The sequence below is a fragment of the Solenopsis invicta genome, chromosome 12, assembly GCF_016802725.1.
Source record: "Solenopsis invicta isolate M01_SB chromosome 12, UNIL_Sinv_3.0, whole genome shotgun sequence".
Taxonomy (NCBI): Eukaryota; Metazoa; Arthropoda; class Insecta; order Hymenoptera; family Formicidae; genus Solenopsis; species Solenopsis invicta.
Window position 1 is genome coordinate 7,568,331 of NC_052675.1, and position 72,089 is coordinate 7,640,419.

Here is a 72,089-nt window from a genome sequence, read left to right on the forward strand (position 1 = left end):
ATTTTATTTGTTGCAAACATAAATATATTTTGTTCATTTATCTACATAAAAAAAATGTATATACTAGATCAAGTAAAAAACATTTTGTTTATTGTATATAAAATAAATTTTTTTTGACTGAAACTATTAATTAGATATGCAAACAACTAAATATTAACAATAAAATATCAACAACTTATAATTAATTGTTTTTTTTCTTTCTTTTATCGAAGCACATATATATATTCAAAGAACCATAATAAAATCTCTAATGATTATTAAGGCCATTCTACATAAAACACAGAAGCATTAAAAGAATTATTAATGCTTTTGACTGTGCCGCGTTTACGACATGTGACCCGCGTTAAGTGTGCATTACTTGTCCTTTAATATTTAACAAACAGCAAAGATGAAATGATTCCATAAGCATTGCGAATCTTAAAAGTGGAATGCGCTCTAAATAGCCTTCATGGCTTCGTTAGAGTTCTGTCAATGTAGACTATATTTTTAAAAAAATATTTAATTCCGATTAATTAGCTACGCGATAACTAATTTATTACGTAATTAATTATTTAAATAAAAATTGAATAGAGATACAAAAGGCAGATTTATATATGCTTAGTTCACGTTTACAAATGTTTATATGGCTAAATATTTATTATCTTTTATGTTACATTTTTAAAAACAGATACATTTTAGCTAACCAAATTAGCTGACACAATTTGTTAGAAATTACTAAAACTATTGACATTTAACTTTTATATGTAAAATGTTCATTATTGTCTGAGTTAAGATTAATAAAAAATTGCAAATTATTAAATGGCACGGTTAAAGAACAAGTATCGATTCTTTTTAATATTTAATTAAATATAATTTTTGTATAAAAAACAATTTATAAATAATCGTAATCTTTGCTAAATATATACAATACAAGTAGATATGCAAACGCGTTGAAAAATGTGCAGCAGTTTTTCTTTAAAAAAATTCTTAACAATAGGCAAACATTTACGAGTTTTAGACTAGAATACTTTCTCAAACATCTATAAATTTTATATAATAGATCTAAATACTTATAGTAATTACAATTGTGTACAAGATATATATATATATATATATATATATATATATATATATATATATATATATATACGATGTGCACTTAATTCATATTTTATGAGTCTAAATGATGCAATACTTTATCTGAAAAATTGCTAATATCTAAAGCCGGAACTCAACTTTTCAACGCCTAAAACACAAGAAAAATGCAGTTCAAAATAACAAAGAAATTTTCTTTCACGACATACAATGTAATAAAAAATGATATTAATTAGCAATATTCATCAACAAATTAAGATTAATTTAGTGGAAACATATACTCATATGTAGTCATAGAAAATAATTTTATTTATGCATATATGTATATATATGTATGTACGTTCACTAAGAATACAAACAAGCTCATCTAACTTTGCTAATTAATGTAATAGTATGTAGACAATTTTATAACATAATATTGTATTATTTAAGAAAAATCTATTGAAACAAATGTTTCCTATTTATCAATCCAATAATTTTTTAAATTTTGTACAAAAATATGTCTCTACTTATTCGAAAAATTTAACAGAAACCTTGAATACAACAAATGCAAAAAATCTGATTGATTATTGGTGATGCTACTTAACTTAATTATATATTATTATTTTTGATGGAAACCATATGTATAAGAGATTTTTATTTGTCTGACAGAAATCTGTAAATTCTGCGATTTTATAGCGGCATTTTTTCTTCTACGAAAAATCGTAAGACAAATATTCCGACAAATATTTGCCATGCCTCTTCATTATGACAATCTAGTCGTTCATTTTTGATGCGGCTCGACTTTGTGGGACAAAAGGTAGGTTGACAGAAAACCTGCGTGGTCCCATCGGCAATGCAGATCCACATTCGGTCTGCATTCTCGAGGCTTCTGGCGCCATACCACAGTAAGCGCACATTTGGCATCCTGCGACTCTCAATAGCATCTGGCCGATACAAATACACGAGTACTCAGGTTCGCTTTCGTGTTCCGCCGGTTCTTACCTTCTTTGGTTCACGAATCCCGGCATTGTCGGCGACGATATCTTCTTCTGCGACACAATCCCTCAGGTACCTCGCGCAAGAAGGCTGTCCTTACCGCGCAATTATTTTCACATGACTCCGATCACCGGTCAGATTAAGACCGTCCTTTCGGCACCGCGTGCCGATCGCAGCCGCTCGTTTGCGAACAGTCCGCGAAGATGCAAGTGCGATTTAAGTTGCGTGCAAAACCAAATTCCAGGGGAGTTGCGACAAACGTGCGACTACAGTATGTTCTCCGCGACGGTCGTTTCTTTGCGTTGCAAGGAATTTGCGCGAAGCTATCTAATAAAGTCTTGAGTTCTTTTTCATATGGTCGTTTTTATGTGCCAAGGAGAATTTACTTGTTTAGTTAATTTCTATATAGCATACTTTGTGATATTTATGATTATGTCATAATTATTAGGAGTTATTATAAAAAGAAGGAAAATTATACACTACAATAAGATAATATTTCTTCAAAATATCTTAATGTCTTATTATATTAAGAAAGATTAGTTTATTTATTCAGAATTCTCCGTACAATTATTGCTGATAAAGAACATGTAAAAGGATATAAAGATTTTTTTTTATATTAATACGTATACAATACCGGTAATCAGTCAATTCTTATATTTAAGACCGTCTTAAGTATATAAGTACCTTAAGATGTCATTCACCAATCAGAGAGTTGTATTAATATCTTAAGACATTACTTAAGATAGTCTTGAAATGAGACTTGAAATAAACTTATGCTTTTTATGATAGTATGTAACCTTAATTGCCGCAATAAAAAAATGTATTGTTTTGTTAAACTAGTTTTAGAAAAATAAGAATTGTATTTCATTATCTTATTAAATTTTAGTTTTTTTATATAAACATACCTGTTTTGAATTTCCAACTTTTACTAGCGCATATAAAAAAATTTCGGGTAAAAATAATATTCTGTAGCTATAAACTTTTTCTTCTCAACCCTATCAGATATTCAGCTTTGTTTCAAGAGAAGAATTATGAATTAATTTTATTTGTATATGAAACTAACTCTCATGCTAAGTTTATGTAGACGTTCTTTCAATATTAATATTAATATTAATTCATATACAGTTAATAATTATTTTTACTAAGGAATACGAGCGACTTTGTGGCTTACGAAAATGTTTTGTCCTATTCTGTAAACCACAAACGTTTGTTTATAAAACATAACTTATATACGAAGTATGCATACGCGGCCTCTGAATGTAAGCGTCAGTCATTTAAACACAGTCAACTCAAGATTGTAATTACCCAACGAAATCACGGCAGCGCGTATACTACATTTTATAAAAGTGGTTCGCCCACCAATACGTTTCATACATAAAACGCTATCTCTAGATCACGGGAAAACTCTTCACAGTGTGAGTGGTATTCAAACTATCGTAATCGGAAATAAATTACGCAAGATTTCTTCTACGTACAGAAAATCCATATCTAATCTCAATATTTGGTTTCAATCCCGTTAGTCGAATTGCTCAATAAAGTATTAAACTACGTATATACTTGAAAGATATTGTTATATGTAATTTATAAAACTCATTGATGAACAAAGACCGTTAAATCATAGTTTCAATATTAATTCAAATGTAAAACTGATTTATGCAATAACAAATATGATGGCAATTAAAAATAGATATTAAAAAAGTATTCTCTTTTGAAGGGTTGCCAAGATTTTTTTTAAGACGACACAAAGATCAAGTAACATTAAACTAAGCATATTTATTTGTTACTCACTGATCACATATTTTAATAATATTTTAATATTTTTTAAATTAAAAAGATGTTACTTTCTTGCTACTTATTAATCACTAATAGTAAAAAGATTTATAAAGGAAGTGGGATAAATGGTAAAACTTTCTTCTACACCAAAAATAAAAAAAAAATCTTACTCAAAAAAAATGTTGCTATCATTGAAATTTCGTTGAAATTGGCTATCATTCTTCTTTCTTAAGTATTTTGTTCTTCTTCTTGTCATTTATAACGTAGGTTGCGTTTGTAAACGAACATTATCTCTTTTATCGGTAAATATTTTTGACTGTGGTCTAATTTTAGTTTCCATTATTTCATTTTTGAAACATTTCCATGACAGTAATTGGTATATTGTTCAATGTTTAGTGACGAACTAACGTAATAAAACCGTATTCTGTATTTTTAATTTTATCTCACGCCTATGTGCAAATCAAAATAAATGAATGTGAATAGTATAATATAGTTATTAGGATATCATCCATGATAATGACTTAAGTATTTATAAACTTCCTTTTTATTCAAAAACATCCAATAATAAACATCGTACTCAATTAAGTTCTTTGCAAACAAACCAATTTTTCGATATCAATCTATACGTCGTTTACTATTTTATCTATAACTTTGTCAAATTACTAAATATAGATAAAATATTTGAGGAATTTTAAAGATTTAAAATAATAAGGTTATTAAACTTAAGAAATTCATTTCTTTTATCTTTCAAAGGAGAATTCTTTTAAACTAAATAATAATATAATAATTATAGATTAGTTTTTATATTATTATATTAAATTAAATAAATAAAATAAAGTTATATTACTATTACTGTTATTATAATTATTTTCTTAAATCTATTTATATTTTTAATAAATCGAGAAAAAAATAGAGGTTAAAGTAATAACAATGTCTTTACACATTTCGATCTATATATATCTTAATATTTATATAAATTTAGAAACGTAACTTATATGTTAATGATTTTGCTTGTAGTTTGCATCGGTACAAATGGCCGTCTCTCCGTGCCGTCCAGCAAACAACATCACTACCGGAATCTTCGAGACCGGTACACCAACTGTACTTACGTCGACGGCAACGTGGAGATCACATGGCTCGAGGAATTCTTCGACCTCAGTTTTCTCCAATATATACGGGAGGTCACCGGTTTCGTGCTCATCAGTCACGTGGACGTGCGCAAGATCGTCCTTCCGAGCCTACAGATCATCCGTGGCAGGACCCTTTTTAAGCTCAATATTCACAACCATGAGTTTGCCCTCTTCGTTACAATGTGTCAAATGCACAACCTGGAGATGCCGTCCCTTAGAGGTACGTTGTCTACTTTATTCGTATTATGTAAGGGATAAAATAAAATAAGGCATAAAGTACTTCCAAGACTTTAGTCAAGTTGACATGACTGGAATGAGATTCAAACGATAAATGACATATCTGTATGATACGTTTGAATATTTAGTTATTTATGTAAAGTAGTTATTTATGTAAACTGATTATATTTATAATTTACGTTTATAATTAATGACGTGACGTACAAACATTTTAACAATTAACATGTTATTAGTCTAAAGCTTACAAATATACAAATTTGATATTCTTTAATAATAAATTAAATATCTCTTAAAAATAATAATATCAATTGAACATTGTTAAGCGAGAAATTTAAGATGACCTGTCATTTCGTTTGCGACAACACCTAACTTGCCGCACTTGATTTCATCATAGATATACTCAATGAGAGCGTGGGCATGTACAACAACTACAATCTCTGTCACATGAAGACTATTAATTGGAAAGAAATAATCACAGGCCAAGGCGGAAAATACTTTTACTCGTACAATTTTACATCGCCAGAACGAGTATGTCCAGCATGCGATGAAAGTTGCGAACAAGGTTGTTGGGGCGAAGGTCCGGAGAACTGTCAGAAGTTCTCGAAGACAAACTGTTCGCCTCAGTGCTGGCAGGGCAGATGCTTCGGTTCTAATCCGAGCGAATGTTGCCATCTTTTTTGCGGGTGGCTGTATCGGCCCTAAACAGAGCGACTGTCTTGCCTGTAAAAATTTCCTCGATGACGGCGTGTGCACGCAAGAATGTTCGCCTATGTAAAAGTAAGTCACCTCATATACTTCCGTCTTTACACAAGATTAATGTAAAATGCTACAAAAGATGTTACGATCACGATAAGTTTGGCCCGTCAAAATAAAAGTGATTTTTGAATGCGGGAAACATGTTTAGCGAGAAACACACGCGAGAAATAATAAAAAAATTCTCCAATCAACAAATGCTAAAATAACAAACAATTACAAATGGAAAAAAAGAAAGAAATTTCTTTTATTTGTTTTTTTTTTTTTTTAGAATTTGTGTTTAAGAGAATCGTGCTTCAAAAAACAAATTATCTGTTTTAAAAACACATAATTTTTTTTATATAATATTTATATTTTTAAAGTTAAACTTAATAATATTTTTGATTTATTTTGATTTATTTATCTGTTAGTTAAAAAGTTTTTTATCTTTTTGCTGTGTTCCTTGCTACAAATGCTTTCAAAAATCATTTTTATTTTAAAAGGCCAAAGTTATCGTAATCACCTCAATGTTACAAAATACAGAGTAATATTTTAATTTACCGACTCGATCGTTTCTTCATAATTAATCAAACAAATAATATTTTTCTGAGCATTTAAGCATATCTTTCTACATAATAAATTATTTAAAAAACTAGGATTTTGCTTATATTGCAAATTAATTTAGATGACAAAATTAATAATAAAATTTAATATTTAATATCCAAATGTTGATGATACTTTTAGATATAATTCAACAACTTATTCATGGGAAACCAATCCTGACGGAAAGTACGCGAAAGTATGGGGCGACATATGTAAGAAAATGTCCGGATCATCTCTTAAAGGACAACGGTGCATGCGTGAGATCTTGTCCACCGAAAAAGAAAACAGTGAATCTGGAGTGTGTTCCTTGCGATGGCCCTTGTCCAAAAACCTGCAAGGGCGTAGAAAAGGTGCACTCTGGTAACATCGACACCTTCAAGGATTGTACTATTATTGAAGGATCTATCACGATTCTGGATCAGAGTTTCGAGGGTTTTCAACACGTTTATCCAAATTATACGTTCGGCAAACGATACAAAAAGATGCATCCCGATAAATTAGAAATCTTCAAAACGCTGAAAGAGATTACGGGTTATCTTAATATTCAAGGAGATCACAAGGATTTCAAGAACCTTTCGTACTTTCGTAATCTAGAGGTGATCGGAGGCAGAACGCTCACGGAATATTTTGCGTCGTTGTACATTGTCAAAACTTCTCTAGTATCTTTTGGCCTGAGTTCTTTAAAAAAGATTTATTCCGGCTTGGTCGTTATTTTGGAGAATAAAAATCTATGTTACGCACAAAGCATCAATTGGACCAGAATCAAGAAATTATCTGAACATGAAAGCCTTTTGTCTAATAATCGAAATGAAAGCGAATGCAGTGAGTATAGTAAAATAATTTAGATATAAATAAGATTACATAATATTTTTTTTAATTTAAAAATTAATTCTTTTTTATTAACATTCTAAATGGAATAAATTTTTTGTATGGTAACATGTATATTTTTTATAATAAATTTTATTTTGAGAGCTATTTTTATGTTTTCCAGACTAAATTAAAATTATAATCACATGTTTGAACGATATTTACTCACTTTTATATAAGTAAGTTATATTAAATTTCTAATATGAAAACCTTACAAAGTATTGTTCGACATGCAGTTAAAGATGGTCTCGTATGTGATGAGGAAAGTGTTCAAACGAAGGATGTTGGGGACTGGGACGACAACAATACTTATCGTGTAAAAACTTTATTCGAGGAAATGACTGTCTTCGAGATTGCAATGATACTGGGTAAGTCAATAAGCGTAGAATTAAATAATACGAAATTGAAAGTTTCAATAATATGACTTCTGCCCAATCGAAATTGCTATCCTAGATCATGGATTGAAGGTTGAAATTGAAAATCTTCCGCGAGAAATTAAGCCTCAATTTTTGCCTTTTTTTTTTCATCGTTATTCATCTCATAAGCATATTACGTGTGTGCGTAAAGTACTGAGAGTGCAGCACGTGCACTCTTAGTACTTTAATTGCATTAAAAAAGCAAGTGAATGACAATCTGAACAATTTGAATTACATTTAAATAATTCTTTACATGTACCATTTTATTCTTTTATCTTTGCAAACTTTTTATATAATGTTTTATTCCCCGTTACTTTAATTAATCTTTTTTATTTGCACCTTTTACGTGTCACTTCTGTACATGATAATTCATTGTCGCTTAATAATTTTATTTACGATTGTGTTGTCAGAATGTATCAAGCAGACGAAAAACCTGTAAGACGTGTCACGAAGAATACAAAAATTCCTGCACCGGTCATAGTGCCGATTAATGCAAAGGGTGCAAACATGTGCGAGACGGACCATTCTGTGTGCTCGAGTGTCCATCCTCGAAGTACAACGACAACGGCCAATGTAAACATTGCCACCAGAATTGCGTAGGCGGTTGCGAGGAACCAGAGAACAACATAGGCGCCAACGGATGTCATAGTTGCGAAAAGGCAATTATGAACGGCCATGTACCAGAGGGATGTTTGCAAAAGAAAGAGTTGTGTCTCGATGATAAGTTATACCATCATTTTATAACTTTTGTATTAGCGTATGAATTTAATTTATATTCTATATAGAAAAATAGAAAAAAATCGATACTTTATATTAATTATTATTATACAACCAATAATTATATTATATATAATAAGAGTTTTGTTATGTTAATTATTTTTATTAATTCTACAAATGTTTGAAAATAATAGTAAACGTTGTTACAAAGTATAATTAAAAATAATAAATTAATTATAATACATTTTTTAAACAATATGATAATAAGAGGTAAATTTATGTAATTTCTCAGTGTTATAACAAGTATTATTTAATGTCGTATGTAAAAACGTTTATATAAATTTTTTTATTATAAAATTCGCAGGACATTATTACGAGTGGGTGAGTCCGTTGGAACAAGGTCCTTTAAAACCTCTCGCCGGAAAAGCTGTCTGTCGCAAGTGCCACCCACGTTGCAAGAAGTGCACAGGATACGGCTTCCATGAGCAAGTGTGTCAACAATGCACCAAGTATAAAAGAGGGGAGCAATGTGAAGAAGAATGTCCTGCCGATCATTTCGCGGATTCTGACACGCAGCTATGTATACCGTGCTTCGCAGAATGTCGAGAATGTTTTGGACCAGGCCCTAATCAGTGCTACAAATGTCGGAATTATAAAATTTATATTGTACGTAAACGTCAATATTAAAGAAGTAGTTTTTATTACGCTTTACATTTATATCTATTTTATTACAATACATAAACGTCATAGACAATACAACATACTTGGGGGAAAAAGAAAATATAAAAAGGAAAAAGAGATCTTTTATTTTAGTAATATCAACATCAAAATACACATATCTTCATAATTATAATTTATAATAACATGCAGCAATGAACATTTTAACGATGATAATAGCGCTTATTCAACATAAATTATATATAAATAATTATAATTCAGAAAAGAATTTTTTATTTAAAATATAAAATTATTTGTTAAATAAGCACTATCATTCTTGCTGAATTGCTTGTTGTAGCCTTTATTGAATTATTAATTCTTTTTTTACATTACCAAGCTTCTATATTTTTTATTATTATTTATAAAACCTTTATATGTATGAAAAGATTAACAGTTATAATATTAATTTATATAATTTACATATTTAGGATAGGATAGGCGATCCCGACGACAACTCAACATCCTTTAACTGCACGGAGACCTGTCCACCAGAGTATCCTCACAAGATCTTTCCTCCTGACAGTGAGCCATACTGTTCTATAGAAACATTAGACCTCGGTTACCAGATGGAAAACGAGTTTCATCCAGCTGTTTTGGCTGGCATTGGTGTTTTATTAGCGGTGTTTGTTATTGTCATCGTTGTGTTACTGTACTTCTGGCGAGTAAAAACGAAAGCTAAGGAGAACACAGTGAAAATGACGATGGCTTTGACCGGATTAAACGACAACGAACCACTTCGACCGACAGGTGTAAAACCAAATCTTGCCAAACTGCGAATCATCAAGGAAGAAGAGATGAGGAAAGGCGGTATATTGGGTTATGGTGTTTTCGGCAACGTGTATCAAGGCCTCTGGGTACCCAAAGAAGAGAACGTAAAGATCCCAGTTGCTATAAAGGTTCTTCATGATGGCACAGGTGCAAATACGTCCAAAGAATTTCTCGACGAGGCTTATATTATGGCTAGTGAGCATCCAAATCTGTTACAATTACTTGCGGTATGCATGACGTCACAGATGATGTTGGTGACTCAATTAATGCCCCTGGGCTGTCTGCTAGATTTTGTACGCAGGTACAAAGACAAAATTGGTTCGAAGCCACTGTTAAATTGGTGTACGCAGATCGCGAGGGGTATGGCCTATTTGGAAGAGAGAAGATTAGTTCACCGAGATTTAGCAGCGCGAAATGTCCTCGTCCAAACTCCAAATTGCGTGAAGATCACCGATTTTGGTCTTGCTAAGTTATTGGACATTAACGAGGAGCAGTATAAAGCTGCAGGCGGGAAGATGCCGATTAAGTGGTTGACATTAGAATGCATTCAGCATCGAGTGTTTAATCACAAATCGGACGTGTGGGCTTTTGGAGTGACCATTTGGGAGGTTCTCACTTATGGTGGTAGACCGTACGAAAATGTCTCTGCTCGAAACGTGCCAGAATTATTGGAAAAGGGCGAAAGATTACCGCAGCCCGCGATTTGTACGATTGACGTATACATGATTATGATTAAGTGCTGGATGCTTGATGCTGAATCCAAACCTAGCTTTAAAGAACTGGCCGAAGATTTCGCGAAAATGTCTAGAGATCCTGGTCGATATCTTGCCATTAAAGGAGATAAATACATGAGACTGCCTTCGTATACACTACAGGTAAATTTTGCTTGTATGCAAAATTTGCTGTATTACCGAAGCTAATTATGTTGATATAATAATTAAAAATTATTAAAATTATTATGTAATGGATTTCATTGATATAATAATTGCGTTACGATCATATCAATAATGCTTCAAATTGTTCATATTATATCCGTATACTTAAGCAGTTCATTAATATAAAGTATATTAGATATCGATAATAATCTATGAATTTTTAACGACTAATAATAAAAAATTGTATATTCTCGACTCCTAGAATATAATAACTTTTGTAATGTAATTTTACTATAGAACAAAAAAATAAGAAGAACAATACAATTTCTATCAAAGCAGATTTTGATACTTAATAATATTTCTGTATCAACTATTAAATATATTTTTTTATAAACCACGTACCGATATGGATTGTCGGACATAAAATTTTTAAATCAAAGTTAGAAATAATACCTTATAACTTTTTATAGTAATCATATAATGACAAAAATTTCCAATGTAGAATTTCACAATACGATTTAGTATTAGCTCGACTCTTAATTTGAATTTTTAGGACGAAAAAGAGATGATACGAAATCTCGCATCAGCGATGGATGGTCCTGAAACTTTGGTGGATGCTGACGAGTATCTACAACCTAAATCACGAGCTCCACTTCCGCCTGCAATTTCCGCATCAAGTACTTCTGGTTCACCGCCAAATATGCCAGTGAAATCGTGCTGGCCGAACGGCAAGCCACTCGCCGCTGATTCTCCAACGCCGCAAAATCAGCAAAATTGGGATAGAGAGCTCTTGAGGTATGGCGGAAATCATGGGAGCGGAAACGCGTCGCACGAGGCGAGCAATTCCGGTCAACACACGCATTACACGCATCCCAATGGTTACTGCGGACATATCGCAGGAATAGATAACTCGTATTCGAGATATTGCTCAGATCCATTGAAGATGGTCGGTGTTAGAGGTAAGCAAAATGTTAATTGCTAAAAAAAAGTGGAATAAAATATCTATTGCGGCAATGATTGATATTGAATCATTATACGCACAAACATCGTGGGATGAATTTTAACGAATCAATGGGGAAATTTCAGATTGCGATGTGACAGATGACTGCTTCGATACAAAAGTGAATCAAGTAATGCACATTGTTGCGCATCAGCAGGCTCAAGTCGGAAACTTGAAATTGGATTTGCCATTGGATGAGGATGACTACCTTATGCCATCGCCACAACTGCCAGTCAATACAACGCAATATATGGATCTCATTGAGGTTTGGGGAATCCAAACCAACAGGTGAGAAGTAAACCTTGGTACTAATCTCATCTCTCTGTTCCTCTTCAATCCTTAGATTTTATCAGAGCTCGATAACATCTCAGCGTACATTTCTGTGCAGTGCACTTTTTTACAATTTAAACAGATATAAGGAACTTACAGTTTAAACACCGATTCCAAATAATCTAATTTTGGGTATTAAGATAATCTCGGAGATTTGCTATTACCTTCCGAGAGATAGATTCCGAGAAGTATTCGGAATCTATCTTTCGGAAGGTAGTGGCAAATTTGAATATTTGCCACAGAGAGCACAGACGCAAAACTTTCTGCATCAGTACCTACAATTTAATAATTTTATCTATAACGTTGAAAATAGAAATGTATTAACTCTTAGGAAAATTTTTTTTACTGTATTTATTTGTACTTCTACATATACATAATTTTGTACAACGTCTAATTTAATTTTTCCTTACTCCATATATAATATTTATTTATTTTATCACTTTATATAAATGTAACATTTATCTATAATTTTATATGTCTACATATATGTATTTGTGCTCTTTACAAAAGCAAAACTTTCTTATTTTTTATCTAGAACTAGAATCGAAGCGGTTGAACAATAGATTCCGAAAGTATCCAGACTTCCTAACGATTCAAGGGAAGACATCACTAGACAATCCGGAATACATAATGCCGCAGGATGAGGGTCCGCTAACGCCGCAGACCTTGGGTATTCCTACGCCGGACTTGGAAAAAGTTTTGCCAAATGGCGCCTTTGAATCTCAAATTAGGCAACGAAGTTCCGAAGAAAAATCAGATCACGAATATTACAATGACTTTGATCGGTTGGAACGGGAATTGCAGCCATTAAAGCCTTTTAGGAGAAGAATGAAATGACGGTGTGATTCTAGTGGTGTTATCGCGAAAAGAACCGTTTAAGATTCTATATGGGACCAGGGATGATTATATTGATAAAAAACTTTTATTGTGATAAAAGATGAATCTTGGAGGGAAATAGAGAAGCATTGCTTTTCTACATCGCAACATTATCTGACCACATAGTTACTCAATTTCTGAGTACAGGATCCATTGTACTTATAAAAGACACTTCACTCAAGTGCCGTGCTCGATTGTGATTAGATGTAAGACGCGTTAGAAACTCGTGCGTATTATGGAATATAAGTAAAATAAAAGAGACTATAATGACATACCGGAAATGGGAATCGTGCGACAGCGATACTCGCGAACAAGTAGTGCAAAGATATTCTTAATGTGCCATTTGTCGTGGCTTGTAAATAAATTACTTCTCGTAATAGTTTCTCGAGGATATAAGAAATATTCTAGGACTTAATTCGCAACGACAGCGTCAATATCGTCTTTGCTTAATAGTTTTACTTTAGGACTATATTAAGGCATTTGGGCCCTGCCATCGCAAAACGAAGTCCTCATATAAGTTTGAAAAATGGTACAAAATTGGTAGAAAACGACATATAAATGATTTTACTTATTTGACTAAATCTTTTTACATTTGTCTTTGTAACATTAACTCTATTATCATATACGTGTTATAATAAATAATACGGCCCAATTTTTTCGAAGTAATGAAATTATAAATGTTGATCTTTACAAATTTTTTAAACTTAAATCGATCTTTCCCTTATTAGCTATTTTTACAAAGATATCTATACACTCTAAAAGTTAATATTCACAATGACAGTACCAATTTTTCAACAAACTTGATTAAAAATGTGAAGTAATATCTTTTTTACACAAATTTAAATTTTTTGATTGTAAAGTTATAAAGAAATTACAACGCAAATTATTAAAAAATCAATGACGATTCGAACTCCAAAAAGATTCATAGTCGTTGTTAAAACTTTAATAGTAAAATTTAAACATTTTTGAGCGGAATAAAAATATGAAAAAATATATCAGGAAATCGCTCATTACATTATATTATATAAAAGCTGTTTCAAAAGTTTTTATTTCTTTTTTGAACACACAGATTTGTTAATGGCATTTTACATCATTGAATAATAAATCTCTTATGTCTTTTTCTAATAAACATAAATTCAAATATGTTGTTAATTAAAAGTATTTTTTTATATTGACAAAGGATTTAATTTCAAATTTAGAATATAATAATGTATGAATGTATGTATACTCGAAATGGCAATAATATTTTTTCAATTTTATTAATGTTCAATATAAATTCTTGTTGGAAGTTAATGTTTTTAAAGATGTTTTAGTATTTATAAAGTGTTCCGCTTAGAATGACGAAAGTTAAGCAGTCCCGCTACAAAGGCCAGCTTGCAGCAGCGTCCTATAACATAAGTCTGATTAATAGTAGTCTTTGTTTTAATCTGCTTTATAGATCATAATGTGGGAGAGGGCAAAGAAAAATCAATTATCTATCGTTCAAAGCTCAAACTGTTGGACGTTAGGGCAACCAGGCCAAAATATTTGTGCGGTACACCGCTGACTGTGATATGAGTTACTTTATTTCTTCTGACACTCAAATACCGCAATAATTTGCATTTTCCCTTTTCTCGCAGTAAGTTATGACAGCGAAGCTACATTGTCTTATTTTACTGCCGAAGATAAATTCGCCTCGCGTTGAGATACGAATCGATGCAGAGGAACGCGATTCTACTTAAAAATGGAGAAACAAAGAGACTCGAAAACGTTTTTCCTTCTTCTTATGCCATCATCTTTGTAGCGGAATCAATTGGCTGATGGAAATTATCAGTTATTTCATTTTTTATACGTGAAACACGATTTGTACATAATTTAGCGAGTAGAATAGTAAACAAAAAAGCTCTATAGGTGTAAGAAACGCAAAAAAGAGTCGGACGGATCAATGATCGTATCGATTGCCAAAATACGGCAATCCGTGTGTAACTACACTAAGTAACAGTATGATAGGACGTGCCATGTTGTACAGAAAAAAAGAAGAAAATATGCGAAAGAGCAAATTTTATGATGGAGAATGGATCTTTATTGTATTTAATAAATTCTCGGGAACTCTGTTCTACGAGCCTTGCATTTGCTATAAATGAGCAGGAGCGTGCGCGAGATTGGCGATCTTTTTTGGAAGTAATATTGGTAAATTGTAATCAATAAATTATCGTCATTTTATCATTTGGAGGAAAAATGATGATGATATTACATTATTATTAAATTATTTGTCACATAACCTTAATAGCTTTAATTCTCTAATTTTGATACTTTCCTTATAGTATCATAAAGTAATCAAATCAAGTTATTTCGAAACTATAAAGAAATAAAAATGTACATTTAGATATAAAACACCTACATTTTTCTTAAATCATCCAACACTGATATAATATTTTTTACATGTAAGCACTCTGTAAAAAATATCATAAAATTTAATGTATCTTTAAATTACACAAGTATATTAAATTTATTGTATCTATTACAAAATAGTATGTGCATGAAATTTAGTACACTTTTGACAACATCAAATTTTTTTAATGTAGTTGAAATTTATTTTCCTTAGATTACATTAAATTTTAATGCGTATTTTTAACAGTGTGCAATCGATATTAATTTTAACTGCCTAAATAACAAAATAGCAACAAATTTAATCAAATTTTGACCACAGATCAATAGTTATATGTTCCTTCAATTTGTTCCAACGACAAAGCTTGCTAACATGCTATGTCAGCAGATTAGCGACAGAAGTCAAATAGAATCTGCGCGCACGAACACTTTAATGACAAACTCTCAGCAAAAATCGAGCAGAAGTTACAAATTCTGTCCCAGATAACTAAGCATCTTAGCGAAATCGCGTAAATTTATGATTATAACTAATAATGCTGGCAATTTGTCTTTCATTTATCTTCAAGGATTTCAAATATACCGACATTAAATCAATACGCAGTAATGTATACATGTATACATTGCCGTAACGGCAACAGTATGAATTTTATTGATGATGATTTCAAAGTTACAAGCAAGTTTCTAACAAGTTAATATTCAAAGTTATCATATTGCGAAGGCATCAATTTGTCAACCAATGCTGACTCAGCTACTGCAATTCTAATAGTAACACATATAATTGCAAGCAACATGTTAGCCATAATATCAACACACGTTGCTATTTTCTTGACTTCTACTGTCTACTGGTATAGCATATCAGCAGATACTTTATTATATTTATGACGGCAGTTTACCGACATTATCAGATATTATAGACTCTACGTACAATTTGTTGCCTTTTGACCAATAAAAATTGATAGCACGCTCCACTCAAAATTTGTTTCTGCAGATTTGATTAGGGTAGAGAAAAAAGAATATATACATTTATACACAAAATATTTCTTTTTTTAACATTAAAATACAAAATGATATTAATTATGAATTTCCAAAAATATTTGCACACTTTTCCTATCGCAATCGTATTTTATGATGATCGAAATAAAAACGAAAACATTTGTAAAAAATGCTTGTGAAAAAATAATCCACACTGATTTTCAATCTCGCTGCATACCGTGCAGTATCTTACACGTAATAATGTAGCCAAGACGTATCGTGTACATTGCATTAAGTGTTACTAATTATTATTATTGTAACAAATTCTCTTTGTAATATATCATTCATCGCGACGCGTTACTCGCCACACGAAGAAAGACACGTGATTTTTTTGGGACGGACCAAGAAAATGTCTTTCCATTGTCCTCACTCTCGCAGATTTGGTCTTCTAAATGTAAATTAAACTGCGACTGATCGTGGTAATTAGAAATTGTACAGCGTAATCGAATGTTGTGTAATTTACGAGGAGTGGCCATTCGGTTGTGGACATAGAATTTATAGATCTTTATTGTATCATTATATATCGTAAAAATTTATTGTAATAAAGAACACTCATTCCTACCATTTGTCGTTTTTCATTTGAACCAACATAATTTAAAAATATAAAAAAATGTTTATAATTTACGTGCTAAATAGATTAGCATATATGCTACATTTTTCAATAATATTTTTTCGGATACTCTCTCTTTCTCTCTCTCTCTCTCTCTCTCTCTCTCTCTCTCTCTCTCTCTCTCTCTCTCTCTCTCTCTCTCTCTCTCTCTCTGTGCGCGTGAGTATCGCCCTGACGTGCCTTTTCTGCTCTGTCGCTTTCGAAGCTTTGCTGCCGCTTTTTGCCCTCCGGGGCTGCTTGTTACAGGTCTCTCCTGTCAAGAGCTTTCTTGCTTGGCGCCTGCCTCCTGGGTGAGAATACCTCCGCCGTTTTCGCTCTCCTTTCACGGTTTTTGATCTACTGCTGCGGCATAACCTCACTTTCACCGGTGGTCGCGCGCGCTGTCATCCGGACGGGTCTGTTCGTGCATGCTGATTTGCGGACCGCTCTCGCCTGCGCGCGCCGAGCTCGAGTACGTTCGTGGGTCGCCAGCCAATCGGTTTCTCTCACTGGTCAGTCAGCCTCTCTTTCCAGCCAATCAGCTTTTCCTTCGTCGCCATGACGCTTGCGTGCACGGTTTGCAAGCGCTACATCTCCATCACTGATGCCTTGTGCTGCGATCGCAATCCCAAGCACATCTATCATGAAGTGTGTGCGTCAAGCCTGCTGGATCGTGCGTCGCGGTCCGATTCCCTGGTGCTTCCATGCCCTGCTTGCCGTGACTTGGGCCTCGTTGGGGGCCTGTCGGATTCCCGTGGCCCGATGCCTGCGAGTGGCGGAGCCACGTCATCTGCTCTTCCTCCCTCGGATCTCAGGGATCTTATCGCCACTGTGCTGGCTAAGGTGGAGGGCATTGAGCGCAGTCTGCAGGATCTTCCGGCCATGAGGGATCAGCTGCGAGAGCTTCCCGCCGTGAGGACGCAGCTGGCTTCCCTCGAGAGAAGCGTCCAACAGTCTCTCGGTACCATCGAGGCCAGAACTGAGGAGTTGGCGGCATCTGTGTGCCGGGTCGATGCGGGGCAGGCTGCTCTGGATGCCCGTGTTCGCGCCCTGGAGGCGCGACCTTCCGGCGGCCCGGGCACGTCACCTGGCGACTTCGAGGAGCGTCTGGAGGCGCTCGAGCGCGCCAAACTAAACAATGAGCTCATCTTGTTTGGCGTTAAAGAGCTCCCTTCCGAGGACTCTCGCGCCGTCGCGATTGGCGTGGCTTCCGCACTCGGGATAGATGCCTCTCCCGACCTGATTTCTGCCACTCGTATTCCATCCAAGGGGAACCGACCGCGACCGATCATCGTCAGGCTCTCCTCCAGTGAGGCGCGAAACCGATGGATAGACGGAAAGAGAGCCAAGGGCGTCCTCGAGGGTGCCGAGGTGTCGGCTGGGCTCTCCGGTTCCCGAGTTGACGTCAACGAGAGACTCACATCGTCAGCGAGGACTATCTTCGGCGAGGCTAGGCGTGCAGTGCGCGGCGGTAGGCTGCACCGCGCCTGGGTCCGCAACGGCCTTGTATTCATCCGGCGACACTCAGACACATCACCCATCAGAGTTCGCCATCTTGGACACCTCGACAGCCTCACAGCCGGCCCTCCGCCCCCCGCTGCCGCCGGGGACGCCGGAGGTTCGGCGACTTCTTCTGCCGCCTCCACTTCGGCGACCTCGTCCTCGGCGCCTCGCCTTCCGCGGGCGCCGGCTGTCAGACCTCGTGTGCCCTCGGCGGCGTCCGGTGGCGCGCCTGGGGCCGGCTGTGCGGCTGTCGTCCCGTCCTCGTCCGCGCGTAGGACCTGACGCACCTCGATTGTCGACTCTGCTGCTGCTGGGTTCCTCCGTCTCTGCCATGTCAACTGCCAATCCCTCCTCCCCCATTTCATCGAGTTTCGCGACTATTTTTCTCGCAACCGCTTCGACATCATCGCTATGTCCGAGACGTGGCTTAAGCCCCCTGCTACTGACGATTTGGCTCGCCTCCCTGGTTACTCGCTCTTGCGGGTTGACCGTGTGGGTCGGGGGGAGGGGGTATTGGTGCCTACGTGTGCGACGGGCTGTCCGCGAGCGTGCTTGCTACCTCGCCCGCGCGCTACTGCGGCCAACCCGAGTACATGATCGTGCGCATCTCTGCAGCTGGTCAGAGGCCGTTCCTTTTAGCTGTCGTCTATCGGCCACCCAAGCTGGGTTATCTAGTCACTTTTCAGCAGGAGTTCGAGGGACTTCTCCCCTCCTTCCCAGCGGCGGTCGTAATAGGCGACTTTAACATTGACTTAAACCGCCAGTCTCATGACGCCGCCTCCCTACGCGACTTCTGTCAGAGCAATCGTCTGCACATCATTCCGTTCTCCGACACCCACCATACCGCTACATCTCACTCCCGCATAGACCACTGCTTAGTCAGCAATCAGTCCTTCGCGTTGTCTCACCATCAACACGCCCTTTCCTTCCTGTCTTGCCACGACCTCATCGAGGTAACCCTCAACTGTAACTTTAACAGACTTCCTCCTCGCGTCATCTCTGCTCGCAATCTCTCCGGTATCAACCTTGAGACGCTCTCTCATTGTCTTGTCTCCCTCGACTGGGATTTCCTTCACCAGTCCACTGCATTGGACGACAAGGTTGATGCCTTCACTGCCCTTCTTCAGACCGCTCTCGACGCCGTTGCTCCACTCCGCACCTTTCGCGCTAGGAGGCCTCCAGCTCCTTGGATCGACAGGAACACTCGCGAACTCATGAACGAAAGGGACTCTGCCAGGAGAGCTCTTCGTCGGTGTCCCACTCTTGCTAGGTTGGCCACCTTCCGATCCCTGCGTAACAGGGTGAATATCCTTCTGGACACTGCCAGAAGTGGCTATCTCGGTCGACGCTTGGATTCTGCAGCATCGCCCGCTCGGCTGTGGTCTGAGCTACGATCACTGGGTCTTGCCAAATCTCGCTCCTCCTCTTCGACACTTGACCTCTCTCTCGACCAACTCAACTCCTTTTTCTGCTCCGCTCATCTCTCTCCTCTCTCCCCTCATCCTCTTGCCTCCTCCCCTCTGTCGGTCCCTCTCTCTCCTCTTAGCTCTTCCCCATCTTCATCTATCTCCTTATCCGATCCCTCTTCATTTTACTTCCTACATATCACGCCCATTGTCCTCCATAGGGCGCTCATCAGATGCTCCTCTAATGCCGCAGGTCCAGACAACTTGAGTCGCCGCTTCATTCTTGATTGTCTCCCCTTCATCTTCCATATTATCCTCGATCTCCTGAACTTATCATTGAACTCCTCCACTTTTCCTTCCTCTTGGAAGCGCTCCCACATTATCCCTCTTCCCAAGGTCAAAACTCCCTCCTCTCCTTCCGACTACCGCCCTATTTCTCTCCTCTGTTTTCTCTCCAAGATCCTCGAGCGCATCGTTTTCGATCAGCTCTCTTGCCATCTCTCCTCTCTCCATCTCCTCGATCCTCTTCAATCCGGCTTCCGCTGCGGTTACAGCACACAGACTGCGCTCGTCAAGCTGGCGGACGACGTTAGACGGGCTGTTGATCAGAGAAAGGTCACCCTCCTCATCCTATTCGACTTCTCGAAGGCCTTCGACTCCGTCAGCCACGAGCTGCTTCTGCGTAAGCTTCCGCACTTCCACATCTCCCGCCCCGTCCTTCGCTGGTTCGAGTCTTACCTCTCTGGCAGGTCCCAGCGTGTCCGCGGTCACGACGGCTTCTCTTCTTGGAGTCTTATCCAAGCAGGCGTTCCTCAGGGCTCCGTTATCGGCCCCCTGCTTTTTGCTCTATTTATTAATGACCTGAGGACAGTGATTCGCCACAGCCGACATCTACTCTACGCGGACGATCTGCAGATCTACCTGGACTTCTCTCCTGCCGATCTCGAATACGCGCTTGGGAGGATCAGAGAGGACATCTCCGCGATAGAGCAATGGGCTCGCAACAACCGACTCACCCTGAACGCCATGAAAACCAAGGCCATCCTCTTAGGTAGTGCTCGCTATGTCAATAATATTCTTGCTAATAACAACATCGTTTTGGAAATTAACGGCACTCCTATCGAGGTCACCGATCGGGTGGTCAATCTTGGCTTGATCTTCACCAGCACTCTTAGCTGGAACGAGCAGGTCAGGTCTGTGTCCCAGCGCGTGAATGGCGTACTCTGGCGCCTCAAATATTATCGGCACTGCCTCTCACGTCCCCTGCGCGTTCGCCTCGTGTCCTCTCTGATTTTCCCTATCTTTGACTATTGCTCTGCCGTCTTGACAGACCTCACCGGGTCGCATCGCCTTCAGCTCAGGCGTCTGATGAACTCCTGCGTACGCTTCATCTGCGACCTCCGCTGGGATGATCACGTCTCATATTTTTATTCCCAGCTTGGCTGGCTGCGGGCGGATGACAGGAGACTTTACCTCTTCGGCTGCTTCATCTTTGCCATCCTCCGTACCGGCATCCCTCCCTACTTAGCCTCCTTGCTCTTGCCTTGTCCAAGACCCAGAGCGGCCTCCAGAGCTTCCCCACTGGACCTAGCGATCCCCTCCTGCCGCACCTCTACATTCCAGCGTTCCTTCGCCTTTACCGCTCCCTCTTTCTGGAACTCTCTCCCCATTGCGGTTCGCAGCGCTGAGTCTACTCGCTCCTTCAGACGTGGCCTCTTCGATTTTTTGCAGCAGCGTGGTGCGTCTCAGTCCCAGCCTCCGCCTTAATTCTCAAGCTTATCTCTCAAGCTACTCTACCTTATTTTGTTCTCCCTTGTTCCACGCATATTCCCTAATCATTACTTTCTTTTGTTTTTCTCTTCTTTTGCGGCAATATACATATTTATTTTCTTTCACTTATTGTTTGTTCCTTGCTATTCAATCTTCGTATAGTTATGTATTTTCGGTTCTGAGCACTTCTTAGTCTTTATCTCTATTTTTGTTATTGCGATACTTTATCTGTATTCTATGCATCGTTATTCTACTTTAGTTGTTTTTATTTTTATTTTTTATTTTTATGTTTACAATTTAGTCTTAAGTCGACACTTTTCTTCTTTATCTGTTCTTGCTATGTATCTGCCTGTCCTTAGAGGGCTTGCCCTAGGACAGTAATAAACGCCCATTCATTCATTCTCTTCTCTCTCTCTCTCTCTCTCTCTCTCTCTCTCTCTCTCTCTCTCTCTCTCTCTCTCTCTCTCTCTCTCTCTCTCTCTCTCTCTCCCGAGTTCTGTTCTGTACCATCGTCACCACGTCGTTACAAGTTTGCTACTGTACACGAGATCGGCTTATTTCGGTTTGTAAGAGTTATAACAATATATAATAACAGTATATTTAAATCAGAGAAAGAGTACGTCCTTCTCGATCACACCTGATCGCGAGATACACGCCGCGAATCACAATCGCGTGGACGGCAATCACGCCGTTACATAAAAAATACTCGGAAAATGTACATCCTTTCTCAGAATTTTTTATACATGCAATTAGTTGTAAAATGTTCTAAGATTTCTAAGATTTTTCTATAATTTTTGATAAAATGTTTTTTATAAAATCTGGAAAATTTAAAAATATTTTTTTAGAAATAATATGATAAGAAATATTATATTTTTGAATTCACATATATGTATAAAGAATTCTGAGAGATGTAGACTTTCTAAATATTTCTGAAAAATGTTCCAATTCATATAACAATTTATAAGAAAAATTTTCATCAGAGGATATATAGAATAAAATATATAAAATAAAACATAAAATATTTTATAAACAATTATAATTTTTTTAAGTTTACTTTAATTTCGCTAATAAATATGAGTCTATAAATAGATATATGTATACATATATACATTTGAATACACATAAGAAATGAAAGGATTAATGTTTATTGATTCACATGGTTACTTGTATAAATGTTCATTTGTTACATGCATTAGGGACGGTGCCATGTATGTACTTTGGCTCGGCGATAGTAAAATTAACAATCCAATTTGTCATTATTTGTCAAATACGTTTTAGATAAGGTCATGTAAAGATCATTGCTATTCTTTTAAGTGGAATTATATAATTTTTATTACGTCATATGATTCCTCTGCTTGATCTAAATTTAAAATTTAATCATGAAAAAAGTAAAGCAAACAAGATAAGTCTCAACACATGATAAGTCTTAACAAGTCTCTAAACCGACCACTTGACCACATTGATAATTTTGATATCGATAAAAAGAAGGTAAGGGAGAGGGAGATAAGATGACAACCTTAAGGTTTGTCGATTTTTGCTAATTTCTGCGTGTAAAATGTAAAAATAACAATCAATTTGTTTTTTTAAATTCACTAAAACCTTGTTTATCATCAGTAAAAATTAAAAGTTAAAGTCGAATCGTCTTTTCCTTTACTACCATCCTTCTCTCCCCTTCCTATCAGAGATCCAGAGGATTGAACCACACCAAGCATTAGCTTGAGTGTGGCCTCACTCGTTTCTCTGTCTTCCTCCCTTTCATCCGAGCGTCGAGGAAGATTCGCGACTCCTCGGCGTCTCCCTCCTCTCTCACTCTCAGTGCCGTTGAAGAAGACTCGCGAACGTGACTCTTCGACGTCGACTCTCTCTCTCTCTCTCTCTCTCTCTCTCTCTCTCTCTCTCTCTCTCTCTCTCTCGTTGAAGAAAGAAAAAATAATTATGTATACAAATGCGCAGAGCTTAACAGCACACATAGACGAACTACAGCATCAGGTTATGAAGAGGATAAATCCTGTGATGGTAGCGATGTCGGAGACCAGGCTAATTAGTAACATAGAAGACAGTGAAGTAAATGTGCCAGGTTACACTGTAGTTAGATGCGATGCCGAAAATAGGAACACAGGGGGAGTTATTATGTATATAAGAGGCGATATTAGATATGAAGTAGTATTAATAAAAAAGTTAGAATCAAATTGTTGGTGTGCTGCGATAGAAATGAAAGAAAAACTTTATAAAGGAGTGATAATGGTAATATATCACTCACCAAGCGCATCGCACGGAGATTTCATGAGATTTTTTGAGGATATAGTAGAGGAGTTAATAATAAAGGGAGAATGCATGGTAATAGGAGATTTTAATATAGACCTTATGGCGGACACGTTTTATGCGAAGAAATTACAAGAGACAATGTTAAGCTTGGGCATGAAACAGTATGTGAACGAACCAACGAGAGTTACAAAAGACAGTCAGACAATTATAGATTTAATTTTTTCTAATAATAATAAAATAGTACAAGTAGTTCATGAACCTAAGATTACGGACCATGCGTGGCTGAAAGTAGAGTTAAGTATGAGTAAAAATGAAAGTAAATACAGGGAATTTAGCGTTAGAAATTACAAAGAGTTCGATGAAGATGAATTTGTTATATTAGTAAAAAACAGGTTACAGGAAAGTCAGGGATGGCAATGCGAATGTGTAGATGTGAGTGAGAGAGCGAAAAAATTTGTTAACAGTATAGTAGATGCGTTAGATGTAATGGCACCGAAGAAAAAATTTAGAATTCCAAAAGTATGGGAGGGGAAAAAATGGTTCTCAGAAGAGATAAGAGAGGCTGCGGATAGGAGGGATAGGGCATATAGGAAAGCATTGTATGACAATACCGAACAAAATTGGTCACAGTATAAAATTGAAAGAAATGGAGTAGTAAAATTAATCAAGAAAAAAAGAAAGAATATTACGAAAGTATGATAGATCTTAATAAAGAAAACCCTACGACTATGTGGAAAACCTTAAAAGAAGTAATTAGAGGCGAGCCAGTAGGTATACAGGAAATAGGAAATATAGATTTTGAGATCTTAGGCGATACCGAAGAGTGCAATATAGCCGATAAATTTAATTTATATTATATACAAAGTATTAATAGTATAGTAAATTCTATAAAGGTAGATAGATCCGGCAGTGATATAATTGAATTTTGGATGAATATAAATAAAAAAACTATTTATACTATCGAGAACAAAGAAATTATGGAAAGTTTTGAGGTTGTTACACTAGAGCAGCTAGAAGAAATAGTTATGGGATTACCAAAAAAGAAAGGTACGGAAGAGGGAATAACTAGTGATATATTGAAGGTAGCTTTTCCTGTAATAAAAAAAGAATTTGCGATTTTAATAAATAATTCTTTAAGAGAAGGTCACTGTCCGGAAGGTTGGAAAACCTCTACTATAATACCGATTCCAAAGATAGATAAAGCCAAAAAAGCGAACGAATATAGGCCTATTAATATGTTACCAATATATGAAAAAGTGCTAGAATTAGTAGTAAAAGAACAACTTGAAACCTATTTGGAAACAAACGGTATTATAACAGAGCATCAGGCGGGATTTAGAAAATATTATTCGTGTGAAACAGCGATTCAATCTGTCATAGACGAATGGAAATTAATAGTGAGCGAAGGAAAAATGGTAGGAGTTATCTTCATGGATCTTAAGAGAGCATTTGAAACAATAGATAGAGAAAGATTGTTAGAAAAAATGTATCAATACGGAATTAGAGGAATGACCCTAGAGTGGTTCAAATCATACTTAAATAATAGGAAACAACAGGTTCGATCCAATCAGATATGGTCTAAATTATTGCCTACAGAATATGGAGTTCCTCAAGGTTCAGTACTGGGACCTTTGCTATTTATATTATATATAAATGATATAATTGAAGTATGTCCAGAAGGGTGCAATATAAAAATGTTTGCAGATGACACGCTTATATATGTAAGTGGAGAAAGTAGTGCGGATGTAGAGGTAAAAATGAATATGGCTTTTAATGTAATCGAACATTGGATGAATATAAATAAGTTATAAATGAACGCAGATAAAACAAAATATATGATAGTTAGAAGTATTAGAAAAGAATTAAGAGGTAAGACTGTCGTGAGGTGTCTGGATGGAATTGAGATAGAACGGGTATCAACCATAAAATATTTAGGTATAATGCTAGACGATAGACTTAGATTTCAAGACCACTGCGATTATATACTTAAGAAAATAGGGAAAAAGACTAGCTTTTTAAATAGAATAGGTAACTTCGTATCAGCATATACTAGATGTATCGTGTACAAGTCCATCATAGCGCCTCATTTCGAGTACTGTGCCACTCTATTAATTGGGATGGGTGAAACGCAATTGAATAAACTTCAGATAGCTCAAAACCGTGCCATGAGAGTAATTTTACAGTGCAATAGATATACCAAAATTGAACACATGCTACACGCATTACAGTTCATGTCTGTAAGGCAACGGTTATATTATAACGTTAGTGTATTTATCTTTAAAATATTAAATGGCATGGCTTCGGAGGCGTTAAACAATAAAATAGAGATAGTGGGAGGAGAATGCGATAGACAAACGAGGCAGACAGGAAACTTAGCAGTAACTTTCCGTAGAACTAGAAGTGCTCAAAAAAGCCTTTTTTATGAAGGTATAAAAATGTATAATTCGTTACCCACTGTGATTAAGCAATGCAGCGAATTAGTAGCGTTTAAGAGACTGTTAAAAGAGTATATATTAGGTAATATTAATATATAGTTATAATAATTGTGTACAAGAAATAGCTGTGAAAGCTAAATAAAGGTCTATCAATCAATCAATCAATCTCTCTCTCTCTCTCTCTCTCTCTCTCTCTCTCTCTCTCTCTCTCTCTCTCTCTCTCTCTCTCTCTCTTACTCACTCCCCTGGCGTCGAGGAAGATTCGCTAACGCGACTCTTCGACGCACTCACCGTTTCTCTACCCCGTGACTCTTAACATTCTTCTCCCAGTCCAGTTCTACTTTCAAAAAGGCGTTCTAACGGGTGTCCTCTCCGACCTAGCGGATTCGTCTCTCTCAGTATATACTCGTACTTATATTTTCATCTCTGTGCCATTTGCTTTTCCATAATTAATAATTTATCTCATTAAAAATTGTAGATCTCTCGCATAGACTTCTCTCTCTATCACTTAAAATCATTTCTTTCGGAAGACCGGTAAGTCATTTGCTCATTCACATATCATCGTGGCAATCCTTCATACTAATCATCATGTTGTCTTTGAAAATGGGCCGAAAAAAGGCACACCGCGGCTACGCCGATGGTAATTGAAAACGTAAAAATTAAATTAAAATTGACAAAGGATCGGCACGAAACCATTCGTTTTATCCACGGTTAAACGATCCAGTGATCACAAATTATCATTTATTTTCTTATGTTCTCATGTATAGCAAATATATAAATATAAACATACATTATTAATTTAACTATTCACACACTATCGTTTATTTAACCCCACGCCAAGCTCAACCACACTGTACACTTAACCTTTTCATTTTTAATAATAAACTCTTTACGTTCACATAATTTATTGCTTTAGTTATTCACAATCCTCCAAGGAAAAGCACCCCCATCCCTCCTTTCTCATATCAATACATATTGTCGTGTGTCTGGGCGTGTTATCGCACGACTCAGGGACACGACTAGTGACAGCTGCCCCCTTATTCATTCTTTCAAGAAAGGAATCACGTCCCGGATTGCGACCCCACGAATCCGCGGACGTAACAATATGTAAAATTATAGTTTTTTTACTATTTTCACAAATGCAAAATAGCATCTAAAATAACTTTTGTTATTTGTTTAAATAAGAATGCAACTAAAAAATATATACAAATTGAACAAGAATGTATAGTTTTAAAAAAACCGCTTTTTTCAAATCGCTGGAAAAAAAAAGAAAAATTCCGATTTTTTTCTGAAAAATTGCTGTTTTTGCTGTGTAAATGACATGCTAGCTAATTTTACAATATTATTAAAGTAAGACAACTTGTATAAGTGCTGGAATATTGAGCTCATTTTTATGTTTATATTTGCAATAATGTACATCACTTGAGGTTTAATAATTATCATAATTATTAAACAAACTGTTTTAAGAACAAATGTAATCCTAGCAACTAGTTTAAAGACTAATTTAAGTTAATATTTATATTAATCATTTAAAGAATTTTTTTAGAATATTAGCCATTATCAAGAAGTATATACGTTTCATTTTATTAAAAAAATATATCAATTCTGTTTTTATTTATGTTTCATGATATGCTTTTTATTTCCCTCGTATTCACATTATCATAAATAAAAAGAAAAACTTTAAGGACAGAAACTAATATTAGTTTAACTTTATACAGATCGTTTTCTAATTATTTTTCATTAACACAGATTTTTAACTCTAATTAGCCATATCCTGATCCGGTAAAATCCTGAAGTGTAATCTCGTTTCATACTTTACTTCTTTCTGTATATAATTGTTATAAATTTAATTATTTCGTCCTCTCAACCTGCTATTATCTTATGAGCATGATATTTAGACTATGTATTTTTTAATCTTTACAATACAAGTTTTAAAATATTAATTAGAATGAAAGTGACAAGACAAAAAATCGAGATGTCTTACGAATAGAAGTATGGCAAACTACAAACTCGAACATAAGTGTGACGTGCTAGAGTTAAGAAATTATATCATGAAACAGGTAACTTTGATACTGATGAGGTACCACCATAGTATAATACTTTGTGAATTTTTCCAATGAATTTTTCTACCTCTGAGAAAAAAACCGAAAAAATCCGCGGAAAAATTGAAAAAAACAGGTTTTTTCCCAAACTTTTAAAACTATACAAAAATGTCTTCAACGGTCGCAGCTAAATCTTCGTACTTGTATTGTTTGTGTGATTTTTTTACTTTACTCAAATTCAATGAACGAAGTGCCGAATTAATTTTCAGTCATAACACAGTTCTAAATTGAACAAGATTTGAGTAAAGTATATAAAAATCACTCAAACAATACAAACACGAAGATCTAGCTGCGACCGTTAAAGGCATTCTTGTTCAATTTGTATTGATACAGTAACGGTCAAAATATCTATCTACTACTTTAAAAAATATATGTTAATATAATACAATAATTAAATTAAATATACAATAATTAAATTAAATTAAAAATTTTTATTAAAAACTTTTAATAAATATTGTTTGCTCATTAGGATATAAATCGAGTTTTCTTCATTCATAAACCTATTTCGTCTAAAAGTTCATATATGATTATATATTTTTAATTATTAATATCATTAATAATCTGTAAAAAGATTTAAATACTGCATAGATTACGAAAAATAAACTGATTTTAAATACATCGACAATATATGTATACTATCCAATATGAAACAGCCAAAGTAAAATAATTATTTATTTAGAATGTATATAATTATAATTATTGCAAATAAATAAACAAATGTAAGATAATTTATAAATCGAGTTAACATTTATTGTCGTTATGCGAGAAGAAACTCGGTTTCAGAAGACTTTTTCAATGATTTAATTAGAGTTACGCTTAGCAAAATATGCATGTATTTTGTATGAGATGTATATCGTGTATGACGTATATGATGGATGTGCTATCGTATAGAATCATATATAATTCTTATACGATAAATCCGCATGTTAAACACGTGATTCTATATAATTTCCGCCCGTGATATGTAATTCGTATGTGATCGCATAACGATCGTATGTCTAATAATGCGATTGCCGTGTGGTCGCATACGAGTCATATAAAAATCGTATACCTTATACGCAATCTTATATGACTCGGAACATACGTCAAACATGTCACACGTGGTTCCGAAACAAATGTCTAACGGTGATATGTAATTCGTATACCATATACCTAATCATGCGATTAGCATGTGATCGCATACGATTCTCATAAGATTCGCATATAATTCTTATACAATTAGATAGATTCATACATCATTTGTATACTATTGATATATGGTTCACGTACCAAATTTACGGCCGTGTGTGATAATGTCAAAATAGAAGGTCTCTACAAGCGGATACGTATCGCCACCATTTTTTATAATGAAAAAGAAAATAATATAAATATTTTAACAATAAAAAATAAGTAATAAGGTTTATTTAAATTTTCTCTCGTGAATTTCATATGTCCATGAATTCTTGTCAAAAACAGGCTATTTTCTTCGTGCGCTACACTGAGAAAAAAAGTTGTTAACTTGACTAAAATTTTCAACTGGATTAAATTTCTTTAATTGAAATATTTATGTATTTAAATTAAATATATAAATGCTTAAATCAAAGTTCAAGTGTTTTATGCATTTGAATTAAATACATAAATACTTGAGCTGAAAATACTTAATTGTGTTGAAAATTTTAGACAAGTTAACAATTTTTTTCTCTCAGTGTACTGTGACCTAATCCCTCAAGAATTACGTATTTGAAAATGCGCTCGATTAGAAGATCACAATTGTTTTGCGTTTGAAGGCAAAAGTGCGACAGTGAGAGTTCGGCAGCCCAGTGGATTTCAATATTAAGATGACGGAAATAAATGAAATAAAGATAATTGTATAAGTGAAACATTATCTATCTATTAGGATAGAATATTAATAATTTATACAATCACGTTTTCATTGAATGCACAGTATTCATATTTTTGCACATGTTTCCATCATATTGTTGTAAACTTGCTATTCGTTGCAAATAATTTCTAATGACGATAAACTGCCTTCATGTTGCCATCATGTTACTGCCACAAAAAAATTTGTCGGAGAAGCCAATCAATGCTAACAAGTTGCAGTCACTTGCTGAAGTTGAATTCATCTAAGTTCAACCTAAGATAAGGAAGGAAAAGTATTAAAAAAACTTTTTTTAATTTTTTTATCACTGTTATATAGTACTTTACAAGCTGTTCAACTTTTAATTAAAACATTTTTTTCTATCTTCTATATAGTTTCAACGATATAAGCTCTGAAAGAAACAAATCAATTTTCTTCAAAGGGGTGCTTGACCCCCTAAAATACGTGTCACTTATTTTGACCTAGACTACAACATATTCAAAGTTCATCAAAATCGGAGTGTAACATTTGGGTAGGTTTGCTTGTTAGAACTGGTTATAGAAATGTTATTATATAATGGATATTCTTTAGAATCTATTTTCAAATACATTGACAGAAGCATTTAGGACTTTATAACTAAAAATACTATCTTGAAAAATGTTGCCAATGATTATGATAATGCTGATGGACAAATTACTAAAAGATATTTCGTCATCCCATACATTCGTGGCATTTCTGAAACTGCGGCAGCATTATAATGTCAATATATAATCTTGATACTGAGATCCACCGGGCTGCCGAACTCTCACTGTTGCACTTTTGCCTTCGAACGCGAAACAATTGTAATCTTTGAATTGAGCGCACTTTCAAATACGTAATTATAATTAATAAATCCTTATTTACTCTCGATTATAGGTATTTGGACAAAAATAATAATCTGATAAAAGTATATAAGGATAAGGCTAAAAGACAATTAAGAACAAAGATCAAGGAACACATTAACAACATAAAAATGGAACCGAGTAAGCATTCTTATAATAACTGAACATATTGTCAATTATAATTATATATTTGAGTAGATTTTGGTTAAAATTCTCGCCTCAAAACAAAATTATCGAATTGATTTCAAAAATGTTACATATCAAGCAGTAAAAAAAAGATATAAATCTACAAAGAGATACCGAGTATCTTTGACTCTTCGTATATTTCTTTATTATAATTACATTCAAGAGATAAGATGAGAAAAGGCATTTATCACAAGACTAAGATATTATCATAAGAAAGTATTTTTTCCGTTGTCATTTTAAGTTCTTAAGATAAAATTTTTTATCTGATAAAATTGTTATCTGATTATCTCTAATAAAGACCACTTTACTTACGTAAACCACTTTAACTTTACCTATCATGTTAATGAGATCAATCTGGACGGTGGTCAAACGAAACAGTGGCCAATAATATTATTATTATTTAATATAATATTATTATTAATATAATATAACAATAATATAATATTATTATATTATAGATAATATAATAACCTATACAACAATCTAGTTCTCTCAAAAAACTATTTTTCTGAATTTTTACCATACGTATCTTAAAAACTGACTGTTCAGTGGGAAACACTTAAATTTCGCGCACTGGATTTTCAAAGATTTATTTTATTTATTATTGTACAATCGCCAATATTATAATTTGTATTAATTTATTCGTGTATTCACATCATACCGTGGCAACGTCTAAGGAAGATGTGCGTATCCACCGCGACGACGCCTAGAGGCAGCGGCCCTGAGTCCGTAAGGACGTCGCCTAGGAGTCACTACCCTGGGTCGCGGATTCGTCGAAGGGATGATGTTCTTCTGCTTATTGTCACTCGCACATACGTTACAACAAGCGCGTATTTTATCGTGGTTATAATAATATTGCGTTATGAAGCCGTGGAGCGATGTGATCGCGTTTAACACTCTCGGAAGAAGGCTCAAAGAATTAATGGTTTTACTGAAATAAAGAATTTACACACGTTTTATGTCTGCTCTTGTTCGGTGGTCGAGAGCGTAGAGAGGCCGAGACGCGTATTCAGGACAAAAAACACCGATAACAAATTGCACTTTTTTAATAAACAAGCGTGCGCATGGTAACGCGGAATTCCGAACATAAATCCGCTTAGTAACAGGAAATCTCGAAGTGCCAAATATCTCGAATTGCCCGAGAATTCTTTTTTATCTAAATTCGCCCGGCATCACTCGTCCGTCGTCCGATCTCCGCAACATACATATGTGTGTGTGTGTGTGTGTGTGTGTGTGTGTGTGTGTGTGTGTGTGTGTGTGTGTGTGTGTGTGTGTGTGAATGTATATTTTGAATTACAATTATAACGTACGCATTTATATATATATATATATATATATATATATATATATATATATATGTATATGTATATTCGTGAAGCTGTGCCTCTCCACGAATGCCACCGGAATTTGCTCGGTGGCCGTGGCCGAAAGACATGTGTCTCTCTACGTTTTGTATGTCCGCTGCCTTTATGATACGGTGTACTCGCTGGGTGGGGAACAAGGAGAAACTCCGCGCACCATGTGTAAAACTGTATTTCGCGTAGTACAAACGTTCACAAGAGATGACGAGAACAATGTCTATAGACACGCACCGTGGCGGCTCACAACGAGAAGTGTTCGCGCTCGCGCTTTACGACAAGACGCAGCCGAAAAACGAACGAAAATCGCGGAAAAGGTCGCGAGACCCAAGAGATGGCGATGCCTGCTCGCGAGGCGCAGGACGAGCCTAAGATGTGGCGCGAATACCGGACGGCGCGAAACTTATTGAATTAAATTAAAGATACTATATATACGAGGTGTGTTCAAAAAGTATCGCGAATTTTGTGTTTTTTCAAAAATTATTTATTTATTCATGAATATCTATTTTGTCCCCTTCAAAGTAATCCCCATGAGATATTATACACTTGTGCCAACGGTTTTTCCAATCTTCGAAGCACTTCAAAAAATCTTTTTTTTTTATCTTGTTCAGCTCCTCCTTCGATGCCGTCTTTATCTCGTCAAGCTTAGCGTAACGTCGTCCTTTCATGGGCCTCTTCAGTTTAGGGAACAAGAAAAAGTCACAGGGGGCCAGATCTGAGGAATACGGTGGCTGCGGCATCATTAGTGTGTTGTTTTTGGCCAAAAAGTCGCGCACAAGCAACGATGTGTGAGCAGGGGCGTTATCGTGGTGCAAAAGCCAATTTTTGTTCTTCCACAAATCCGGGCGTTTCTGGCGGATTGCTTCGCGCAAATTGCGCATAACTTGCAGGTAATATTCCTTATTGACCGTTCTACCCTGTGGCAAGAACTCATGATGCACCACGCCCCTGCAATCGAAGAAAACTGTCAGCAAAACTTTCACATTCGACCGAACTTGGCGCGCTTTTTTCGGTCTTGGTTCGTGCGGCAGCTTCCATTGAGATGATTGAGCTTTGGTTTCCACGTCATAACCATAAACCCACGATTCGTCACCAGTTATGACCCTCTGGAGCAAATTTGGGTCGTCGCGGACAGAGTCCAACATCTCATTAGCAATGTTCATGCGATGCTGTTTTTGGTCGCAATTGAGCAATTTTGGTACGAATTTCGCGGCGACCCGTCTCATGCCCAAATCATTGATAAAAATCGAATGGCACGAGCCAATCGATATGTTTAGGTCCTCAGCAACTTCTCTAACGGTGATTCGACGATTGGCCAATACCCTTTTCTCCACTTCATTAATTTTTTCGTCTGTTGTTGAAGTGCTCGGGCGTCCGGCACGCTCTTCGTCGTTCACATCTTCTCGGCCTTCTGAGAACATTTTGTACCACCGATAAACGTTGCTTCGGTCCAAGGTAGCTTCTCCGTATGCCACAGTCAACATTCGGAATGCATCCGCGCACTTAATTTCGTTTTTCACACAAAATTTGATACAGGTTCTTTGATCCATTTTTTTGAATAGGTAAAAATCGAAGACGATCCAAAACACGTGCAAGCAAAGCAGCTGTCAACAATTAAGTGAACATTCAAAATGGCCGAGCTTGTCGGCATAAGTGAGAGACATGAGTACCAACATAACGCCACAAAAAGATCGAAATTCGAATATACGTAACCCGCGAAAATTCAAAATTCGCGATACTTTTTGAACACACCTCGTATATACGTGGTATCGTACAGTATATATGTATATATGTTTATATGCACACATACATAAAATATACATTGAATGTACATTGAATATGCACTGAATAGGGGACCGGGGCAAATCGTTAGATGGGATAATTCTATAATTGAAAATATCTTTTTATGGATACATATTAAAAATTTACTTTAAACATTGTAAACACGTCCTAATGTAACGATGTTGCTAACAAAGTTTTGTTGGCAACGGCGTCATATTAAAGTCGTAATAGTGAAAAATGTGTTTTGCGACAGTCGAAGTAATTTCTGATAGTCAGCATTTCTTAAAATTTAAGTAAGATAATAAGGTTTTTTTGAAAACTTTGCATGTATCGTGTCCAGTTGAATGTATTTGAAACATTTTGTGTTTATTTTTTGCTGTGTGATGTCTATTTTTGTTGATCGTACGCAATAATGCACACAGTTGATATTGGGGCTATTCGTAATACCGAGCACCGGGGCGATTCGTTAATACTGATTGTAGCGCCTATGAGTAACTCTAACCTTACATTGATTCCGTTATGAACGTCTACGCTCCGCAAAGTTAAACATTGAAATAAACTGAAGTTTTTCATTGATTTAGTTCAAACTTGATAATATTGTGTATTTCAGTAGATAGAACACGAATATGAATATAAAATTGTCGCTCTTAAGCAGGTAAAAGGTTATAAAGCGATAAAGATTGACACTTGTGAGGTTAGGGAATCTGTCATACCAATGGCATAAAAAGACGTGCAAACGTGTATGTTTACATTTATTTTTTGTATACCTATATCCTTTTTTAAATAAAAGAAAGTCTTAACAACAGTTTTTTTACAGTCTTTCAATTTAAAACACAAATTTCGGGATATTCCCGAACTAGTTACAAATTACCCCGGGCTTGGGGCTATTTGTAATTCTTGGCATTGGTCGACATTTTTATATGTACTTCAAAGCAAGTACACTTCCATGTTCTATCTGTACCGGCATTGTGAAGGAAAGGTTCAACCTTTCAAACCGTCACATTTTTTTTATGAATATAGAACTCAGGAGACACAAAAGAAAAAAAGATCTAAAGAATAGCCCCGGTCTCCCCTATATATTGAATATACATAGAATAAACATAAAGTGAATGTACATTGAATATACATAGAATATACATCTAGAGGCGCGATCGCGACTCAGTGCCGAGTTACCCGCAACGACCGAACCACTTCTCATTACGCGAGTAAGCGTTAAATATATTATACTCGTATATTGAATGTATACCAAATATATATAGAATATACATCGAATGTATACTAAATATACATTGAATGTATATTGAAGGTACAATGAATATACATAGAATGTACACTGAATATACGCAGAATATATATAAAATGTATTGAATGTACAAAGAATGTATATACATAGTATATTCGACAAATATACATATGTATATTGTTTGGATGCACATACAGCGCGTTGCATTTGCATATACCTACGATATCCAATGTACATCGTTTATGTATCACTATATGTGTACACAATATGTCATCCACTGATGAGTCAAATATATACGATCCTATCAAATACCCAGTAAACATTTTAACATCCTATGTATATACAAAATATATATATGTGGGATGTGATCTTAGAAATAAGGTATGGCTTTGAGCTACGCGCGCGACTTTGATGTATCGATCGTGTTGAGATCGATATCGGCGGGGCCGTCGTCTAGCGAGAGGACTCAGGAGGAGAAGACATTATGGCGTCATGCGTGTTAGAAACATCCTAACGTGCTGTATCCAATTTACTCGTGATAACGTTCTCTGAAGCTTGTCTCATTTGTTTCATCCAATAAATATTTGACTCTCACACAACAAACCTTGTGACATCATTATTGTGAAACCTACATATACATACGATGTTAAAATGTTTACTGGGTATTTGATAGGATCGTATATATTTGACTCATCTTCTGAGCTTGCACCAAAGCGCGCTAGACGTTAAAAAATGCATCAGTACCCCGATGCCGAGGATGAGTACCAGATTATTGACCACGTTTACATCATTGGCGTCTATCTCGATGAGGAATTTTCTGGGGTTCTTGAAGTAACAAAACGGTTCATCGCACTTCAAGTCCTTTCTGTCGCATCCGTATACAGTATATATAAAACTGTGCAAACCCGCACGAAAGTACGATATGTGGAACAACCAATGAAACAGGTACGGCGTATCAATGTAACGTATGGCGAAGCCGAATACGGAGAATAGCGCTGTGATTATCGGTCCAATAAAGACTGCAATCTACAAAATTAATAACATTCTGCATCTTGTTTTCTTCATATATTTAAAATTGAATATTTTAACATATTTAATTGTAATTTTGAGGATATACATACATACACATACACACATACACACGCGCGCACGCACACACGCACGCACACACGCACTACACGCACGCACGCACACACGCACGCACGCGCGCGCGCACGCACGCACGCACGCACGCACGCGCACACACACACACACACACACACACACACACACACACACACACACACACACACACACTATATATATATATATATATATAACTGTAGGTGATCTTTTAATTTTACTGTTGGACGCTCACTTAATCTTTGCTGAAGTAAATATTTGAACTTTGTAAAAAAAAAAGTATAAAACGATTTTCCAGCTAGGTCTTATTTTAAAAAGCAAAACCTTTTGATTATTTAAGTTGATTTTTCTCGAAGATTCTTTTACACTAGAAAGTGAAGGAAGAAATTCAAGAAAAAGAGGCCACTTTTGCTTCATTGTTACCTAACTCAGAGAAAAAGAATCGTGCAATGCTCATCAAAGACGGAAATTAAAGGTAAAGATCCACGATTTCAAATGCTATAAACCACATTGGCGTGTAATTTTTATTTTGCTTTGTGGAGCTTTGCAAAGTTTGTAAAATATTTTGAGATTTGACGCATCTCTATTTAAATCCGCGTAACTTCGTAAACAATCTGTAAATTGTTTAAAGACTTATCAATTTCAAAACTAGAGATTTCAAACTTTAGTATGCTTTTTTTAATTTTTTTACGATTATTTTTGACAAAGTTACACTCTTTTGAATTAGGCCTACTTTTCGGAGTCAGAATAGGTCATTATTTTGTCCAACCCATATATATATATATATATATATATATATATATATATATATATATATATGTACACACACATATACATGGAATGTAAATAGAATGTAAATGCATAGAATATTTGACAAACATACACATATCTATTGCATGAATGTACTATGCACATACAGCGCGTTGTATTCGCATATACCTACAACATCCAATGTTCGTCATTTATGTATCACTGTATGTGTATAGGATATGTTCTCAGATAACAATTCAACATCCAATGTATACACATTGATATACAGTATATATATTAGATATCTACTGATATATATATATATATATATATATATATATATATATATATATATATGTATATATTGTATATGTAATGTATATGTAATGAAAGATAGAATGGTGTGAGCCCCTGCCGAGCGGAGACGACAAATCGTGCGATCTGTTCTGTGCGACTATGTGAGCATTGTACCGGTAATGAGTTTAGTAAATACATAAGTACAAACTGAGGTGAATAAGAATTTACCTCTCCCACATCGCTCCCGACAGCAATCTTTTCGGTGGCACGTGTTGAAGGCGGACGAGTCGCGCTCACGCGTTACACCACTTTACGCCACACCACGAGCCAAAAATAATAAATTTTTAACTTTTTGTTCGATTTTCTCGTAAAATTTACCAGCCCGCACTTTTGGTGCGTACTTTTATTCTGTAAAAGGATTTTGTGATCTGTAGAGCCAATTCGAAAATTAATGAACACTGTAATGCGTCGGTAATTTCCGTCACTATAGCATCCTCTTAATTTGATCTTAAGAGGATGCTATAGTGACGGGAATTACCGACACATTACAGTGTTCATTAATTTTTGAATTGGCTCTACAGATCACAAAATCCTTTTACAGAATAAAAGTACGCACCAAAACAAAGTGCGGGCTGGTAAATTTTACGAGAAAATCGAACAAAAAGTTAAAAATTTATTTATTTTTGGCTCGTGGATCTGTCAACCGAGGTTAACTTTTGTCATTTGCTAACGTTCTGTAGCTCGTATGTATGAAATGAGACCAGGCCGCACTTTAGAAAACTCTAATGAACTACACTGACTGTGTGTCATTCCAGTCAAAAGTCTAACAAAAAAGTTTAACGTGTAAACAGCTGTACGTGTACAAATTTTGCTTAGCGCACGTAAACAATGGCAAGCAGAATAGTGACTGTAGTTGATACGTCTTTTTGGAGATGGCGAAATAATCGAAAAACAAAGACAGATCTATGCGTTGGACAAAGAGCGATAGCCTGGTCTCCCTCGAAAAATAATCTGCAATGCCGACGTCGGGGAAGTTCTTTGGTCACTATAGTATCCTCTTAAATAGTTGCTTGAATATCACGTGAAGGACACCTTCAAGTTTTCAAATGGGATTGCCAACTTTTTATTACATATTCTTGTCTCGAGCTTATCTCGAGACCTTTCCAAAACACTACAAAAGAGTTTATTTTCGTTGAGTACTTTCCGAGTTGTAAGGCTTGAAAGCTACAGTGTACTGTAACTTTCAAGCGTCACAACTCGGAAAGTACTTAACGAAAATAAACTTTCTTGTAGTGTTTTAAAAAGGTCTCGAGATAAGCTACAAGAATATATAATAAAACGTTTGCATTCCCATTAAAAAAATTAAAGGTGTGTTTTACGTGACCTTTAAGCAACTATTCAAGGTCAAATTAATGACATCATCTTATGTCTCCCTTGAAACCATGCAACTTTTGTCTGAAACATTTTTCTGTAAAACTTATATTTCCCGAGATATTTAGGTGTCCCAACTTTTTTGGGACACCCTGTATACATATTATATATACTCGTATATACAGGGTGTCAGGTAACTACCATCCGTGGTTTCGTGGATTAATAGATCGAGTAAAACTAAGCAGAAAAGTCTAATAATATAATATATATAATAATATCTAATAATATCTAATAATATCTAATAATATAATATAGTGTGTGTGTATATATATATATATATATATATATATATATATATATATATATATATATATTCATACAGGAAGTTTATGGATTCGACATTTATTCGTTGGATTTTGAAATGCGGAATGAAAATGAGATTCAGTTTATATACAGATTAGCTATTAGAGACAGAATTCTCAACGACAAAAAGAGATATATAATACGGTAGTTGAAAGTAGTTTTGTTTAAACTATAATTTACCTTTATTTAATCAATTTTCTTAAAATAAAAATGTGCAAAAATAGATTAGGTTAGAAAAGGTAAATGTAGTCCATTTAGTGCTCTGAAATAAAGCTTTTTATTTTTTATTGAAAAGTATTTTTTCATATGCATGAAAAAGAGCCTAAAGCATCAGAAACATTAAGGCTATGGTATGGAAACACCAGCCAAGTATTTTCATGCATTATTTTATTTTATTCTTTGTTACTCACCGAAGTTAAACAAGGATACATGAAAACACTCAGACGCAATGTTTTTGAATATTGAAGTGGACTACAATGTTATCTATATAAAACTTTATTTAAAAACATTGAATTAGCTGACTAAGCACTAATTTATTTTTTGTTTAATAAAAATTCTGATCACATGTGAAGTTATAATGAGAATTGTAGATTTTATAAAATCTCATAAATATATGTATGTTAAAAATATTACTTTTAGAGATTTATGTGAATATATTTTCTATTCTAAATTAAACTATTTTGTAATTAAAATAGAGTAAAATATTGTAATATTACTAAATAATATTACTAAAATAATAATGATAAATATATATTATTTATGTATAACTTTGCACATATAGAATTAAATAATTTTATAAATTTAAACAAAAAATAAATAAGATCAAGTATATTATATCTTTTATCAAATTCTGCGAATAAGCGCGTATCACCGCGCGCAAGGACCGCCCGCCGGTCGCCGAGACGTTGGTAATCGTGGCTGTAGGCTTGATGCTGTGCGGTGAGGAGGGACAAGCAGCAGTAGTTATAGCCTGTGAGCGGAGTGGCAAGGAGGAAGAAGTAGCAATGGGTACTCGCGAGCCGCGAGCGGTGCTAGATCGTCGCTCTGAGCTGCTCGTTCCCTTGTTTTCTTATGAAAATGAAATTTTTTAATACAATATTTAAATATGGAAATGTATCTTTTTTCATTACAAATGTGTGTATATACACATACATGCATGAACAACGCGTGACAGATACTCGCGATTTAAAAAGTAATGAAAAAAGATACTCACTGCACAGCACCGTGCCAACAGTCGCGGCTGCCTACGTCTCGGCGACCGGCGCGCGGTGATACGCGCTTATTAGCAAACTTTATTAATTTTTTTTCCGTTAATTATGGCAAATATTAAAAAATGATAAAGGACTTTTCTGCTCAGTTTTACTTGATCTATTAATCCACGAAACCACGGATGGTAGTGACAACCTGTGTATATATATATATATATTCATACAGGAAGTTTATGGATTCGACATTTATTCGTTGGATTTTGAAATGCGGAATGAAAATGAGATTCAGTTTATATACAGATTAGCTATTAAAGACAGAATTCTCAACGACAAAAAGAGATATATGATACGGTAGTTCTACAATAAATCTTTATGAAAGTATTAAAATATTCTGTCTGTTAAATAATTTTTGCAAACTTTAAAGTTCATAACAATAGTGAAACTAATGATGAGTGTGCTTATGAAAAAGAATAAGACGTAAGAGAAGTAAAAAACGGAGTAAACTTCTTGCATTAATCATCGCACGACATCCATGAATAGCTTGGATTTGTAATTTAATTAATCAATATATTTAAATGACGTAACTTTAGATCCGGAATTGGATTTATAGTTTTACTTGGTATCACTTAAGAAGGAAGCAGAAGAAATTCACCTTAATCGGCATAATAACACCGATGAAGAAACCCCACGCTTGCGCCGTCAGACTGGTAGCTATGCTGGCTACCATAAACAATATTATACGATTCGTTTCTGCGGGCTGGTCGGTCAACCAGTAGCTCACCATCAGATATGACGTCGCACACGCTGCTTGGAAGAATATCTCGACCAGCAATAAGCTGATGTAATACGGCGCTAATCGGTACCAGCAATTGAAATGCTCCTTCATGAGAATCGGCATCTCCAATCGAACTGAAACAAAAAGACATATAAACTTTAATTTGAATACTTATTGAATACCAATATAATTGAATAAAGTAAGAATTTTTTTGAGCTATTGAGCTTGATGGACCGATTAAACTGTGATGAAATTATTCGGCAATTAATTTATTGAATAATATCTGTATGGATAATTCGTACGATGATTTAACGTATAAAAAAAAGATTATGTTAGGGATGAACGAATAATACAGTTAGAAATTTTAAAGTAATTCTGCCAATTGGACTTGTAGTGTTTTCTTTCACTAAAGGAACAACTCAGGGTTTTTTACTCTGATAGTAATTGGTATATTTTAGTTCTCAAAATACAAAGGAATAAACTGTTAGCTGTTAGGCGTGTGTGTGTCCAAAATCTCTCCTGCTAACCTGACATGTGTCTATATCTCCATATCTCGATATCGAGATCTCTCCAGTGACGCGCTAAGTCCCTACATACTACAGGACTAATCACCAATTAATCTTTGATTAAAAGATCGCTTTTAAATATGCATATGTCAATTTATGTAGATATATGCAGAAATGAAACGCATTTGAATATTGTAAAAAAAATTTTAACTAGTTCAATTAATTTTAAGAGAAAAAAAGGAAATCGTAGAGATCATTTGCTACATAAATAATCAAAATATTTATCTCAATAAATTGTTCGTACAAGCCTTAATTTAATTCTCTATAGTCCTTTTCTGAAATAAACGCGCGAGACAATTATCATTCACCTATAACGTTTAGTTTTATTTAATGTTATTTTACATATAATGTGTAGTTTTTACCGACAAAATTACGCAAGGTTTGTCAGCGTACCATTGTAGAACAATTTATTCGAATTAATAGCTGCATGCATTAAGACATCCGTCTCATCCATAATGTCATCAAAATAATAAATCTCGTATTCAATTACTCAAACAAATCATTGACAAATTACTCCAATTGTCAATGTGCTCAAATACGTATTAAAAAGATGTAATAATATTAATAATTTATTTACGATTTAAATCTGTTTTCCCTAAAACTACAGTATGAACCGAGACAAAAAGTGATTGCTCTCTGAAATTTAATCACAATAGCTGTGACAAAGATATTCGTACTTCTTGACCTACATCTTGGAATAATGGAAACCAAGCGTTCACCAATACGACATACCGCTCGATGCAGTAACAGTGAAGATAATTATCGTCAAGCAACGTTACTTTGAACATTTTGAAAGATAAGTGAGATTGGTGACGACCGTTCTGGACTGTAATGATTGACGTTTTTTTAACTGCTGGTGACATTCGGAAATATGTGTATACACACGTGTACGGCCTCTGTATATGCGCGCGTGGATACAACTTCGGAAATCAAGTCAAATAAGCCTAGAGTGAAATCTACTTTTATTACAGCAGATTGCATGAAATTATAAAATAAAGCAATGAAAGAAGCTAGTGAAATCTGTCCTTCAATATCATTCGAACTAGCGCGGCGTTGTAAAGATAACACACAAAAACTGTTAATTCTCGCTTAAAGTCAAGTAGCTACACACTGACTTAGAAAATAAAAATTGCAGCATATTGCCAATAATTGCGACCGTATTAAATTCATTTTTTTTTTAAAGAATCCGCGAACGTAATACGATGGCAACGTATTCGGTTGAAGTAATTGCACTTCACAACTATTAAGCTATTTTAATAATCATAATTAACATGATAATTTCTAATTCCAAGATAAAAGAATTAATTGTAAGAAAATCTTACAAATTTCATTAGAATTATGTAAAGTTAAATCTAAAATTAAAAAAATTAAATCAAGTGAAATTGAAGAGGTTCAATAGATCTAGTTTTCTATTGAAAGCGTACAATGCACACCGCAGACGCGTTTAATAATTGAATTTAAACACATAAATTAAACACGTAAATCAGTGCTGTCAGCTACTTGCAACTTTCGGCCGGATTCTTCGACGCACGCTTATTGCTCCTCTCCCACCGCTCGCGCCTTAGCAACGGCGCCGCCGAACGGCGTAACTAAGGAGCGCGACACATCGTCTCAGGACCGTGCGTAATACAAAAGTTATAAAATCATGAATCATAAAACAGTCTAATTGTTTAATGTCTAATAATTCTACAAATTTATTGTTTTTTCTTGATATTTTAATAATTACATTTAAGTAATATTTTATTATTACATAATTAAATAATTATTATAATAATTTTTGTAGAAGACAAAGAGCGATAGCCTGGTCTCCCTCGAAAAATAATCTGCAATGCCGACGTCGAGGAAGTTCTTTGGTCACTATAGTATCCTCTTAAAACTTATTTGTATCTTTTTTTCTATTTTGCCAATTTCTTCCACAAATCTTTCTCCACAATAAAATATTAACGCTTTAATTTTTTTTATACTCTAATGATATTCATTACATATGTGATTAAGCTAAGTTAGGTTTTGTGAGAGGTTCTGTTTTGCAAAAAGATATATTATTTTTAAGAGAACTTAAAGAGATCTTTAAAAAGTCCTCTTAAAAAGCTCTTCGCTCTGAGACTCTAGAGACATCTGTAGATAGACATCATAAAGAACTCTTTTGAAAGACATTTTGGAAGAAGATGATTTATTGATGTCATTTTAAAGAGAAATTAATGAGATCTTAAAAAAGTTCTCTTGAAGGAGTTTTTTGAAAGACATTATGTACAAGAATAACTTATTAATATCATTTTCAAGAAAAATTAATGAAATCTTTAAAAATGACTTTTCCTCTCAATAATGCTCATTGGGATATTTTCTAATAGAAATGACAGTGAGATAATTTTTGTTGAAAGAATAACTCTTTAGCTTTAACCCTTAAACACATAAGTGGGTCTAAGAATCACCATATAAAATTTCAAACGCTTGCTATGTGAATACGAAGTGAAATAGGAGGTTCGGACAAGGACGTAAAAAAAGTTTGAAATCTCCTCTTTCGATTGATAAGGTTGATCAACTTTTTTGATCAACTAGAGTTCAAACGGTAGGACAGCAAAGTTTTGTTAGGGTCAATGCCACCCATATAGTGTATCAGTAGAATTTTTTTGTTAGTTATCTTATGTAAAAAAACTGGACAAAACACGTTCAAACAGGTCCGTTTGTGTATGTTATTCTGTCTAAAGTTAAAATATTATAGTGCCGTGAAAAAGAGGACTTCTACGTAGGGCCCAAAATGTATTATAAAACATATCACTTTTCAATTTTAGACATCTTGAGTTTATCAAAAATACCTCATATTTGCTTGTTACGTAAGTATATTACGTAAGTATACTTTTTAAAAGGAATGACAATACCATAATTTTTTTTAAAGTATGACTCTAGCTTTAAAACGCTATTTGAAAGTTGTTAAAAGTTTTTTTGTAGTGAAGATATGATTTTTTAAAGGAAAAGTGGGTTTTTGAACAAATTCTCATTTTTGCTTAATGGTTTTTCTTTTATAACTTAACAACATATCATTTTTCGGCAATGCCGATTATGCAGTCACATTTCTGAGATTCTCAAACAATTTAATAACCCTAGATAGACCTAATTAGCTACTTACTGGCAAGCAAAACAGCCATTTTTCCAATGAAGACGAGGAACATCAATGATCCGTATAAATAACAATAGTTTCCAAAGGAATTAGTTTGATAACCGATTCCCATGTACAGATATCCGAAAATTACGCCAATTAACAGATGACAGAGCAGTCGTGCCAGTAGTAAAGAATAGTGTCTTTTCAAGCTTAGAAGTCGCCTCTTGCACAAAAAGTAGCATTGCGTCAAGAAACCGGCAGGCAGTGGTGGTTCCTTGATTTTATCTGCTGGGATAATACATATAGTATAAATTAGCATTATAATTACTGCTGCAGACTAAATTTTTTTGAAGTTCTTCAATAATTTACTATTTTATGTGCACAGAAATATTAAAATAAATTAAAAATAAATGTTTCCTAATATATCCGTTAGCGCGATCAGAGAGAGAGAGAGAGAGAGAGAGAGAGAGAGAAAGGGAGGGAAGGATAGAAATAGAAACAAGTCATTGAAGGAAATCCTGTTCGTCATGAATAAGGCATGAGAATGTGAAAAATTATTTATAGATTACCAAATCATTTTAAATTAATGAGTATTTATACACAATTGTAATAAGAACACATAACTGACAATAAGTGTCTATAGAAAGATACAGAGAGATGAATTATTCTCTCGCGCATTTAAATACCGCTAGTGTAAATACTAGCATTGCTAGTCTATACATCATGTTTCGGATTCTAAGCGTTCAAGTTGCGTTCTATATATTGGGTGTACAACTTAGTTCGATCCGTTTTCAAAAGATGGCTCCAGGTGCTATAAATAGTTGACGACGACAGCTGATTTTTGTTGTATCGTGAAGTGTCAACATCTGTTAACCAAATATTGTTTAAAAGCCTTTGAGTTTTGCATAACAAATTTAATTTTTACTGCGTTGAAAATGTCGAGTATCATTCCAAATAAGCACTATTTGCGACAAGTTTTGATTTTCTGTTTCAATTGAAAAAACAGTGCAGTTAAAGGGCATCGAATGCTTGTGGAAGTGTATGGTAAATCTGCACCATCGGATAAATCTTGCAGAGAATGGTTTTGACAATTTAAAAGTGGTAATTTTAGAGTTGAAGACAAAGAGCGTTCGGGTCAACCAAAAAAGTTTGAAGATGAAGAATTAGAAACATTACTCGATCAAGATTTATGTCAAACGCAAGAAAAGCTTGCACCAAAATTGGAAGTTACTCAACAAGCTATTTCAAAACAACTCAAAGTCGCGGGATACATCCAAAAGCAAAGAAATTGGGTTCCATATGAATTGAAACCGAGAGATATTGAACAATGATTTTGCATGTCCGAAATGTTGCTTAAACAGAACAAAAAGGAGTCTTTTTTGCATCGAATCATTTCCGGGGATAAAAAATGGATTCACTACGACAACCCAAAACGCAAAAAATATGTAAAGCCCGGCCAACCGGGAACATCAACACCAAAACCAAATATCCACGGTGCCAAGATAATGCTCTATATTTGGTGGGATCAGAAAGGTGTGATCTACTATGAGCTGCTAAAACCTAATCAAACTATCACGGGAGACTTCTACAAGCAACAATTAATCCGTTTAAAGCGAGCTATAGTCAAAAAACGTCCAGAATATGCAACCAGACGCGAGTCTATAATCTTTCACCATGACAACGCTCGGCCTCATGTTGCTTTTCTGGTTAAAAACTGGAAAATAGCGGATGGGAAGTTCTGGCTCACCCGCCTTATAGCCCAGACCTTGCCCCTTCTGACTACCATTTGTTTCGATCGATGCAGAACGCTTTGACTGGAATACGCTTCACTTCAGAACAAGGTATCAAAAATTGGATTGATTCATTCTTGGCTTCAAAAAATACATGCTTCTTCCGCGACGGAATCCATAAATTGCCAGAAAAATAGGAAAGAACTAATGGCTAGCGATGGACAATACTTTGAATAAGGTATTAATTTATTTTATCGTTCAAATAAATGCGTTTTTCAAGCAAAAAAACGGATCGAATTAAGTTGTACACCCAATATAAAGATAAGAAAAAAAATTATTGAATAAACGAGGTCCATAGAAAATTCATTAAAAAAGTTATGACAAAGAAAATGAAATGTGTCGTAAACAAAGGAAATATTATTAATAAAAATACAAACTTATTATGTTCTATTTCATCGTTTTTATCGACGATTGTTGGATGCACCATCTTTTATCTGAACGTCAGTTCCATGAAGTACATACATGTACAGGGGATCAATTATTTTTTACAAAGAGTTCTACGGACTGATAAATCAACTCTTACGAGAAAAAATGTTTTTAATTTTATTTTGCTAATTTTAAATTTCCTAATGAACATGCCATAAAACATGATTGCACAATCTCTTGGCCTTCAAGAGCGTTTCAAATTTCAAATGGCTAGATTTTTAGATATTTATTGGCTATAATTTGTTATGGACCTTATGCTTATGTAATATTTATCTTATTCTTACCAAAGAAACTGGCGTAGTTTCGCAGTTTCTTGAAACTAAAAATAGAGAGTATGTAGAATGTAAATGATCTGCGCGTGGATAACAATTTTATCTACTCGAAATTTATAATTAAATTTATAATGTAGAAATAAAATTCCCGAAAAAGAAGCGGCCTTACTTTCTTCAGGCTGCCTCGCGGTAAGGGCGACCTGCTTTTTTCATCGTTTGGTATCGTTTCCGCCGCCGCCACCAGCTTATCGAGCTCAACTCCGTATTCGCCGATCGCCACCTCGATGACTGAAACATATTTAAGGATTCGATTTTAAAACTATGCATTATTTCGAGAACTATATGATTATTCGCTCTTATGTAGCATGCTTTCGAAGTAAATGTTGATCATTTTAACGCCACGCCGCCGAGCGCACTGTCAGTACATTTGCAATCAACTTATTCAAACACGTCGTTATAAGACATTGACACGCGACTATTCTTACTTCGTTATCTTGATGTTTCTATTAGAGCGCTTACAATATAAATAGACGATGTTATCAATAAAGATCTGAATCATCACCCACTATATGTATTTAATGACATATGTCGGCAATATCAAACACAGTCTAGATTTTTAACTTTAACTTTTTCAAAACTATTACCTAATTTATTTAAGACCGTTACTACACTCTCGTGTGTGTGGTGAGTCAAGCTGCTCTTCCGTGATAACGTGCAATTTATAATAATTCGCTTTAGATATGATTTCGCTGTCTTGGAACGGGCCACCTGCTGCCTTGGTCCGTTTCTGCCAGAGTGCGATTTCGTATTCCATCAGCTACATTCGCCAATAAGTAGCTCATAGTCTCAAAAGCGAGAGCGAGAGGAGAGAGAGAGAGAGAGAGAGAGAGAGAGAGAATAGCCCAGACTTTAAGATTGCTCTAATTGTTCCAGCTGTACTACGTACCGAAATCTGCTACATTGTAATAAAGTGGACAATGGGCGCCGACGGAAGCCAGGTGCGGTGTCAAGGATCTAACCGGGCCTCTGTATATACAATGACCATCGGCCACCACGTACAGGGAATCAAACTTCTCCAGAAGTAAGGCGCTCGGCTGATGAATCGTACAGATTACCGTACGCCTTTCTAATTCCGCCAATCGTTTCATGAGAGCGACGCATTGGCTGGACGAGAAGGAATCCAGACCTGAAAGGTCAATAATTCTCACTCTATCCTAGAATGCGATAATACACATTCTGCGATAAACGCATTTTGCAATCGTTTTCCACATCCAACGCATCGAGCAAGAAATGAGATTCGAGTGCAATCCCCTATTCTTGAACATATATCGCATACGAAAATGGCATTTTCGTATGCGACTCTCAATATTTGATCTTCATTCCTGGAGGCCGATTCTCAAAAAATATTGCATACAAAAATTCTAGGGAACTCTATAATATATGTAACGTATACTATAGTATTTTCGTATATTTTTATAAACGTTATTTTTCAAGAATACGGCCCCTGAATGATTACTACCCAGTCGTATTCGAAAAGTACCATACGATTTACATCGTATGGAGTCATGGCATTTAAAATAAAGATACATATGCGATAAATAATCAAAATTCTGCATAACAGTGAAAATTTTATATAACAATGGCAGCTTTAAAAAGGTTAATTCATTTTAAAGTAATAAATATTTTGGAAAATGCAAACATTGTGTTCGAAAAATACAGAAAGATTTCAACGTAATGATCAATTTGAATTAAAATGGAAAATGTAAACATTGTGTTCGAAAATACAGAAAGATTTCAACGTAATGATCCATTTGAATTAAATAACTTAGAGTTTGTAAGATTATTTCGTTTAAATAAAAATATAACACAAAGAGTAATTGATAGAGGAGAAGAGGGTAATATGTATCCATTTTCATTTTATTGAATAACTTTGTTTATAATTAATATTTTCTATTAAAACTTGAAAGGATTACATTTGTCAGAGTGTTGTTTGACAGATTCTAGATTCAAAGTAATGAAATATTTATTATTTAGAACTTGATTTAAAAAATTTAATGCATTCTATAATCAGTGAAAGAAAAAAGTGATGTAATATAGCTATCCATAAAAATAATATTAAAAAATTAGTTTTATTTAAAAGAAAACACAGTACTTTGTTACAAAATTATATATTTTTAATTTTCCATTGTTTAGAATTTTCCTGCGTTCAGAAGCTTTAGAAATACCATTAGAAATTTCATTAAAAATATCATTTTATCCCTCTTTAATATTAAACAACAAGCATAAAATGATGTGCTCTAATGTTTCTAAACACCGGTCTTTAGAATGACAATCGATTTTTCGAAAAAATATTTTGAGAAAATATTTTGCTTAAAAAACCATATTAACAAAATTCTATGTTATTGTTTTAACTTTGTACAACTCAAAATGTATACGGCCAAATAAAAAGTTAAATAACGAAAAAACGCTCGAGTATATGTACCTTTGTGTGATAATACACTCAAGTTAAAGAATAATGAAAAAGTGTATGTAATTAAAGATTAAAGATGTACCTTGAAAAAGTTTAGAAGTACTCAATAGTAAAAATGCCTTATAACAATTGGCAGTCATTATGTATTGGCATATTAGCATCACTAAAAAATGACAGGCTACTAAACGAATAACTCCATAAGCAATTGTTAGAATACGTCACTTAATAACAGAAATAATAGGAGTAACCATATTGTCTACAGTAGCCATAATATCCTCTTTTCCTCTATAGTAGAGGAATATAATAATCCAATTTCAAGATCAGCAATAGATGCGGAACAAAAGATAAAAAAAAGCTATATATGTATATCGATGTAAATACATGTTTATACATATGTGTGTATATATATATATATATATATATATATATATATATATATATATTTATATATATAATTTAAATTAAGAATTTTTTATCATGTAATCGATATTCCTAATGCTTACCAGTTGTTGGTTTGTCGAGGAATAATATTGAAGGATTAGTTAGGAGTTCTAAAGCGATATCAAGCTTCTTTTTCTGTCCTCCCGATAATTTTCCGCATAAAGTGTCGTAGCAATGGCTCATCTCTAGCATCTCCAACAACTCTGAAACCTGCACACGTACAACAAGCGTAAAAACTATTCTATTTCTATAAAGTTTCATTTTTATAAATAAAATTGCAAGGCGCAGCAATATTCAGATCAACATTCAGATAACAATGAACATAACCCATAAATTAAACGTGTCATGAAGAAAGAAGTTTATGAGAAGCAGTCGTGGAGCTTTCTCAAGTTGCCTTTCGAAACTGAACATAAGATCTTATAAATAGGAGTCAGACTTCGGAGAAGAATTTACGACGCAACAATTAAAGTGGACAGACAATTGTGACAAACCTTTGTGTGCTTATAAGCGGAGCTGATTGTGCAGCCAAGTTTCAAATGAGCGGCTAAAGTCATGGTTCTCCGACGGTGACGTATGGTGTGAGAATGGTGTCCTGCTGTATGTAACACGACATCCTTTTCCATAGTTTGCTCTGTAGTTCACGAACTTTACCGTTGATCCGAACTTCTCCGCTCACACCCTTTACCCTATGCAAAGCCATCGTTATATTTGTATATGAATAGTTACGTTGCTAAACAAATATTGTAAATTACTGAATGCCTTCTGGTGAAAGATTAGAAAAAAAAACATGAGATAAAGTTACATAACAGTTATAAATGTATTCAACTTTGCGAGGATGTTAAAGTATCGCAAATTACGGGCATTTACAGACATTACTACATATCTTCGAATTTACGTTACAAAATCACAAAAACTTTTTTTAGGCATGAAATATGCGTAAAAAGAAGATGCGCTCAGGTCAATTTTACAAGAAAATCGAACAAAAATTTAATAAATCATTAATAATTTACTCGTATATCCGTCACTTAAGGTTTACTTTACCTTAAAGGTGGAAGGTCATATAAAATCGATTTTTTTTATTGCGTGTATTTTTATATATGTATTAACCCTTAAACACGTAAGTGGGTCTAAGAGACTCCATATGAAGTTTGGAACGCTTCCTGTGTGAAGACGGAATGAGATAGGAGGTTCGGACCAAGACATAAAAAAAGTTTGAAATCTCCTCTTTCGATTGATATGGTTGATCAACTTTTTTGGTCAACTAGAATTCGAACGGCACGGCAGCAAAGTTTTGTTAGGGTCAACGCGACCCATATTGTGTGTAAGTGAAACCTTTTTTGTGAGTACTTTACATAAAAAAGCTGGACAAAATACGTTCGAACAGGTGGGTTCGCGGATGTTACTTGCACATACTCTGTCTAAATACTATACAATGCTGTAGAAAAGGGAGTTTTTCCGAAGTATATCATGAAACACATCAATTTTCAATTTTAGACACGATTTAATCAAAAATACCTCATATTTGCCTTGTTACATAAGTACATTTTTTAATAGAAATGACAATGATATAATTTTTTTTTAAGTATGAATCTTTAGTTTTAAAACGCCGTATTGTAAAGTCTTTAAAAGTTTTTTGTTGCAAAGGTATGACTTTAAAGGAAAATAGATTTTTAGATACCCAAAAATACCTCATATTCTCCATGTTACATAATTATACTTTTTAAAAGAAATGATTTTGCCAAATTTTATTTTGAAAATGTGACTATTTAGCTTTAAAACGCCGTATTTGAAAGTCCTTAAAAGTTTTTTGTTGCGAAGATATGATTTTTTCGACGCCTAAACAATACTCTGCAGAATTGCGTTCTTTTGCACTCACTTTTCATTATTATTCTCCCCGTGCATATAAATATACAAGAAATATATTTCATAAATGTCTTCTTTATCACAAAACACTGAATGTATGGTACACCTCTATTAATGATTCTCCGGACATTAATATTGAAACTTTAAATTGCATAAAAGAAAAAACTGCTTTAGTCAATTTTCCGTTATATGCTGGCATTACATTCAATGAAATGGCTATCAGAAAAAAAGTTGAATATGATGGCTCAAAATAATATGGCTATGTCGATTTTGGGTTTGATTCTAATTCTAATTGCATGCTTGTTGCTAAAGAAGCTTTAGTATTTTTATTGACATACCTAAACCAAAACTGGAAAATTTCTGTTGCCTATTACTTTATTAATGGTATAAATACTGAGGAAAAGAAAACTCTTTGGTTAAATTGTATTTCTGCGGTGCATGACTATGATATAAAAGTTGTTGCTATTCATTTTGATTGTCTTGCAACCAATTTTATGATGGCACGTTTATTAAAACTAAATTTTAATATAGATTCTTTACAGACATAGTTCCATGTACCAAATACGTCAGACAAAATCTTTATTTTATTGGATCCGAGTCATTTACTGAAAATTATTTGTTATGTACTCGGAGAAAAACATACACTGACAGATGTCAATGACAACTTAATATCATGGAATTATATTAAACAGCATTTGTTACAAGAAAAAGAAGTATAAAAATAAAAAGGAGGGCTAATGAGAGTGCTGCGCGGTTGGTTTTGCGCGAAAGTAAATAATCATTTATAGACTGAGAATCATTTAATCGATTGACATTTATTCTTTGTTGTTTTGAAGAAAAATATTCATTTCTTGCAAAAAATTTTGCAGAAAATTGTTTAAAAAAAAAGTTTATAACGAAACGTAAAATCCGTACGTACTTGCTGACAAATGTATTTTAGAAGCTACAGTTAAAATTTCGAGTAAATCGGTCAAGATTTATAGAAGTTATGAGTGCGGCAAGCTTAAAAAAAGTGATTTCGAGAAAAACGCGTTTAAAGTTTTTTGTAAGAGATAGAAATTTGTCGTTTACCTTTAATCTGCGATGTCTGCACCATACAATTAGTCTTTCTTATTGATGTTTGCCTTTTACTAATTCCTCTTGACCGATTTTAAAGAAAATTCACTGTAGGTAACTAATTCTTTTATAATATTATTCTCAGAAGGATCCCATCGCAAACGCTTCAAATCTTACCAAAAAGTACGATGCTTTAAATTTCCAAAAATGACACTTAGGGATCTTTTTTCGCATTTAGACCTTTTGTACCTTATTTCTAAGATCTTAAAGAATCATTTAAGCAAAAAAAAAGGAAACCAATTTGTTGAAAATTCTACAGTAGTGTTACCCCTTAACATAAAATCTGTGTTTAGATTAATGTAGTTGAATTAATGTTTAACTCGAGATGTTTATTAACGTTAAGTCAAAAGTCGCAGCAAATATCTAATCATAGTTAGATGTTTCTTTTAATGTAAATGACAAAAAATTTTTTCAAAAAAATTTGTATAAAAACAACTTGTTACTCACAAAGGTCTTTTGGTTTTGAGCAAAATATTTTACAAATGATAAGTTTTTATCCTAAATAAAATCGCTTTAGTAACGGAATTTTGTAACTTTTATTAACTGTATCGATATCTTACTCGATAAGAAACACTGTCATTGCGCAAATATTATGTATGGTGAAAAAACTACGCAACAATAATTTAACGATGCCTATACTGTCTCTAAAAGATACAAAATTCTACTGTTGTTTTGTTTGAATCGATTTTCTTTAATAAAACACATTGTCTCTTTTATTAAAGTAAGATCTTATTTCAAAGAAGTAAATATTTTGCGTTTTATATTTTTTTCATGATGTAAATGTAAAACATTTTTTCTTAAATGTCCTAAATATGTTCTATGGAATGAGCAGGATTGGGTAATTAATTAAAAAGTTAGAAATTAAATAATAAACTTAAAATGTTAACAATTAAATAATAAAACTAAAAATTTAATAACTTTTTATTTAACATAGTTAATTTCACAGGGGTTAGTTTTTAATTTCAAATAATTATTTTAAAAACACATAAAGTTTAATTTGTTAACATTTTTTCTAAGTTAAATATATATTTATATTTAAATCAATGCCAGTTATTATTTAATTATTAATTGATATTGATATTTATTTCTATTTTCTACATCAGCAGACTAGCCGATATTTGTAGTCGATTCTTATTTCAATACAGACTAAGTATACCATTCTATGTCTTTTCTAAATGTTTTTAAAACATTTATTGTTCATTATAATGTTTTTTATATATTTAATAGACATTTATAATGCCTGAAAACATTGCCTGTTAATTAGAATCGTCTACGGTAGTGTCAATCTGCCTATGATAAAATCAGTATTATCAATTTAGTTTAAATGTTAATTTTTTATATGGTAGCAATTTGCTTGATCTCTTATTATAGATACTCTAGACTCTAGAACAAACCACCGAGGATATGTGTATTTTTATTAGGACAGTCACTATGAAGCATGCATTTTTCGACGCGAGTAGGTCGCCAAGAGAACTAGACCGATTTTGATGACAAATAAAACAGTTTATTTAAAGCAAACGTGGTGTACGGAATCGTATTTACAAAGCGTGGCGAAGCCATTAGCACGCGGATGGACAAGATGAATATGACGCTCGGAGGGACAAACGGATAATTTATAATACATACGCGGACGGACGGATACAGATAATCGGTAATTAATCGCGGGGACGGACAGACGGATAATCGCAAACGCTCGAACGGACGGGATCGAATATGCGATCGCGGCTATTTACAGCGCAGATGATTCCGAAACGGATTTCTCCAAATACTAACTAAGAAATGGGATTTGTTTTACCTGAGAATATTCCAAAGTTTTCGAAGAATATTCATAGAATGTTCTCAGAATGTAACTGTGCTATTTGGCTTTTATTGTAAAAATTAAAAAATACATAGTCTAAATATCATGCTCATTATAAAATAATAGCAGGTTAAGAGGATGATTGGAAATAATTAAATTTATAACAATTATATAGAGAAAAAAGTAAACTATAAAACAAGATTACATTTCAGCATTTTACCGGATCAGAATATGGCAAATTAGAGTTAAAAATCTATGTTAATGAAAAATAATTAGAAAACGGTCCGTATAAAGTTAAACTAATATTGGTTTTGTTCTTAAAGTTTTTCTTTTTATTTATGATAATGTGAATATGAACGAGGAAAACAAAGCATATCATGAAACATAAATAAAAACAGAATTAATGTATTTTTTAAATAAAATAAAACGTATATACTTCTTGATAATGGCTAATATTCTAAAAAATTCTTCAAATAATTAATGTATTTAGTTATGTTAATAATATGCTTTATTTTAGAATTCGTAAACTGCAGCCTGTCTTGCAACAATTTTATAAGAAGATATGAAAATTGAATAATCTCATTCCTACGCTTTTGGATAACAGTATTCAAATTCGTATTTCGAAAAATCACGCAGAGAGTGCTCTTGTGTATTCCATATTCCATATTTCGACTTTGCAAGTAATTTCATAAACTGCAAATCTGATAAATTACATTCTTTACTACTGAGCATGATAATTGCTGCCAGCTTAAAAATTTAGAGTTAATACACAATAAAGAATATTGTAGCAATTAAACAAAATATTATTTAATAGTACAAAAATTTTATACGAAAATTATGACATACGACGTTGATGTTACATCAAATTGTGCAGGAGTATATCACTGGTCTAATTTATTAATTGCAAATGAATCAATTAATTTAATGGTCATTAAAGGCAAAATGTACAAAATGCTGAAATAAAGCGCTCAAGAAGGACAAAAAGAGCACGTTTTTAAATACAAATGAATATGTGTGTCTCTTATAACACTCCTCGTATTGCCTCAACAATAATAATGTATGCAATAAACGATTACTATTATATATATATATATATATATATAAATCTACCTTTTTTCTATAATAAGCAATCGGGGGCCTCTCCCGTTTTTTGATGTAGCACTGTCCACTATGAATGAACTTTCACTGTTGAAATCAACTTGATCGTGGCCTATATATGCATATGAATTCCCTACCTGCGTGAGGCGCTTTGGAGAGGGAATTTTATGAGTTTTCAATTATTCATGAAATTCCTATAATATAGAACAGAATTGGAGTAGAAAGTGAAGCGATTGTTTAATTTTTTGGATTTGTTAAAATTTATAACTCCAAAACAAAACCGCATAAACAACGCCGCGACATATAAATTGTTCTTTGTTTTGAAGAATTACTAGAAAAATTAGTGTAGGAAAACTCGATGAACATTTTTGTGATTCTCCTTGTCAGTGTAACATTATTTCTTCTTGTTTCAAACATATATATTTTCTAAGTCACAAAGTACAATAAATATTGAAATAGTTGCAAAATTAAATTCTTGATATTATCCCCTTAAAAAAAAAGACACCTTGAGTTATTTTTAACAAAAAAGCAGAATTGCAAAAAATCCAAGTGTTAAATTTTTTGCCAAAAAGTCAAGGTGTCTGTTTTTTTCAAAATTGAATTAGTTGCGTCCGATATTGCGACCGATTGAATTAGACCGATTGTTGAAATTCCATTCGTCTTCAAAAATGTTTTGACACGACGTAACGTTACGGAAACTATGAAAGAATCTCAAACATCGAAAGAATGTAAAAAAAAAACATCCCGCCTAAATCAGGCAATCGTAGACGTAAACATCTAAGCATCTTCGTCTGACGAGTTAGTATCGATTCCTGTCGCAATAGCTATGCTGTAAAAAAGCGTCTGGCCTTGGGCATACGGCATACGTTGCCTGGCGCATGTACAAGAGAGAAAGTTTCTAAATTCTAGAAAATAATATTTTTCACTTTTTTCCTTCTTGTCAGATTCTTTTTGAAGAACATGACACAAAATGTAATTTCAAAAATCACATTAATTTAATTGATTCCTTAATCATTCAATTTAATAAGCGTTTTAGTGATTTTGAAATACTAAAAAGAGATTTCATACTTTTTGAGAATCCTCTCACTGTGCAAATCCAAGAACAAAGTCTCGAATTTCAAGAAGAACTTTGTGATTTGCAGTCTGATATTACTTTACAAGCGCGATTAGAAAAAGGAATCGAATTTTTTAAAATTTTAGATGCATCGCGTTATCCACGTCTTAAAATTTTTGGTCTGCGAATTTTCTCTATGTTTGGGTCCACATATTTGTGTGAACGTTCTTTTTCAAAAATGAAATTTATAAAAACGGATAAACGTTCTTCTTTGAACGATGCATCATTGTCCTCACTCATGCGAGCTAGTTCTTCAAAAATTTCTGTAGATATATTATCCTTAGTAGAATCGTGTAAACGACCCAGAAAATCATAGGGTATAGCGGAATAAGAAAAGTGATTTTGGGCTCCCGTGTAATCAATCGTTGTATACGACATCATGTCTATAGGAGACATCGTGTTTAGACATTATGTTGACAAGAAACATTGTCCGCAGAGGACATCATGTCTGCCAAAGACACATATGATGTGTTAAACCACATTTTACATTATCTTACAATTAGTTATTTTTTTAGTGGATTAGGCCTACTGGGGAAACCACTTAAAAAAAAACGCATTCGCAATAGTACCTCATGGGTAATGTGGAAAGCTATTGTTTAGATTTTAATTTCAAATTTTAATTTTTTAATTATATATTTTGAAAATATATTATTATAATATATGTATATTATATTGTATGTATATATTACATACAATATTAAATTTTTATATAATTATTTATATTGTATGTATATATTACATACATTAATATTAAATTTTTATATAATTATTTATAAAAATAATAATTATTTCTAAGTTCTAGGCCCTAGGCTATTTCTTTTACAAGGGACGCTCTACGCTCCTGAGCCACAACATTTGACGCACGGCCGGCAGCTCGGCTGTAGGCCCGCGAGCGGAGTGAGGGGCTCGAGGGGAGACAGTAGGCGTCGCCTCGGAAATCGGCTCGAAATGTGCCACTAATTCCGAGCACTGGTATAAATTATAATACAACAGTATTTAATATTATTAATATATTTATAATGATTTGTCTCATAGTTTGTCTTTGTGTGTGTATGTGTGTGTATTACATTTTAATTTTTATTTGCACAATATATATACTTATCTTATTATTTTAGAACCAGACAAAAAGTGAAGGTATGCTTTTGTTTTCGTGACTTCGTCTTTGCGCATTAATTATTAACGCGGCTGGTTTCTGCGGCAAAAGTGGTCTCAATCCTGAAAACCTGTATGGATAAATAACAAAATTGAGTTATTTATTACATTAATAACCATTATAAATAAGTTATTAATTAAATAATGTGGACAAATAAACAAGATCTATTATATAATAAAATGTACGGTACTATTAAAATAAAAATTTGATTTCTCCCGTATGGCAATAATGTATAACAAAAATATGGATATAATACGCATGACATTACTAAACATTTGTTACACTGTATTATTGTAAAATTATCTAATTTTTAGTTTAGCTAATTCTGTTTTCACGAAGGTCAGACAAACAGTAATGAATTTAATAGAGGATTTTCCGTTACTCTCGGTATACGTAATTTTTTAGATATAGCTTTCATCATTTCTGGCATATATCAATAAAATAAACTTATACATATTTGAAACCATCCCCATTTGAATCCGCGTAACTTCGTAAACAATTTGTAAATCGTTTAACTACTTATCAATCTCGAAACTAGAGATTTCACGCTTTAAAATACTTTTTTTTTTATTTTTTTTACATTTACTTTTGACAAAGTTACACTCTCTTGAATTACGCCTATTTTTTGGAGTCAGAATAAGTGATCTCTTAATTTTGCTGTCGAGTGTTTTTATTTAATACAGGAATCACTCATTGAATTAAAGTATTATATATTCTAATAAAGTAAATATTCATATATATAAATAAGTAAATATTTCATTAATACTATTCGAAAAGTTATTAAAATTTATGAAATTTTTTTTCTGTGTTGCATAACTTTCTTTAGAAATACGTTTAGGTTTACGATACTGAAAATTATAAATGACAAAAAAAAGGTATTTTTAACAAAATACTAGCAAAGAGACGTACAGTTTATTTTTCTTGAAACAATTTATTTTTTATTGAAACGTTTTAAATATATTTTGATATTTTCAATATTAATATTTTTTATTTATAATTTCAATATTTAATTTATAATTTCAAATTGAAACAAAAATATCCTTGCGTTGTGTGCTAGTTGATAATGCCTTTTTGAAACTATTTATGCATAAAAACAAATCTAAGTCTGCGTTTGTATACAATGCATACTAATAATCATTTTTTTATGCAAGTGCTAATGGACCAGTCAATTTCCAGAATTTCTTTATGCATGTGGTATGTACATGCAGCTATGGAAATTTGGGTAGGTGCTAAGTCTCATTGTGCATCTTTGAAAACACACTTTAGATAGAAAACTTTGTTTCAGCAAATGTTTTTGCGGTGACTCAAGAATATATCGCGAGCCCAGCGTCAAAGTAGAAGAAGAACAAAAGGAACGAAATTTTAATTTTAGAACAATTTCAAGATTTTAAGAAAATGTTGTAGAAATATAAATTTTTTAATCTTATTAACGAAGGCTGTTCGAGGCCGTTCGGTGATTGTGCTACTTTGTACGTGGCATAGTAAAACAGGTTTTGGTAATTATTTAGAGATACTCGTAGTCCAGATGGCACCAAGAGATCCTAAAAGGTTCATATTAAGTTCAGCTAAAAGAGTAATGAGTTCTTTTAATCTTCAGAAAATATCACGAAAAAACTCATTTTGCGTTCCCACGTACAACAAGGAATGTCAGTAAAAAAGAGTTATAATAATACATAAAAAGTTCAGCAATGTATTCCAAAAGAAATCATTTTATATCCATAATAAACTAAATTGAAAATCATATATAATACGGTATCTGTTCTCCCTAAAGAATTCTTTTTATGCAATTGTTGAGCTTCCAAAGAACTCATTAAGGACAAATTGAAAACATTTTTTGTGCTATTTGCAGGTGATACAATAAAATAAAAATTATTTAAATTCTTATCTCTATTTCTTAATTTATAAAATTATGTAACGTAATAAAGTCATATAACAGTATATATAAAGTAAACAGTATAATATAAGTAAACAGTATAAACAATATATAGGGTAAGGTTGCCGAAATCGCACCACTTTTCACATAAAGGCTTATAACTAAGAAATTATAAGGAATATTTTTAATTTTTTTACGTCATAATAAAGCACAATTATTCTCCTTTCATATTTATTTTTTTTCAGAATTTTATGTATTGTCATAATTTTTTAAATGACGATTTTTAGTAAGCCTTCAAATAGTGTGATATAGGCAACCAGTCTCCTAAATCGCACTACAGGTTGCCAAAATCGCACTGCTGTAAAAATACATGGTAATTTCATGAAGTTTTTATATCATGCAAAACATTTTCTTAGTTTATGATGCACAATATACTTTATTAATTTTGTAGTGATAAATGAAATTACAAAAAAACACTTTTAATTTGTTGAAACATTACAAATTTCCATAAAATATATAAGACAATACTATAGTATGTTGAAAATAAATATTGTTATAGAATATTGATGAAATACAAAAAAAAATATTAATAAAATTAATGAAACAAAATTAATGAAACATTAGCGAAACATTAATTTATCTTTGAAATAATGCATACTTAGAACATTTATAGAATTAAATTACAAACATTTTTAATTTGTTGCAACATTATAAATTGCCATAAAATATGCAAGACAATACTATAATATGTTGAAAATAAATGTTTTTATAGAATATTAATAAAATACAAATAAAATAAAATATTAATAAAATTAATGAAACAAAATTAATGAGACATTAGCAAAACATTAATTTATCTTTGAAATAATGCACACTTAGAACATTTATAGAATATTTAGTTATATATAAAACATTTAGAACAGTTTTATTAAATTTAGTAAACAAAAAGTTTCGAAGCAAGAAGATAACTAAAAAATTAATTGAAAGTTGCTTAAAACTTAAACTTAAAGTAAGCAAAAGTAGCAGGTAAATTCAAAATCTTTTTTTGAAGTACCTGCACATGATTCATGTGCCCATTTTTTACATGAAATGCATTATATCATATCTTCTGTTGAAACATTTTGACAAAGGTGGCAATACCAATCATCACTATTTATTTCAACCATTGCCAAAGACTACATCTGTTTAGAGAACGTTGATGTTGATTGCTTTTTAGTTTTCAATTTTGATAAATTACATGAAGTCAATGATGTAGACTGTAGACAATTTATTAAGTTTTCTTGCAATTTGTTGTGATTTCTTCTCCTGCTGTTTTTCAAGTTTCTTTTGTAAGGGCTTGTCGTAAAAAGCTCTGCTTTCTGAAGTCGATTGTTGTTTTTTACAACAGAAATTGGACGAGGCACTGGACTAATTTCATAGACAGTTTTGAGTAGCTTTCTTGGCTGGCACTTTTTAGTAAAATAAGGTTTTTTATTAAACGTAATATCAATTTCTCCGCTTTCTTCTCGACTTTCATTGCAATTTTCAAATTCTTCTTTTTCTTCTTGGCTTTTTTCGTAATTTTCAATTTGTTTTCTTTCTTTCCGGGAAAAAAGGACTATATCTGCCAAGATATGATTATATCTGGTTTATCAGATCTGACCAGATATGCAATTTATCTCTATCTGGTCAAATCTGAAAGATTTGACCAGATATAATTATTTGCTGAATTCAGATCTGCTGAAATAGGGATGTTATAAGGTAAGTAAAATGATATAAAATCATATACATGTCTAATGTTTTTATTTTTTTGTGAATATATTAGGAGTACAAATTGAAAGCCGCCGTTTTTTGTCAAAATTTGAGGATTGATTGTTGAAAAATGGTTACATACTTATTCTTGAAAGTATTGTCCATCGCTGGCCACTACTTTCTCCCACCTTTCGGCCAGCATACGAATCCCGCGTCGAAAAAACTGCTCGTCTTTTGCGGCGATCCACGAATCGACCCAGTTTTTGGCCTCTTCGTAATAATGGAAGTGCTGCTCAGCCAGGCCATGCGCCATTGATCGGAACAAGTGGTAATCTGAAGGGGCAATGTCAGGAGAATATGGCGGATGAGGTAAGACGTCCCATTTCAATGTTTCCAGATAGGTTTTCCGACCTGAGCAACATGTGGCCGAGCGTTGTCGTGCAGCAACATTACTTTTTCGTGTCTTTGCTCGTATTGTGGCCGTTTTTCCTGCAATGCTCGGCTCAAACGCATTAGTTGTGTTCGGTAGCGAGCTCCTGTGATGGTTTCACCCGGTTACAACAGCTCATAATAAATCACGCCGAGCTGGTCCCACCAAATACACAGCATGAGCTTCGAGCCATGGATGTTTGGCTTGGCCGTCGATGTTGATGCATGGCCGCGGTAGCCCCACAATTATTTTCGCTTTGGATTATCATAATGGATCCACTTTTCATCGCCGGTTACAATACGATGCAGAAAACCCTTCCGTTTTTGCCGTTGGAGCAGCTGTTCGCACGCGAAAAAACGCCGTTCGACGTCTCTCGGCTTTAATTTGTATGGCACCCAGTGTCCATGCTTTTGGATCATTCCCATGGTTTTCAAACGATGTGAAATAGCTTGTTGAGTCACGCCCAATGAATCTTCAAGCTCCTGTTGCGTTTGAGATGAATCTTCATTCAGTAATGTTTCCAATTGTGCGTGTTTTGTCTATTTTCGAGGGAATTTGCACTATCCTCGGCGACTTGCGTCGTTTGCGTACTTGGACGCTTATTCTTACGATTTTGAAATGATGGTGACACAAATTAATAAATATATAAATTTTTATTGTCAACCGTAAAAGAATGTGACTCTCACTGAGGTTGCGTGAGAACTCTAAGTGGAGGGGCCGACTTCACACACAGAGACGAAGCGAAGTCCCCTAAAATGAACGCAATATGGCGGGCGCGCTAGTGAGACGTAAAGGGCGCTCTCGCGCTAGTGATACATGAATGGCGCTCTCGCGCTAGTGAAACGTCACAATACATGCGCGGCTAATTTAAATCATGGTAAACTCAACATACCGCCGCCCTTGAAAGCACCGGCTTTCAACATCAAAGAAACGACAAAAAAAAACTGCACACGGCATGTGGATCGCTAACTTATACACTAACGAAAAATTGAATACAACAAAACACGCATAAAGTACAGTGGTATAAGTTTAACTAAGATAATACATATACTCTGATGCTTATTCCTCCACGGGTAAAACACACAGCCGCGTGATTGAGCGCTTATACACTCCCTTAGGAGTTCGCACGGTGGCGACGCGAACAACACCGTCATCACCTGGATGAATCTGCTCTATCCGACCCAGACTCCAACATAGTGGTGGTAAATTGTCCTCTTGTAATAATATCATCTGCCCAATTTTGATGGGTTTGCTAATTGTGTTCCATTTAGTACGTGATTGGCACGTATGAAGATATTCTTTCACCCAACGGCGCCAGAAATGCTGTTTTAATTTTTCAACACGTTGCCATCGTGATAATTTGTTGATGGGCAAAGTTTCAAGGCTAGGCTCAGGATACGCCGTGATTGGACATCCAATTAAAAAATGTGCCGGAGTAAGGGCATTCAAATCACTGGGGTCGTTGGATAAAGGGGTGAGTGGCCTAGAGTTCAATATAGCTTCTACCTGTGTCAACAAAGTGAGCAGTTCATCATGTTTCAAAGATGCTTCGCCAATAATACGCTTCAAATGAAATTTGGTACTCTTAATAGCCGCCTCCCAAATGCCACCCATATGTGGAGCTCTGGGTGGGATAAAATGCCATTTTATTTTTTCCAGGGCCATAAAATCGACAATTTTTTGCTTAAGACTATCAGTTTTAAATAATTCATACAATTCATTTAACTCACGTTTTGCTCCTACAAAGTTTAACCCATTATCTGAATATATGTCGGTGGGGCGTCCTCTCCGACTTATGAATCGCTTAAATACATTCAAATATGTTTCTGAGGACAAATCTGCCGCTAACTCAATATGAACAGCCTTAGTGGCTAGACAAATAAATAGTGCTATATAGCACTTAACGGTTTTAGAGTTCTTTCTTTGACCTTCCTTGTAAAGGAATGGCCCTGCGTAATCAACGCCACATTTTTGAAAAACATATTTTACCGATCTTACCCGTGTTTCAGGCAAATCTGCCATTAATGTGTTACTTAATGTAGGAGCATTACGCACACATGTAACACATTTTTTTATCATGCTTCGCACCGTACTTCGAGCTGACGTTGGCCAATAATTTTGCCGAATGGCTGACAAGGTAGCTTGCGCTCCCGCGTGTAAGTGACGCTCATGCTCGTATTTAATAATTAATTGTGTAAAGGCATGTTTGCCTGGCAAAAGAATAGGATGTTTATATTGATAAGAAATATCCGCGTTGACCAATCGACCACCGACTCTTAAAATACCATGCATATCTATAAAAGGTTTTAACCTTAAAATATTACTGTTTTTGTTTAAACATCTATTAACCTTAATTGAATGCATTTCCGCCTTGAAGGCATCGTGCTGCACTAACCTTACCAACGCTATTCGAGATTGTTCCAACTCTTCAATCGTTAAAGGTTGAACCTTAACTGAATCTTTATTATTCACGTGTAACATTTTTATTCCCTTTATTTTGCAATTTTTTGTGAATCTATGACAAAAGGCAACGACGCGTATAAGACGTGAAAACTTGGAAAAACGATTAAAAATGTCATATTGTGGTTTAGCTTCTATACCGCTGACTAATGCTGCAACCCTTCCTTCGGGTAGTTCTATGTCTGATGTGTGAAAATTCTCAGAAGGCCATTCGTTTTCATTTAATTTCAACCATGATGGTCCGAACCACCATATATCTAGGTCTCCTAATAAGTCAGGCATAACGCCTCGAGAAAGTGGATCAGCAGAGTTTTCAAGACTAGGCACATGCCTCCAATCGCTAATGTCAGTGAGACGCTGTATTTCCGCTATACGATTAGCTACAAATGGTGTCCATTTACGACTACATGATCGTAACCAACACAATACAATACGAGAATCAGTCCAAAAATACATAGACCTTATCACTACTGGTAAACAACTCCTTACCTTTAGTGTAAGTTGAGCTAACAACAATGCTCCACAGAGCTCGAGACGTGGTATGGATAAAGCCTTAAGGGGAGCCACTCTGGATTTGGAACATAACAGGCGAACTTCAACCTGACCATTACGAGAAATAGATTTAACATACAGACATGCCCCATAAGCTTGTTGACTCGCGTCCGAAAATCCGTGAATTTCTACATTTTGCATTTCATTACACACGACCATGCGTGGTATTCCGATATTCCTAAGTATTTGCAACTTGCCTTCGTATTCCCTCCAAAGTGTATGCGATTCATTAGATATAGACTCATCCCAATCTAGTTTAGAACGCCATAACTCTTGCATCAAAAGCTTGGCAATTATAACGGATGGACCCAACAACCCCAAGGGGTCAAATATCAAAGCTATTCTGGATAAAATGCTACGCTTGGTAGGCTTTTCCAACGGTTGATGATGTCCTATGCTTGTGAATTTGAATATGTCAGATTCGCAATTCCAACTTACACCGAGAGCTCTAGTCTCATTGCTATGATCAACAGCTAAACTAAATTCCTTGCTACAAGGCACCTTGCTATCTCGCAAAGATGCATGATTTGATGACCACTTCGTTAATTCAAATCCACCTCGTTTAAGTAGTTCTGTGGCTTGCTCCTTGATCTTTAATGCCTGCTTTAATGTAGACGCTCCTGTCAATAAATCATCTACATAAAAATCACGTAAGGTGACCTTTGATCCAATGGGAAATGATTCTGCCTCATCTTCTGCAAGTTTTCTAATAGTTCTAATAGCTAAAAACGACGCCGGAACTGTTCCGTATGTAAGTGTAAGGAGTTCAAAACACTTCAAATCATCTTGTGGAGATTCACGCCAGAAGATACGTTGAAAGCATGTCTGGGATTCATCGATAAGAACCTGCCTGTACATTTTACAAACATCAGCAGTCATTGCATATTGAGGAATACGAAAACGCGTGAGGATCGAAAACAAATCGTCTTGAACTGTCGGTCCGGCTAACAGTGTGTCATTCAATGATAATCCCGACGTGGTCCGGCACGACGCATCGAACACTACTCTTAACTTAGTCGTAGTGCTACTTTCTTTAATAACCGTATGATGCGGTAAATAATACGAGAGTTTGTCGTTCGTAAGATCCTTGATTTCACGCATGTGATTTAAGTTAATATATTCTCGCATAAAATTTTTGTACTGTAAATAGACTGCGGGTTGAGTTGTTAGACGCCTTTCCAAGTTAAGAAAGCGACGCCTTGCGATCTCCATCGAGTCGCCCAATTGCTGAATTTTCTCTTCGTTCACAGGTAATTTAACTATAAACCGACCTTCTTTGTTACGCCTAACATTCTGTTGAAAGTGCGTTTCACATAGTTGTTCATTGAGAGTACGAGGTGCTGTATTAGCAGAAGAAATATCATGCTCAACCTCCCAGAATTTCGAAATGGAGTCATTTAGTTTGTCGACCGCAGTAACGTGACAGACTGGTGTCGCTATATTCGAGCAATCGAACGATGGACCTCCGACCACCCACCCTAGCTTTGTTTTCTGCAACGTAGGATGAGCCTTGCACGATTTAATCTGACCGACACATAAAAGTGGCCAAAATAATGGAGCTCCGATGAGCATATCAATATCACTTGGAATGTTAAAGTTAGGATCTGCTAGTGCTAAATTTGACGGGATGTTATAATCTGACATCGGATGAAATTCTTGAGGAATTCTTTGTATAATACTATGAAGAATTATGCATTCAATAGTTTTAGTATATGCATTAACTCGAGATCGAAAAGTGACATTGACTATTCTTTTTGATTCGAATTGTCCTTCTGCTGCACCAGACATTGAAATGTGAAAATCTCGTACATTAAGTTGTAATTTATTTGCAAAATTTTCTGTAATGAAATTCAACTGCGAACCACTATCTAATAGAACTTTACAACCATGGGTTTGTCCTCTGGAATCGTACACACTGACTATAGCGGTGGCAAGCAAAACATTACAAGCATTACTCATCTGAGTGCATTGAGTTACTACCGGCGATGGCGAGTCAGATGAAGACTCATTTGCCTTAGACAGTGAAGCTGTCTGTTGCTGATCTTTTTTTGCTATCTCATTTTTTGCTTCAAAATGTAATAATGTGTTGTGTGTCTTTCCACATTTACGACAAGAACTAGCTGTACAATTTTTAGCCTGATGTGATCCCGCCTTTAAACAATTGATACATAAATGTGCATTCTTAGCGACTTCAAAACGCCTTTCGACAGGAAGATTACGGAATGATTCACATTGAAAAATTAAGTGCTTACCCTTACAATGTATACAAGATTGATTATTTGTAACTACGTGCGCAGTAGGATATTTGGCCTTCTGTGAATTGTTCGTTACATCAGAGTTCACACGTCCTGTTGATTTGTTTGATATCGTTTCCAAGGCTTGACATCTTTTTGCCAAAAAATCTGTAAGTTCCTTGAATGTTGGTATTGTCGTGTCTGTACGACTCGTTTCCCATTCTTTGATCGTAGTGGAATCAAGCTTAGTCAACACCAGATGAACCATCACATCATCCCATGTGTCAACTGGTCTCTGTAATGCCTTAAGAGCCCTGAAATGTTTAAGCACATTGTCGAGTAAACCACGCAATGCTGTGCAATTTTCTTTATGAATTGGAGCAATCTCAAATATCGCCTTAATATGTGTTTGTACTATACGCCTCTTATTATCGAAACGTTCGCTTAACAATTGCCATGCTTCGGCATAATTATCTGTTGTGATATCGAAAGATTTAATAACTTCCGCCGCCTTGTCTTTTAATGACGAGCGCAAATAATGGAATTTTTGAATAGACGACAATTTTTCATTAGCGTGAATGAGTTTATCAAATGAATCATGAAAGGTGTACCACTCTTCATACGAACCAGAAAAAGTAGGCAACTGTATTTTCGGCAATCGAATATTTGAGTCTGAATTATGTTGAGACGTAACTACTTGATTAGACACACTAGTGCTCGGTCGTGATTCTATCTGAGATTGTTCAATTACATTAATGCGCTGCTCATGTAAAGACATGAGTTGAAAATACGCTTCTTCAAACCGCGCACGATCTTCTACATATGCTGCAGTCACAGTCGTGTCCTTGTCTATCGCTAAACATTCGAGTCGCGATTGCACTTCGTCGTATTGTTCGAATAACTCCGCTAGTTTTTTCTTGCGCTCAATTAACTCAAATTTCGTTGCACGCAACGCTTGTGCGGACTCTAGAAATGTTTTGAGCCGCGTGACCGAGCCCTTTATGCTCGTTCGCCGTGTTTTCGCTTCAGCTTCCGTAAGACTCATCGCGCCTTTTTATACAATGACTGAAAACGATTGACTTACGTGTGTATGACAATGTATACCGAATGTATTGTTACGTATGTTACATCGAGTCGTCGACGCAGCAATGCAGTCGTGTGTTGATGCTTCAATGAATGCCAGCTGTAGCCTTGAGTGTGTCCCGTCTACGCTGTCCAAACCTCCTTCCGTCGAAGTAGTTAATCCTCCATGCAGTGGTATGGAAGTTTCGAGAATGCTCGGCGTCCGTAATGGCGGATCCGAGCTTGCGACAATTTGAGATGATGTAGCGCGTGATATGTAACGCCAACCTTTTATGGTGTATGTCTCAGCCGTCTTTGGTTATGTCCGAAAACGACAGATTCCAGGCCGATATGAATTAGGCTGATAATTGCAATATGTGCTTCCAGCTCACGCACCGAATATACCATTCGGATTTATGCTTCTAGACGCGTGCCAATATGGCTGTGCACGCGTTGTATGAGAGATCTTTTACGACGACGTATCCGGCTCGAAGGACCAATGTTTTGTCTATTTTCGAGGGAATTTGCACTATCCTCGGCGACTTGCGTCGTTTGCGTACTTGGACGCTTATTCTTACGATTTTGAAATGATGGTGACACAAATTAATAAATATATAAATTTTTATTGTCAACCGTAAAAGAATGTGACTCTCACAGAGGTTGCGTGAGAACTAAACTAGTGGAGGGGCCGACTTCACACACAGAGACGAAGCGAAGTCCCCTAAAATGAACGCAATATGGCGGGCGCGCTAGTGAGACGTAAAGGGCGCTCTCGCGCTAGTGATACATGAATGGCGCTCTCGCGCTAGTGAAACGTCACAATACATGCGCGGCTAATTTAAATCATGGTAAACTCAACAGTGCGTCTTCAAACTTTTTCACCTGTCCGGGACGCTCCTTGTTTTCTACGCCGAAATCACCACTTTTGAAGCGTTGGAACCATTCTCGACACGTTCTTTCACTAATGGAAGCCTCATCATAAGTTTTTACAATCATTCGACGCGCCTCAGCCGCAGATTTTTTCCAATTGAAGGCAAAAAGCAAAACTTCCCGCAAATGAAGCTTATTGGGCACAAATTTCGACATTTTCGATCACAAAAAAATATATAACGCCGATAAAAATTCACAACTGCAATGATAAGGAATTGTTGCCAGATGCCCAACCTTACATTTAAAATTTTTGATCTAACGTTTGGCGCCAGCATTTACCGCTGGCGCCATCTACTGGAAAATGGCGGTTTTCAATTTGTACTCCTAATAGATATATATTAAACATTTTTGTGAATAAATATATATATATGTGTATATATATATATTTAACGTACTTAAATTTAACATATCTAAAAACATAAAATAATACGGTTTCTTTTGTTAGAGATGTTATAATAAAAGTTAACATAAATTTTCATTATTGTTAATAATAAATAGAAAATGTAAATTAACGAATTGACTAATTTCACAGCCTTACTTTTATAACCGCGCTTTAGTCCCGGTCTACAATGGGAGTAGTAAGCCTTAAGTCTTAGGAAATTAACCAATCACAGATTAATATGAAGACAATAATTAACTATGATTGTTATTGTACATCAGGACTTACAAAAATTAACAACTCCTATAACACACTGCTATTGTTTGGCATCAAAACAACATCAAACATGTCACTTGATGTCATTTTGATATCAAAAATTACGAATACTAATGAAGTGTGTATCTCAATAATTGTGGCTCCGTTATTTATAGCCGATGCGCCAGCAAGAGCTCAAATACAAAATTTAGTTCATTTTAATGGAAAGTACGGTTGCAACATCTGCGAGATAAAAACAGAAAGATACAAGCCAGTTTTTGGACAAAAAATCATTCGTGTTTATAATTATCCAAAAAAACAAATCAAACTAAGGATAGCGGAAAAAATGGAAGATCAAGCTGAAAGAGTATTAATAAAAAAGAACGAGATATTAAAGGTATCAAGGGTTACTCCGTAGTTTCTCTATTACCTTTTTTAGATTTGTCCACTTGTCTCTTGCTTGAATACATGCATTCAGTTTTGTTAGGAATAGGCAAATAATTCATTAATATTTGGTTTCATAAAAAAGGTGCATGGAACATTGTACAATATTTAAGGGAAATTGATAAAACAAGCACACAAAAAAACAAAAGTGTCATGTCCGAGAGACTACATCTATGTATTCTTATGTATTTTGACGCCCTGAAACCGAATATGACCTCAGAATTGCTCTATCAAATCAAGATTTTTTTACATTCAAAGAATTGCTAAACATTCCTTAAAATTACACACTATTCAACCCGGTAAAAAAAAATCCTAACCTAATGGAGCAATTCTAAAGTCACATTCGATTTCAGGGCGTCAAAATACATAGGGATACATAGGTGTGTAGTCTCTCAGACATAACACTTTTGTTTTTTTGTATGCCTGTGTAATTACCAACTCGAATAAGAATTATCAAAGACTTCATATTCTTAACTTTAATTAATAAGAACTTATTTATGTGTTGATTAGGTATAATATGTTTATCTTTAGCTTAAAGCTTTCTGACGATAAAAGAACATTTTAGTAAATGTAACATTATAAGGTTGAAAAATAAAGTATAAATTATTATCTATTTGCAAGAAGAATGTAATAGATCCATATTTCTTTTTTTTATCTATTTCCAAGAAGAATCTAATATCTATTCCAAGAAGAATCTAATAAATCCATATTAGTAAAAAAATTACACAAGCACACAAAAAAACAAAAGTGTCATGTCTGAGAGACTACACCTATGTATTTTGACGTCCTAAAACTGAATA

At 34.5% G+C, this 72,089-nt stretch overlaps 1 protein-coding gene and 2 pseudogenes across 1 annotated transcript; 1 reads left to right on the forward strand and 2 right to left on the reverse strand.

The window, feature by feature from the left end:
• The first annotated feature begins 2,000 nt into the window (after positions 1 to 2,000).
• Positions 2,001 to 13,062, forward strand: LOC120359179 (annotated as a pseudogene).
• A 22,558-nt stretch (positions 13,063 to 35,620) lies between these two features.
• Positions 35,621 to 58,182, reverse strand: LOC113006257 (annotated as a pseudogene).
• Positions 58,183 to 64,032: 5,850 nt separating this feature from the next.
• On the reverse strand, positions 64,033 to 69,264 carry LOC105205343. Its single transcript, XM_026139828.2, has one exon. The coding sequence runs from the start codon at positions 69,262 to 69,264 to the stop codon at positions 64,033 to 64,035; it is 5,232 nt and encodes a 1,743-aa protein (XP_025995613.2).
• Positions 69,265 to 72,089: the final 2,825 nt, after the last annotated feature.

Coding starts and splice junctions, on each gene's coding strand:
- LOC105205343 (XM_026139828.2), bottom strand. CDS start 69,264: ATGAGTCTTACGGAAGCTGAAGCGAAAACACGGCGAACGAGCATAAAG.